This window comes from Lissotriton helveticus, chromosome 1_1, assembly GCF_964261635.1.
Source record: "Lissotriton helveticus chromosome 1_1, aLisHel1.1, whole genome shotgun sequence".
Classification (NCBI taxonomy): domain Eukaryota; kingdom Metazoa; phylum Chordata; class Amphibia; order Caudata; family Salamandridae; genus Lissotriton; species Lissotriton helveticus.
The window spans coordinates 76284605-76356693 of NC_136057.1; the positions used below are offsets into that span (position 1 = coordinate 76284605).

At 45.8% G+C, this 72089-nt stretch overlaps 1 protein-coding gene across 1 annotated transcript; it reads left to right on the top strand.

Annotated features, from left to right (window-relative positions):
• The first annotated feature begins 10630 nt into the window (after positions 1-10630).
• Positions 10631-53990, top strand: LOC144831615 (uncharacterized). Its single transcript, XM_078689010.1, has 2 exons — positions 10631-10722; positions 45693-53990. The coding sequence occupies exon 2, from the start codon at positions 46526-46528 to the stop codon at positions 47570-47572; it is 1047 nt and encodes a 348-aa protein (XP_078545136.1). The 5' UTR covers positions 10631-10722; positions 45693-46525; the 3' UTR covers positions 47573-53990.
• The last annotated feature ends 18099 nt before the right edge of the window (positions 53991-72089 follow it).

The window sequence follows — 72089 nt, forward strand, 5'->3', positions numbered from 1 at the left end:
CTGAGATGGCATCCCAGTCTTCCTTTTTCGTGGCTAGTAATCTTGGCAAAACTTGTATCAATAACTCGGGCAATTCTTTAGCTTTTTCCCCAAGACCGGTACCTGGTACTCGTGAATTATCTTCAGCTTCTAGAGCTGTCCAATCTATCTTTTTCTCTCCCACCTCCCATTCTTTTTCTTTGAGTTTTTCATATATGCCCGCAGGCAACAGGACCTTTAACATTTTAATGATATCAGGATACGTGTATTCTCCCATACGGAGCATGTCCTTTAATTCACGGTGAAACCCTGCTGGATCTTTGTCATGACAAGGAATTAACTTTTTCATTTCTAAGAGTTCCATTTTTGTGATAGGGGTGTAAACAAATACTCGTTCTAGACCACCACCCTCTTTCTTGACTGGATGTACTTCTCGTAACGGATTCTGTCTGTCTATGTAGAATGATTTACTTTCTGGGGGTGGGGCGTGAACAAAATGTGGGTTCAGAAACGTTCGGTATTTGTGGCGTTGTTCTAGAATGACACTAATTAAATCGGTACCTAGACCTTTCCATCTGTACTGGAGTAACTCGTTTAATACGTCGTGCAAAGGACCTGGATCAGAATGCTGTTCCTCATACAGTGTGATGAGGTGTTGGATCATATACATACCCACCAGTCGCTGCTCGGCTGGGGGCAGTTTCAGAAACGTTTGAGCCACTATTTCGTCTGGAAACGTGGCGGAATCAGTAGTCCACCGGACTGCTGATCGGGCTAGTTCTTGTTCATGCATGGTGCTAAGCTCGCTATAACCTATTCGTGATTTCAGGATTTTATCTGTAGCCTGGAATACTTGTTCCAGAGAACATTGTTCTGGTGCTGGAGAGGGAAAAACTTTCTTGTAATCCAGATATGAATGTCGGTCGGAAAGCCTAGTTCTACCTACATACGCTATTCTGGAAGGATTCTCGCTGTCTACCTCTTCACTGGAAGAGTCATTCTCTTTCTCGGTTGCTCTACTTACTCTCTCTTTCTCGTGTATACTTACAATTTCTTTTCGTATTTTCCTGTACATACTTTCTATACAACCTTGTGTCTTGTGTTTTCCCTCGGCTATATTGTCACTCCACCTAGTCAGGACTTTCATTTCTTCTTTGTCTTTATCAGGATAATCTTGTTCTCTTATTAAACAGTTAATCATAAATTGCAGAATCATACTTTGGATCTCGACCTTTCTGTGTGCCATAGCTTCGTGAATACTTCCTGGATTCTCCCCTGTACGGATAAAATGATATATTCTGTCTAGATGACCTTTCATGTCGGGCAGGGTGACCAAAAAGTTGGCAACTCGTCTTAAACGGATCGAATACAGGAGCATGTGATCCTCACCTGGTACTGGATCATATGCGCAATCAGTAATGTTTCGCTTAAGATCTGCGTATGTAGTCACTTTTGGCGTACGCTGTAACGCTGCTTCTCTCAGCGTCATTCGTTTTGTTTGAGGCGGGGTGATAGGAGCACCTCCTACCGCTCCTCCTGAACTAGAATCGTCTACTAATGCTGGACGTGCTGGTAAAGTAACCGGCATCACACGTGGTGCGGACTGGTCCGGGGGTACTGGCACATTAACTTGGTCCCCGGAACCAGTGACTGGAAGAACAGGAATTACATTATTAACGGGAGCAGGCGGGACAGGATTTGCATATGCTGGTACTGTGTCGTCCAAATAGGACGAAAGAAAAATATCAGCTGCGGTCGGTTTATGACGTAGCTTAGTCGGGACCAATGGCGGTGGAAAATTACAGGATGCTTCCGGGGTTGCTTTTGGCAAGCCCTCGGCAAGAAGAGGATACATACCTTTAATAAGGGCATTTCTCTGTCTGTCTGACTGTTCTGCTCTAACTCGTTCACCTTCTTCGATTAATTCCCTTTCTTGGGCTCTCTCTGAGGATTCCCTACTTAATTCTGTTTTTCTGAATTCTTTTTCGGTTCTTTTATGAGATTCTTTGCGCCATAACTCGATGGCATCTTTCTGGGACTGTCTGGCTTTCTTTTTCCATAATGCTTCTTCTACTCGCATGATGCACTCGGCATCCCATGTACCTGATACAGGCCATCTATATTTCTCTTCAAGATCTTTAGTGTAGTCTGACCATAAGTCTAGATATATTATGGCATCTAAGCCATGCTTGTGATACATAAAATGTCCTGGACTGTCCCTAGGAGGGACAGGAACTGCTTCTTCGAGTAACCCTTTTCTGGTCTTTAACTGACGTAATTTTGAAAACAGAGGCATTTTTGGAATACACAATACACAATAATCACAGTAATAATACAGCAAACAAAACTCTCATACCACGACATAAAAAAACATGAATAACGGTTCGAACAGAAATACTACCTGATACACTGAAAACAGAACACATGAATTTCTCGAGAACTGAATTTACTAGAATTACTGGATGCACTGCTAAAAACAGTACAGAACATACCGGTCCCATAAAGAGACACGTCAGGACCCGTACCCACCTAGGTGGATACTTCGAGTTGGATCTGCGTACCCAAACCCATCGGACCAGGAACAAACTAATGCTCCTGTCTAGATACCCCCCTGTGACGGTACTCACCGGGAAAGCAGAAACTGGAAGGCCTCGGACTGGACTGGACTGAACTGGACCACTACGACGTCGGACTACGAACTTCGGAAACTTCGGAAACTTCGGTTACAGGTGGGCCTCCAGATACTTCGGACCTTGCTCTCTCGGCTTGGGCTCTGGTCGGGACGAACCGCATTCCACACCGCTTCGTCTGGATGTCGGACCGCAGTCTCCGTTTCCTCCGTGGGCCTGAGGGAGACTTGAAGCAGAAATATCTGCACGTGCACGGTATAGTTCCGTCACGGCTGCAGAGGGTCAGGGGACCGGCGTTGCATCGCCAGCGCGTGAGGAAGGGGCTCGTCCCTATTCGGGCGCCATTATGTGGTAAATAAATAATTAATTACCGGTACTATTTTTGACTAGATTAACAATAACAGATAGTTCAATAAATAAGAGGCAGGATCCGATGTGTCCGAGTCAGAAGGATTTATTCAGGCAAAAAGGAAAGGACTGGAACGGGACAGCCTGAAATAAAACAGGAAGGAAGGAAGGCAGCTGCAATGTTTCATCGACAGTGCAGCATATATATAGTAATACATTACATTACATTGCATACAGTAGGCGTAACTTATGACAAACGTAAGATAAGAGTGAATGGGTGGAGAAAGAAGGCGTGTACAGGGCGTGCACTGAGACATGTGGTATGAACGTCACAGAAAATGTCATGAATGGGGCGGAAACATGGAGGGGGCTACTCGAGCAGCTAGGACCTTTAACCTAGTGGTGCGCGCAAACGGGCAATGACGTGTTACTAGGGAGAACTGGGGGCTATGACTTCTGCACTAGAAGAGGAGACTAAAGTCTGCGGTGTCAGGACGACATGTACCTATAACATATCTGGTATCTGGTGTTTGGAGTACATGTTGATAGAATCTAAAAGTTATCAGGGCAAAGGCTACTTGACACTAAGGCTGGTGCATGCATTTATTCTACATGTATTGCGTGTGCTAGGGGTATTCTATGAATATTAATACAGTATTTCTCTTGCATGGAGACAGAAAGGCTAGACCCTGGCTGAAACTTTTGATGCGATTCAGTAGCTTAGGAATGCAAAGACGAGGAGCTGAACTGATAACTAGAAGCATAACATACTCTTGGCAGACAAGCAGGCAGAGCCAGGCCGGGCCGGGCACTGTGCTGCGCGAAAGGAAGTGAAGGGTCAGGGATGCAGGTGGGGGCTGTATCGCTCCTCGGAGCAGGTTCAGGATACAGGAGCTTGAATCTGGTATTCGGGCCCTTTTGAGGCCTAGAAACGGGGACATATTACTGAATTAACGTGCACACTGTAAAACGTGGCAACATAGGCCTAATACTCGTTGCTTTCACGCGAACTGGGAACTGGCATACTAGAGCTGGACACAACTATAATTGCGTCTTTAATCGAAAAAGGGGGATACATGCATATCGATCATGCACATATAACATAAGATGGGGAACACGTAGGCACATATAACATGGCAAAATTCACTTTTCCACAAGGCTGTGACCGAATTATACCAGGTGATTCAAATGTAGAACTTGGGAGGAAACCTAGAGCAAACAATTCACTGAGGAGAGATGGGAAAAGCTACAGGGCTACCCACAACTGATCTCAGGAAATGCAACGTGCAAATGCTAGTTTTTATCTATCTTCATCAGAAGTGTCTTTGGCCGCGCCAGTGACGTCGAGTGACTCTTGTCAGTGGTGACGGAGATAGTGTCTCTCATAGTAATTGACATGTCACACATAATTACACTGAAAACATGAAAATGTCACACATAGCAATCTGAAACCTTGGTAGCTATGTATGGATAGTCTTTTTAAAGCAAATCACAGATATGGCAAAGGTTTACATGAAGACGGAAGAATGCTGGCTCGCTCTCAGCTACTAACTTCTACAATGGAACACTGGCGCTGCTGCAACAGACAGACCCCCTGCATGGCCAGCCTGCAACAACTCGTTGTGGACTCCCGGGCCTGTGGTGCACCCAACACCACCCCTGCATGATTCATGGCCCTGAGACACTGTACACACACTGGTGGTGACAGTACTCACTTTAACACAACCTGAAGGGTTGAGAGGTGACATCTCTACTCTGACCTCCCCAATTTATGACTGCACTGCAACACGCACAAAGGAGTGGGAAAGTGGATAATAAAAGGTGGCACATGCTCAGTGAGAAAAAACTACCCTCACTCACAAAATTGTGACGTACTTCATCATTGGGCTTGCTTACTAACACCCATGCGCAGACCAACGCCTGGGGTGGAGCAAAGGGGAGGGGAGGATGTAGACTTAAGGGTAGAGCGGTCGACCTTGGACCTGGGGAACCGGCTTCGAGTCTCGACAACTGACACTCAACATCATGTGATTCTGGGCAAATCACTTAATCTCCCCATGCCTAACAAAAAAAAAAAATTAATGTTTTCATCTGTAACGAAAGTGGTGCTTATGTAAAGTGCTCTGATACCCGATTCCTTGGGTCTAGTTCGCGCTATGTAAAACTCTAAAGAAGAAAAAAAAACTATGAAAATCTGTGATCACCGAAGAAAAGTGCAGCTAATGAAAGTTAAAACTAGCTTGGATGTGTACCCATGCAAAACTTTATTCCTGGGTCATCTGGCTAGTTTTTAAAATGTGAAGGATGATGGTGACAGGAGAAGATTTTCACCCCTCCTTACTGCCAAGATGTCAACATGTTTCTGCTGTTTAAATCGTGCCCACAGTGTCGGGTCACTCCAGCATTCATCAGGACCCTCCGGATCCCAAAATATAGTACCCTCTGATCCTGCCTTAGGTATCTATTGAATGCATTCCTTCCAACATGGGGTTCCTTATTTCACGCACACTTTGTAATCTGTAGGAAACGCACACGGAGGGGAGAGAATTATTACTAGATTGCCTTTTGATCCTCTACAAAGTATCAGGGAGTAGAAAATCCAAACCCCTGGGTGCTTCTTCCCTCTTTGCACCACATCCACGCACCACCTCAAAGCTCACAGTACCCTATTGGTATAATATTTCAAGCATTGCGTCCAAATTGGACTAAACATTCATCGTGGAACAGTGTCCACGCCACATTACACTCAGGAAAACGCTTTTACCATCACCGAAATCAGTTTCAATCAAATGCGCCCACTAACGCTGCGCAAGAAAATCTCACTCACCGAGTTTCACCAAGTGAATCACTACAATTAGCGAGGTGTTTGGAGGGACCCTATGTAGTCAAACTCTATAAGGAGATAACACATATACATAATGGTATTATTTAAAACTTGGGAAAATCAATAAATCTGGAAGCAACTCATGTTGCCATTTCACACAGTCGCAAGTGTCATGACGCTAACCAAATACCTAGATTAGAGTGGAACTGCTCCAGTTCACAATATAAATGCGTATACACCACACAGAGTCAAAATTAAAGTAAGCAATCACTTTGTCGGTGTAACTGCCCACCCAGTATAAATGTGGAAAATCAATCAATTCAGAAGCAACTCGTAGTGTCATTTCACACAGTCTTAAGGGTTATGACCGCTGAAAGAATGCCTGGATAATAGTGGAAATGCTCCAGTTCATGATATACATGTATATATATCACCACACATAGTCATAATTAAAGTAAGCAATCATGTATTTACTTTGTCGGAGTAACTGCACACCCAGTACCGTAATCTTTGTCCACATCTTGTAGAGTGGTCCCGTCCCATGGAACCCCACCCCTAGCTCCTTACTTCCTCATGGTGGGTACACTTCCGGGGCATTCTCCAACTCTTGCCGTGTAGGTGGCAAGTTGTTGTCCTTCTCCTACCCTAAGACGGGAGAAGTTCCGGCAACTTGGGGAAGGTAGGAGTCACATGATCTCGACATTTACAGCGTCATTATTCTGAACTTCAGATCTATGGTGTGATTTTTTTACAGGTTATTAGAAAAATTACTTTATTGAATGCTTGTCCATTCCTCAAGGTTGCATGGCGGTATAAACATATATGCCCGCAGCTTGTTGCCGATGAATTATGATTGACTGGAAGCGTGAATGTAATATTCAGATTCCCTTCTGGAGGAATGTTGTTTCTTGCTGGGGGTCACCCATCGTAGTGTTATAAATTATAAAAACAGTACCTGATGTGTAATTATGCTTATTAGTCGTACTGACAAGGGGATAATTCCTATACATGTTTAAACCGATACAATATATAGATAATCTAAAATGTAGGGAACCTTCTTACACCTAAAGTTCGCATTAACTCGTATCTCTTTTACGTTTTCCTTCATCAAGTTTTTTCTATTGCCGACTTCTCATATTTTATTTAGTTTTTTTCACCGATAGATGCTCATGGGGCAAGGGAGCCACTAATCAAAACTGGAGTCTATATAGTGGTCAACTTCATATATTCAGGGTGTTCCATGAAATCTCATCATTCAATCCCAACACGTGGCTTTTTAGTCTGTACACCCACTTCTGTTCACTCATCAGGAGTAATCTTTGTTTATCTCCTGTAGGTGGTCTGATTCTGGTTTAGTCCAGCACCATACAGGATAGATTGGAGAAGTGTGGCTCACTGGTTAGAGGAGGTAGGTCCTGAAGCAGAGGTCAGACCCGGGACCAGGGTTCAATTTCCGACGCGGCAGGGTCTTGAGCCCAAATATCCACGGACTTGATCATTCTTGTTTCGGTGCCTACTCGAATCACGGGTTCACACTCTGCAGCTCTGGGCATCAGCCTGCTTAATCTCCACTACGGCCCCCCCACGGCGGGATGCCTGGCTTTCACCTTGGGGATGCCCAGTACGGTTATCTCACAGGGATAAAGCCAGGATGGGTTCCCAAGGCAAGCGCCGAGATGCCTACAGGTAATCGAGCGCTATATAAGAACGCATAATAATGATAATAATAATAATAGATCATCTACTGTGTGGTGTTCCTCTAGGTAGTGTGTAGTAAACTTTGTATTTGATTTCTGACATCTAATCGTACTTCTGTGTTCTTACTCCTAAGGTTCGCAACTTGTGTCTCTCCTATGTTTTTGTTCATCAAGTTTTTTTTCTAGAGCCACACAGGATGTTCAGTTGTTTGTGTTTCTCATATTTTATTTAGTTTTATTCACATGTAGATGCTCATGGGGTAAGGGGGTATCATGGAACACAAGGTTTTTAGTAAGCAAGCCCAATGATGAAGCATGTCATGGTTTTGTGTGCGAGTGCAGTTTTTTCTCACTGAGCTTGTGCCAACTTTTATTATCCACTTTCCTACTCCTTTGTGTGTGTTGCGGTGACAGTACTCACTCTGGCAGGGGGGCAGGCTGCTGACTCGGACGGGCATCAGCTCTTTTGACCGTGCTGGTGGGCTCAGCCTGTATGTGACATGGTAACTCACGGAATCCATATTGCCGGGCTGGGGAGCATATGGAGGTTCTGACCAGCTTCACCAAAATGGCAAGTCAGGCGTGACCAACTCTGGGTCCGGGAATCGATCCTCATCCACAATGCCGTGGTGCGAGCAGCGAAGAGGACCTTTCCTAACATTATTTTGCCCAACACACTGACAAGTGTCTGTGAACACTTCCTGAAATGCCACCCACTTGCACCGCTGCGGTTAGCGCGGGCTGGCCACACTGCAGGACTGACCCTGTGACTCACCCCCACTTATTGGGTAGTGACTCCTCAGTGATGCCGTGTGGTATCTGCCCGGGGTGTGTCCAGTCCTAATACATTGTTAAAAAGTAGAGAGATGTGAGGAGCAGATCATGAGCACGCCCCTGAAACCTAACGGGAACAGCGCGCAACACACATTGCCTCTCAGTCATGGTGCATTATAGCGGGGAACATCGTTTACAACGTGGTGAAAACACCGTGATGCCTTTACAACGATGCCATTACAATGCAAGGATGGCGCTGTTGTATAAGGAATATTGCAATTTTATATTCCAACACCTTCCCTACTGTTACGTGGACTGGTGGTGGAACATAAAATTATAATATTCCACAATCCACGCCGTACAAAGCAAGTCGTTGTAACGACTTGCGTTGTAATGGCAGCGTGGTCATGTACCGCGATCTAAAAGATCACGTTGTACTGACATACATCCATTATAGCAGCTGAGGAGGGGCTATAATGCGTCACTTCGCATTTCAGTGCAGTGATGCGGACCACCACACTGAAATGCATTAGTCTAACGCCTGATGCTTGGTACATGTCAGGGCTGGCCATACTCATGCAACTAAACTGAGGTCGTGGTCGCGTGGCGCGCCGGCTCATGTGGCATTCAGAATCTCAGCTATATTTAATGATTTATATTTTGCTAGTGAGTGTGTTTTGAAATACAGCAGCCTGCCAGGCTGTTACCTGACTATAATGATGACGGGTGAGGCATAGGAAATCTGTGTCGGGCTGCTCACATCGTACAAGACTGGACCTGGGTCCCACGTGGGACAGAGAGAGCCGCCTGACCAGTGATGTTCCTCCTTTGCCTCGATTGATTACCAGCAAAAAGCCTAGGGCCCAGTGGTTGTACTAAGGCTGGTGAAAGCTGGAATGACTAATTGCTTTTCTGCCGGTGGAACACCAGCCCGTCCTCCAACAGGTATCTGAGGCTGTGGCAACATGTCCCTAGTTCAATTTCCCACCTGCCCAGGCCCCTGGAATTGTTGCTGTCGCCTGCCAACACTAGTACTTTGAAGCTGTTGACATCCACCAGTTCAGAGAGCTCCTCTCACGTCCAGCGTTCCTTCTGATTCGAGACAGAAATCACAGCAGTCCGCATATATCCTTATGAATTACACCATTTGCGCTGCATGTTTAATACAGAAATATACAAACAGATTTAGCTCCATCAGTCGATTTCACAGAAATAGCTTGACACCATTGCATGCATGGCGAAATTGAATGGTGAAACCATAGTAGGCCTAACAGCTAGGGCGGTCAACCTCGAATATGGGGAACCGGGTTCGAGTCTTGGAAATGACAATGAAAATCCTGTGATTCTGGGCAAATCACTTAATCTCCCTGTGCCTTGCAAAATGATGAATGTGTCCTCATGTAACGCAACTGGTGCTATGTAAAGCGCTCTGATACCCGATATCGGGTCAAGTTCGCGCTATATAAAACTCCGTAAAAAAAATGCTTATAAATGGTTTTAGGAGTGTTTTAGATATTTTAACTATTTGCAGCATTTAACAGTAGTGTTGTGCCTCTGACTTTACAAGGGCACTAAGTTAGTGCCCTTCCATTTCTGGTGCTTTGCAGCACTTAACGTTTTAATTTCTTGTTGCTCAGATGGGTATAATTTCAGATATTTATATGCTTTCCTCTTCTTCTTCGCTTAATTATGCTGGCCAGAAAGTGTCACTCATAGTCATTGAAATGTCACTCATAGGAATCTGAAACCTTGGCAGCTATGATAAGAAATAACCCAAAAACACAGAAAGATTAGAAAAAATCTGTTCTTTTAATTTTCGCTTTGACATATGACTTATGCCAAACTGTAATTGGTCTGGTGTATGAAATTGCATGGTATTTTTCTCTATTTACTTTGCTATGTACCATGATGTGTATTTGAAAAATCGGATAAATAAAGTGTTTCAAAAAGAAAATAAAAAAATTAATAAGCTGCCCAGTTTAATTGCACCACTAACACATATGCTCATTATTTGAATGAAATATAAACTGTCACTTCCACTTGACTGTAAATACTCTTTAGTTCTCTGCATCAGTGTTTTGAAGATGGTCATATGAAACAACCAAGGGCGAGACCCTGTACCAGGACTGTGTGTGTATGTTAAATACATTCATTTCTGTGACATCTAAACCCAGGCATTTCCTGCCACAAAATGCTTGTTTGTGTATTTCTCACTCGAGACTGGATGTGATGGTTCTTGAGTGGCCAGCAGAGGGCGCGCCTCGCCTGCTGAGATGAATCCACTGAGCACATTGTATGAAAGGGAGAAGTGTTTCCTGTTCCAGGTCAGCGGTGGCAGACACAGAACAAGCAGCCGATGGTGACATCATTTCCGGCCTCTCCCTCTTTGTCCAGCCTGGGGCAGAGGAGGAAGGACGCCCTGTCTGTCTGGTGCAGTTATCTTCAGACCCTCATAGACCCCCCCTCCCAGGTAAGATGGGAACAATCAGCCTGGAGTAGTTTCTGCTGTGAGATGGGGGCTGTGAGGCCTTCCGTGATATATACTACAGCCCTTGGGGAAAGATTAATTCATCTAAGAAAGGTTTTATGCTTTTCGCATTCAGGTTATCAACACTTGAATATAAAGTTCCTTAGAGGTCTCTAAATATTTTATGAAGTGCTTCTTGTCTCAGTACTTCTCTTCCCATTTGATCTCTGATAGCGAATACAAGATCATATTTAACCTGTTTTGTCACTCTCTGAATGAGTTCTTTTTGTATTTGCAGCATAATTAAGGCATCTGAGACACTAATAATTCAGCTTGTTTCCCCTTTGTTCCTGCAGACTCTGATCTGGACTCGTTCTAGTTCTAACACTGAGTCCTCTATCTATTTCAGATCAGAAATCAATGCTCTCTGGGGCCTGTGGTAGCACTGATTGATTGATACAGGCACATTTTGTGGAGTCTGAAATATGCACGGTTCTTTTTGAACCAAGGTTGAGACAAACTGAGTGCAGGGCATACATGTCTGTGACCTTTAAATAACCCTCGTCCTTGACACAACATCCGGCGCCGGCGTTTCTGTCATTGGCCACCAGAGGGCGCTCCGCGCCTGCTGTTGAAATCCATTAAGGCAGTGGTTCCCAAACTTTTTGGACCTGTGGCTCCCCTGACCTAATCGGCAGTTGGCCGGGGCTCCCCACCATTTTTTTACCGGTGGGTGGGTGGGTGGTGTGTACCTCCTGTTATCTTCCTTAAAGTATTTGGGACGCAATGAAGGTATTATATTGGTTGGAATGCTTGAATTATTAATCTCATCCACTGGCAATCACTTTGGCTGCATCCCAATCCATCGTTTTTTTCCCCAACAGAGTGCCTGGTCCCAAACCCTTATTTATGCCAGCTGCTGCTTTCAGTACCTTTTGGTACTGAGACCCGCTCTGAGAAAATGGAACATTGAGTTTGGTCTGTCGTAATCAGTATCCCCAGCTTAATTTTTACACTAAAAAGTTCTGTCCTTCCATCTGTGTGCCCATCTATATCCAAACATATTCAACCATTTGCACACCTATCCACCATATATCCTTCCGTCCATCATTTCACTCATCCATCCCTCCATCCACCCTTTCACTCATCCATCCATTATTCATCTACCCACCCTTTCACCCCACCCATCTGTACAATCATCCACTCTTCCAACCAGCCATCCATTCACTTACTCATCCATCCACCCATTCACTTACTCATCCATTCACCCAGTCATTTATCCTTCCACCCATTCACCCTTTCAGTCATTCATCCTCCCTTTCTCTCTCCATCCCCCTTTCACTTATTCATCCATCTACCCACCCATTTACTCATCCATTCATGAATCCATCCATTGATCCTATTACTCATACTTTCTTTCACTCATCCAACCATCCGTTCACTCATCCAGCCATCCGTTCACTCATCCATCCACCCTTTCACTTCACTCATCTTTCCATCCTTTTGTCCATCTACCCCCTTTCACTAACTCATCAATCCTTACATCCACCCTTTCACTCATCCATCCATTCACCATTTCACTTATCAATTCATCCATCCACCCATTCACTGGCCCATCATCTACCCTTTCATTCATCCACCCATCCATCCTTTCACACACCCATCCACCAATTCACTCACCCATCAGCTGCCCTTTCACTCATCCATCCATCCTTTCACACACCCATCCACACTTTTACCCATCCATCTACCCTTCCACCCATACATCTACCCTTCCACCCATACATCCATCTATTTACCTTTTCTCTCATCCATACTTCCATTCATTCACTCATCCATCCATCCTTTCTTTCATTATCTATCCATTCCCCCATTCATTCATGCATTTATCCTTTCAGTAATCCATCCAGCCATTCAGACATTCCTTCACTTATTTACTCACCCATCTTTTCACATTATGAGCTGAGCCTTTGTTTGCAGAGTTGCAGGCAGAAGAGTCTCATCAAGAATGAACTACAGCAAGGGGTGGGCTGGTGGAGAGTTCACTATGCCCCTGCACATAGGCAGACTGAAAACGTAGAAGTAATGCATGATGCACAGTGCCAGGATGTGAGGTTACTGTAACATGGTGTTGTTTCCAGGGCTTTAAGCGGTGTAAAAAAACTAGGGGGTCTCTTCAAAGGGGGTGTTTGACGTAATTAAGAGCGCAGCTTAAAACACCTAGGCTAAAAATCTGCGCTTAGCATAGTGTTCCGCCTCACTGGTATTATGTTGTCTCTGTCATTGCATCCAGATATATAATACAGCAAGTATCATTACACCTCAACAAGCCAGGACTATTGGCTTTGTCAATGGTTGCTAGTTCCTTAAAAAAAAAGGAGCAACCATGGCTTTGCTGAATACAATATTGAAAATACTTCAGTTCTAAAACGACAGGACTGTGAGAGAACGATAACCTGTTCTTTGAAACTTATTTTACAGGCTTCTTTGAATGAAGTCATTTCTAACGTTGCAGCATGGGCGTTTTACTTTTTATCGTACAGAATGCCCTTCTGTACACTGAGGCAGGAGGAGGCCGCCACATGGTGTTACACCCCCAGACTGCCCCATTGACATTCAGTAAGTGGCAATCAGCAGCATACTGAATGACAATGGGCGGGAGGGGCTGCTCTCGTGCTCCTGGAGGAGTGCGAGGCGCCTCCAGCAGCAGGGGTGAGGCCTCACAAAGGGGAGCAGCGCTGCTCCCTGTGATGGCCAAAATTACAGATAAAAGGCCCGTGGAATTTACGGACAGTTGGTCACCCTAGTGTGCGCGGCGCCCCTGGCACCTCATTACGGCATACCGGGGCGCCGCGGCGCACAGTTTGGGAACCACAGCATTAAGCACATTGTATGAAAGGGAGAAGGGGTTATTTTTCCGGGTCAGCGTGGCAGAGACAGCAGCGGATGCTGACATTACTTCCGGCCTCTCCCTCTGTGTCCAGCCTGCAGAAGAGGAGCAAGGACCCCCAGCCTGTCTGTGCAGTTCACAGCTGCCAAGGTTTCAAATTGCTATGTGTGACATTTTCATAATTTCAGTGTAATTATGAGTGGTATTTCAACTACTATGAGTGACACTGTCTTGCAAGCAGAAAATCAAGCAATGAAGACGAGGGAAACGTATAAATATTTGAAATTAGACTCACTTGAGCATCGAGAAACTTTAAGAAGATCTTAAAACTCCTGCAAATGCCTGAGATGGCTGACTCACAATTACAACAAAAAAATGTCACACATAGCAATCTGAAACCTTGGCAGCTATGAAGTGGGTGGGCATCACTTCATATGACAAAGCTTTGAAGACCATACCCATACTTACATATTTCATAAGTATGTGTTTTATTCTATTGCTATTTAATTGCTGCCCTTGTACAATGCTGGTTGTATAATAAACTTGTGAATTTTGGATAGAATAATGTATTGACTAATAAGGAAAAAGGCGAAAATTTAGCAAATTAGTCCAAAATAAAAGATAAGGAGCATGTAAAAACAAGGAGAATAAAACAAATCACTTTTACCATGTGGTGTCTGTTGTCCAAGACGGGATCATGCAAAAAAATGAATGTGATGGGAAAAGGTTTATCTGTTGGACTGGAGTGAAAGGAGTCTGTAAAGCTGCCACTGCAGGGGCCACCTTATTCATAAGCAAATGCTGTAATCTTGAAAGTAAGACTTTTCAAGTAACTTCTAACATCAGCCTCAGATGCCACCATTACAAAACAATAAAAAGCGGACATCTAAAAAATAGGTCACATGGCTCTTCTAAGAATTAATACCAAAAAGAGAAAGGACTAGCGTTTAGACTGCAGAACCATATGACCCTAAACCGGATGTGATGGCCCTAACACAAAGCTGAGCTGCCTTGGGCATATACCATAAATGAATCAGAGTAAGCTGGCTCACGGACTCCAGCCGCCGCAGTCCGCACATGTGTTACAGCAATGATTGCTGGGCAGGCTTCAGGAGAGGCTGTGAGACACACACAGCTGGCTGTAGTATTTTGAAATGCCACACCAGTATAGTGAGAGGTTCCGGGTCCGGCGCACCACCACCTACACAGTTAACTTACTTGGACGAGTTAATAACTTAAGAGAACTGCATGTACTCTTTAGCAGTTAGAAACAGTTTCTGTCATTTTAAACAGACTTACTGCATTTATGCTTTGCCGTCGGTTTTTAGAACAGACAAGCTTCTCACGGATCACCCTCCAGCGGGGCCTCTCTTCCTGCTGCAGAGTACATCTTCTGATCCACGCAGTCAAGACAGTCCACCGGGTACATGCTCTCTGATCTGTCCGGAAAGTGAAAGTCCACTGTCTGAACAGATATCAACTTTTCCAGTTGATACTGTCAGAGGCTAGCTTATGACGTTTCCCTGGTTAATGCGAGAGAATCTCTTGCCAACAGGTTTCTTTCTTGCCTAATGTTACTGCAGAGCCGCCCGCAAACCATGCAGCGCGGAGGCGTGCCTTCCTCAAAACTTTGCGGTTCTTGGCAGCAGGATGTGACGTCCCCAGCGGCGCAATTGTAGCAAATACTTGCCACATTTGAAGAGTGAGTGCATGGTGTGGCACGCTGTCTACACCTCCTCTTACTGTGACCAGACACAGCCTCCAGAGAACACTCCTGCTTCTGCCGCACCCCGATTATGGGAAGATAGCATGTGTTGAGGAGGACTCCCCTGTCCTTTAATTTAATTCCGGGGGCTGCAATTCCTGTTGGCCCGCACTGGCTGCAGCAGAGATTTTAAACTGAAAACTTCCTGTTTGATCTGACTGAATCATTTCGGTCCCTGTCTTTCAAAACGAGGCAGACATTGACTGATTTAGATTAACTTTATTCTTTTAGCAGCACTAATGCTGCACGGTGACAGACTGCTGAGTAGTAAACATAACTTCCCTGTGAGGGCAGGCCATACCGCTGCACGCATGTACTGGGCGATTTAGTCAGGTCAGTCTACATACGTAAGTTACGTAACACAAGCAAAACACCATCCAATCAGGTTAAACTAGGCTGGTATCAACAAAGCACAGCAGAACTCCCATTGGCTGCTGTGCTCTGCCTGCTTTGTGTTTCCTTAAAGTTTAACCATTCAAAATCTCGGACTCTACGAACCATGAAAACTGGTGATACACTCAGCTTTTAAGTAAGCTGACTTGCGTGACAATTGTTTTACATGCGGCAATGCGGTAACCTAACTTAAAATGCTTTAGTTTACCACGAGATGTGTGACACTTGGCAGGACTGGCAGTTATCTTCATCTTCAGACCCTCACAGCCCCCTCCACCACCTCTCCCAGATCCCAAAGCTGCCCCAGCCCCACCCCAGCCATAGGAGGAGGAGAGAGCCTGGAAATGTCTGCACAGGTTTCTGCTCAGGTAGGAGATTGTCAGCACCTTGTGCTGTGTTTGTAGAAATAGACTGAATAATCCTGGAGGAAATCTCCTTCAGTAGCCGGGCTCTTCTATCCAGGGACCTCTAGAGGCCTTTCTGTCCGGCCCTCGGGGTGTTTGTGGTCATCATTTGTTTTAAAGAAAGGATCTGTGCACTGCACTGCATCTTACAGCACTGTGAGGAATCGGTGCACGCTACACTGCATCTTAATGCACTGTAACTTTATTGCACTATGAGGAATCTGTGTCACTACAATGCATCTTACTGTACTGAGAAATGTGTGCCACTGCACTGCATCTTACTGCACTGTGAAAAATGTGTTCACATTGCACTGCATCTTAGCGCTCCTTGAGAAATCTGTGCACACTCTTTGCTCGGCTCTCGCTGTCAGTTTGTTGACTTGCCCAACTGTACCCCTTGTCAGAAGCATGTCCCCCAGGCAGCTGAACGTTAAGGCTTCTGTGCTGCCCCATGCCACTTTGCCCCTGTTCATATCTCAGTCTAGGTAAAACCTCAGTCATTGCAATAGTTTTCAGAGGCATAGGTTGGCTTATAGCATTATCTGCTGCAGAGGTTGTGTGTCTGCTACAGGGATTGTGTGTCTGTGTGCACTAACCTTGGGTCTGCCAGGTAGGAGGCCTTTCAAGCAATGGAACGTACATGTCTGTGTTTTTAATGTACCTCTGCAGTGATACAGAGAGAAAACACACGAAGGGTGGAGAAAAGTCATTAATAGATATCGGCCGAAATGTGAAAGAAAAAAATTTGTATGGGAGGGAACGAGAGTCCTAAAGATGGCCAGGAAAAAAAACCTAATGAACATTATTTATAAATTACCAAAAGTTGAATTATATTTTAGAAGCTAACAATGTAATTTAAGTGTGACGTAAATGTGAGTCTTCAAGTGTTTTAGGTGTAATGTGCTGTTTAGTGGTACCAATACTTGAAAAAACTTTATGGCTTTGGATCTGGGATTTAATCCCAATCACCGAATGGTGTAAATGAACCAAAGGGAGGGATCAATGTATTTACGGGTTACCAATCTCAGCTCAAGTGAGATAGTTAAGAGGTCCCAGGTTCCAACTGTTCTCCTTTATAAATGTGTTTAAGCACATAGAGGACAGATATGTGATACCTTTGTATCAAACACACCAATCTTAATAAATTCTGTTAGAAGTGGCCCTTTCTAGAGTGCTTTCCCTCACCTTTTTTTTTGCTTTTGTCCCTCCTGGTTTTCCGCTGATCTACGTAACAGCCTAAGGACTTTGATCGCATTTTACACTGCCATTCAGTGCCAAAAGGATGTGCTTGTCATACACATACTGGTGATTAGTGTATACATGATTGGCTAAATTGAGTTTGCTGTAAGTCCATTGTCTAGAGGTGAGACATATACCTAGGGCATGTAACTCAACACCTTCTCCGTGGGCCTGCAGAACTGGTTATACCACCCATGGAGGTAGTTCTTCAAATGTGCCACAGATTTGCCATGATGGGGCCTGTGTATGTAGGTTACTGTTACTAGGCTGGCTTTTAAGAAGATGCTTGCCAAGGTTCTGCATGCCTCTTGCTATATCTGAGTACTCTCTGGGGACAGCGTGCAGTGTCGGTAAAGGGTAAGGCATGTGCATGTGTCTGCTACATAGACTGGTAGTGAATGGCACACAGTAGTGTGTTTGAGACAGTAGGGCCTTCTCCCCATATTGGATTGGCCAAAGGGATCTGTGCAAAGGCCATTGAGCTGGATTTCCTGCATGCAGAAGAGTATCAGTATAGTGTTTGATATCGATGAGTTTGTAATGGCGAACCTGCTTCGGTGGTGTGAGTGGATTCGATATTATGACGGTGGAAATACCACTTTGGGAAAGTGGGAATGTCTGTACTCATGGCTCTGTATGCCTATCCATCTGTCTCTAATTCACAGCTGGCTGCTGGGGTGATGGCTACATCTGTGCATTTCTGAAGAAACCTAAGGGCTCACAGTATGCTGTAGACCTCTCACTCTGAGGGGCCTTCCTGTATTGGTTAAGAGGGGGTGAAATTGGCAACTGCATACCAAGTGGCAGGGTTGTGGCCACACTAAAGATACAGATCAAGCCAGCCAGGGTAGGATGTCAGACATGCCAACATTTAGAGAGGGCCCGTGCATTTCAAAGGTGGCCTTTTGAGCTAATCTCATTTTCATAGGTCATTGTGGGTATAAGAACTGGGGCTCTGCCTTTAGGAGTTAGAGACGCTTTGGGGATTGGAAACATACTACGCTGGTTTGATACTGGGACATCAACAAGAAGAACTATTGGGGCGGGGGGGCTGCAACTGGATTTTCTGCAGACCAGTGGTGGCTGGGGCTTGTTGTGCTCTAGGAATGGGACTTTGCCTGGATGCTGCTGGCCTTCAGCTAATTGGCAACTGTTGTGGCCCAGGTCCCCAACCACTCTCCAAGGATAATGGACTGGCCTCCTGTCCTCGAGTACCCAGGGACAGAAAAGATCTCCCTGTTTCCACAAGATCGTAAGGACCGCGCAGGTTGAGTCGTAAACATGTTTAAGTGATCATCGGTTGGGACAAGGACCCTCCCGACGTATGCAGTCATCAGACTGTGCTGAAGAGTGAGCTGGTAAAGTTCAGTGGCACACCTGGGGTGGCTATAGCGTGGCAAGTTCGATGAGTGCAGGGGACGTTTAATGAGTCAGAGAGGCTCGAGCATACATCCCAAAACCTCTGCTAGTTAGTATTCCTAAGCGTATGGTTTCTGAGCAGTGCTGAGAGACGTTTGCAGAGTCTGCGATAGCCAAGCTGGCAGCATAGCGGGTGTCCAACCTCCATATTGGGAGGACAACAGTGCCTCACATCGCGGCCTCAGTTTGAGGTCACTGGCTCCCTCTCCCCAGGCCCACGCCACAAGGTACTACGTTGTTAAGGATAGCGTGACTGAAAGGTCTCATTGTGCCTTGTGTGCACCCACGACTTGCTCCCTGGAGCAAATGTAGCTCCCACCTCTGCCAGAGGCAAAATCATTTTCCAAATTGGGAACATGCCAGCTTCTGGTGTTGCAGTCATTTTCCTGCGGGGAGGATAGTGATCCTGCACTCGTGAAGGCGCCACTGGGTGCCTGAGGACCTAATCTGAATGGACGAAAACGCGTAACTGTTTCCTTCCGCTTTAGGTGGTTCCTTAATCTAACCGAAGTGTCGACAGCAGGGGCAATCTATATCGTTCAAAAACAAATACCAAATGCACACCAATATACAGTATAGAAAGAGATGTCTCAATGGGCATAAACTGGTACAAATGACAAGGCCATCCATACAATTAAAGAGGAATCGCACTACTTCGCTTCCCCTCTTCTGTTCTGAACCTTGTCATTTGTACCAGTTTATGCCCATTGAGACATCTCTTTCTATACTGTATATTGGTGTGCATTTGGTATTTGTTTTTGTATTTTTCAAGCGTGTGCCCTGCACACCCTTAAGAGGGGTTTAGGGCCTTTTCCCCTCACCTTTTTGCACCCTGACCTAACCTTTTGTCTACACTAACGTGTGCTGTGCGCCCAGTATCTCCCTGAACTTCTAAAAAACCCGAGTTCTCCATAGCCGCAATCTATATCGTTGGCTGTGATTTCTTGACCATTACAAGTATATGGAGTACGCAATAATGGGAATGTTGTTGTTTATGAAAATGTGTTAGCGGAAAAGTAGAATACCTCTGAATAACCTGGATATATGTTTCTGTTGTTTTTAATGTGGAAGGGATTGCTTGTATTGTGTGTATGTTGCTTACAAGGCAGAAGGGATAATGGTGCAAGCGAACGCCTAGGACAATTATATATATGTTAATGCCGTTCTGCTGCTAATAAACCGAATAAATGTGCAGCTAGTGAAAGTTAAAACTAGCTCGGATGTGTACCTACTCGAAACTTTATTCCTGGGTCATTGGCTAGTTTTTAAAATGTGAAGGAAGGTGGTGACAGGAGAAGATTAAGATTCCTTCACCGCTCCTTACTGCCAAGGTGGCGACATGTTTCTGCCATTTAAATTATGCCCACAGTGTCGGGTCACTCCGGCATTCATCAGGACGCTCCAGATCACAAAACGTAGTACCCTCTGATCCTGGCTTCAGTATCCATGGAATGCATTCCTTCCAACATGGGGTTCCCTATTTCAAGCACAGTTTATAATCTGTGGGAAAAGCACACGGAGGGGAGAGAATTATTACTAGATTGCCATTTGATCCTCCGCAAAGCGTCAGGGAGTGGAAAATCCAAACCCCTGGGTGCTTCTTCCCCCCCCTTGCACCACATCCACGCACCACCTCAAACCTCACAGTACCCTATAGATATAATATTTCGAGCATTGCATCCAAATCGGACAAAACATTCATCGTGGGACAGTGTCCACACCACATAACAATGAGGAAAATGCTTTTACCATCACCGAAATCCATTTCAATGAAATGCTCCCACTAATGCTGCGCAAGAAAATATCACTCACTGAGTTTCACCAATTGAATCGCTAGAACTGGCGAGGTGTTGGGAGGGACCCTCTGTAGTCATACTCTATAAGGAGATGAAGCATATACATAATGGTGTTATAAATAGGCATGATTATTTGATATGTATAAATGGGAGAAATCAATACATCGGGAAGCAACTCAAAGTGCCACTTCACACGGTCGTAAGGGTCAATGCTCCAGTTTGCGTAAAATACTTGCGTATACCACCACACATGGTCATAATTAAAGTAAGCAATCACGTATGCCGGTATAACTACACACCCAGTACTGTAATCTATGTCCACACCTTTTAGATGTTCTGTCCCAGACCCCACCCCTAGCGCCTTACTCCGTGAAGGTGGGTACAGTTCCTGGACATTCTCCAACTCTTGCCACGTAGGTGGCGAGTTGCTATCCTCCTCCTATCCTAAGACGGGAGAGGTTCAGGTCACACGGGGGACGTATGAGTCACTTGATCTCGACGTCTGCGGCGTCATGTGTCCGATGTTCAGATCTCTTCTATGATTTGTTTTACAGGTTTTTGTAAAGATAACTTTATTGAATGCTTGTCTATTCCTCAAGTTAGCAAGGGAGCCACTAATCAAAACCGGAGACTATATAGTGGTCAACTTTATATATTCAGGGTGTTCCAAGGAATGTCATAAGTCCATCCCAACATGTGGCTTTTTATTCTGTACACCCACTTCTGTCCCCTCATCATGAGTAATCTCTTTTTATCTTCTGTATATGGTCTGATTCTGGGTTAGTCCAGCACCATCCAGGATAGGTCATTTACTGTGTGGGGTTCCTCTAGGTAGTGTGTATTAAACTTTGTATTGGATTTCTGGCATCTAATGGTACTTCAGTTTTCTTACTTCTAAGGTTCGCATTAACTTGTGTCTCTCCTACGTTTTCCTTCATCAGGTTTTTTCTATAGCCACATAGTTGTTTGTATTTCTTGTATATTATTTAGTTTTATTCACAGATAGATGCTCATGGGGCAAGGGGGCATCTTGGAACACAAGGTTTTTAGTAAGCAAGCCCAATGATGAAGCATGTCACAATTTTGTGAGTGAGGGCAGTTTTTTCTCACTGAGCATGTGCCAACTTTTATTATCCACTTTCCTTCTCCTTTGTGGGTGTTACGGAGACAGTACTCACTCTGGCAGGGCTGCAGGCTGCTGACTCGGACTGACACCAGCTCCATTGCCAGCGCTGGTGGGCTCAGCCTGTGTGTTACATAGTAACTCACGGAATCCATATCGCTGGGCTGGTGAGCATATGGCAATTCTAACCAGCTTCCCCAATATAGCTAGTCAAGCGTCACCAACTTTCGGTCTGGGAATCGATCCTCATCCACAATGCCGTGGTGCGAGCGGCAAAGAGGACCTGAGCTACCATTAATTAGCCCAACACACTGACAAGTGTTAGTGAACACTTCCTGAAATGCCACGCACTCGCAACGCTGCCATTAGCGCGGGAGGGCAGAACTGCAGGGTTACCCCGTGACTCAGCTCCCCACTTATTAAAATGTCTCAAGAGTTCACAATTATATTTTAAGTATCTACATAGCCAAGCCATTGGGTAGTGACTCCTCAGTGATGCCGCATCGTATCGGCCCGTGGTGTGTCCAGTCCCAATACATTGTAACAAAGTAGAGAACTGCGAGGGGAACAGCGCGCAACATGCATTGCACTCAGTCATGGTGCATTACAGCAGCTGAGGAGGCGCTATAATGTGTGACTCTAGATTTCAGTGCGGTGACAGGGACCACCACACTAAAATGCGTTCGTGTAACGCCTCATGCATGGTACGTGGCAGGGCTGGCCATACTGATGCAACTAAACTGAGGTCGTGGGCACGTGACACGCCAGCTTACGTGGCAGTCGGAATCTCAGCTATAATGAATGATTTTTATTTTGCTTCTGTGAGTTGTTAGTGAGTGTGTTTTGAAATACAGCATCCTGCCAGGCTGTGACACATACTACTGTTAGCTGACTATAATTATGAAGGGTGAGGCAGCGAAAATCTGTGTCGGGCCTCTTACATCCTACAAGACTGGACTCGAGAGAGAGCCACCTGGCCCATCCTGCCAACAGGTATCCGAGGCTGTGGCAACATGTCCCTAGTTCAATTTCCTACCCGCCTGGGCCCCTTGGAATTGTTGCTATCGCCTGGCAACACTAGTATTTTGAAGCTGGTGACATCCACCTGTTCAGAGAGCTCCTCTCACGTCCAGCATACCTCCTGATTCCAGACAGAAATCGCAGCAATCAGCCTAAACCCTTATGAATTACACCATTTGTGCTGAATGTGTAATACAGAAATAGACAAATAGATTTAGCTCCATCAGTCGATATCACAGAAACAGCTTTACATCATGGCACGCATGGCGAAAAAGAATGGTGAAACCATAGGTGACACAGCTATTGCTTATGAATGGTTTTAGGAATGTTTTAGATATTTTAGTGCCCTTCCATTTCTTGTGCTTTGCAGCACTTAACGTTTTAGTTTTTTGTTGCTCAGATGGGTGTAATTTCTGATATATATATATTTATATGCTTTCCTCTTCTTCTTCGCTTAATTATGCTGGCCAGAAAGTGTCACTCATAGTCATTGAAATGATACTCATAGCAATCTGAAACCTTGGCAGCTATGATAAGGAATAACCCAAAAAGACAGGAAGATTAGAAAAATCTGTTCATTTAATTTTCGTTTTGACATATGACTTATGCCAAACTGTATTTGGTCTGGTGCATGAAATTGCATGGTATTTTTCTCTATTTACTTTGCTATGTACCATGATGTGCATCTTAAAAACCCAATACATAAACCGCTAAAAAAATGACATGAAAAATGAATATGCTGTCCAGGTCAATTGCACCACTAACACATATTCTTATATATTTAATTAAATATAAACTGTCACTTCCTTTTTTTATTTTTATTTTTTTAATTTTATTGGAGGTCATGGTGCAATGAGAAAATACATAATTAACCACAAGCAAGGTATGAGAACATCTAATACAATTACATAATCACTCAGATATAAACAGCTAAAACACATTCTTTGACGTGGGGGAAAAAAAAATAATAATAAATAAAAATATATACTACAGAGGATCTATCAATGAATATAACAATATAGTACATTTCAAGTTCTTATTCTGTCCTCCAGCCATTTCTTAACCGGGGCCCATAATAGTCTTCCCATCTCCCGTTTTTTAACGCCTTTAAATTCATAGAGACAGGACTCAATATTATAAATACCCAAAAATCTGGAAATCCACATTTGAAAAGAGGGGGCTGTAACATCCTTCCATCCGGCCGAGATTAAGATTCTAAGCACAGCGACCGACATAAAAACCAGAGCAGCCTCATCATCTGTTAAAAACAATTTAGAATCTGAGCCAAATAACATCAGTGTTGGGGATAGATCGATCTTATGACCTAGCAGCCCCTCCCAAAATTTTGTTATTCCATCCGAGACAGGGGCCACTCGCTCACAAGTAGCAAACATATGTAATAAGTCTGCTTGCCCCTTATTGCATCTCGGGCAGCAATCATCATTTCTAACACCCCAGGCAAATAGTTTGGCCGGTGTGTGATACAGATTAAAAACTGTTTTAAAATGTTGTGCCCGTAGGTTGGACGCCCGAAAGATCTTTTTATTTAGCCAAAATGCTAGGTCCAAATCTACATCCGGATTTCCCAGTTTGTTTGCCCAGTCACTTTCTACTTTTCCTACATCATCCTGTAATCTGGACGCCAGCATATTATAAACCTCTTTTATCTTCCTACATCCTCTTTCTATGCCCTCAACCACAGGGAAGTCTACCAGGGGTTTAAGTTTGGGCCTGCAAGCCTGTATGATGCCTGAAATTTGGCCATATATAAGCCACTGGTTTTCAGGGAGGCATATCTTCTTTGCAAGTCCTCAAAACCACTAATCTTGTCTCCTACCATCAGGTCTCCTATAGTCTTAACCCCCAAGCCCTTCCAAATTTGTAGGTTCCCATCATTACTCAGCTGAGGAAAAAGACTTGAATTTTCCAAAAGAAGAGAAGGGTTAATTTTAGGGACATGAAAGAATTTTAAGATTGATTTCCATACTTGCCATGCCCCCAGTAGAGTCTTAAATCGTGCCTTCCTATAGAACCTATATTCTAGTTCCGTCAGCTATAGGCCCATTGCTTTCACCCCCATCAGCATTTTAAAAATTGGTGGGGGACCCTGACTGTCTACAATAGTCGCGCCTGTATCGCATTTAAACAGAATTGACATCTGGATCAGGAGACAAGCCCAGTGGTACAGTCTCAGGTTCGGGAGTGCCATCCCACCCCTTTCCCACGGAAGGGACATAAGGGTCGTTGATCGTCTAACCTTACCATACTGCCATATGAACCTAATAAAAGCAGACTCTAATTTCTTCAGAATTTTCTCCTCAATATATAGGGGAATGTCTCTAAATAGATATAGCATCCTAGGAAACATCACCATTTTTAAAACGTTTACCCTCCCAACCAGAGAAACTGTCACTTCCAGTTAACAACTTTCTGTAAATACTCTTTAGTCCTCTGCATCAGTGTTTTGAAGATGTTCATGTCAAGTGAAGCTGTAAATACTTTCTGAGACATCTAAAAACCCAGGTATTTCCTGCCACAAAATGCTTGTTTGTGTTTATTCACTCGGCGGGATAAGAAGGTTCTTTAAGTGGACAGCAGTGGGCGCACCTCGCCTGCTGAGATGAATCCACTGAACACATTAAATTAAAGGGAGAAGTTTTTCCTGTTCCAGGTCAGCGGTGGCAGAGACAGTACAAGCAGCAGGTGTTGACATCCTTTCCTGCTTCTCTGTGTGCAGCCTGCGGAAGAGGAGAAAGGACGCCCTGTCTGTCTGTACAGTTATCTTCATCTTCAGACCCTCACAGCCCCCCCCACCACCTCTCGCAGACCCCAAATCTGCACCTACTCCACCCCAGCCATAGGAGGAGGAGAGAGCCTGGAAAAGTTTGCACAGAATTCTGCTCAGGTAGGAGATTGTCAGCAACTTGTGCTGTGTTTGTAGAAATAGACTGAATAATCCTGGAGGAAATCTCCTTCAGGAGCTGGGCTCTTCTAAACAGGGACGTCTGGGGAGCCTTTCCATCCGGGCATGGTGGTGTTTGTGGTCATCATTTGTTTTAAAGAGAGGATCTGTGCACTGCACTGCATCTTAATGCACTGTGAAAAATATGTGCTCACTGCACTTCATTTCAATGCACTATGAGAAATCTGTGCACGCTGCACTGCATCTTAATGTACTGTGACAGATCTGTGCACACTGCACTTTGCAGCACTATAAGGTTTCTGTGTCACTACAATGCATCTTACTATACTGAGGAATTTGTGCCACTGCACTGCATCTTACTGCACTGTGAAAAATGTGTTCCCATTGCACTTCAGCGCTCTGTGAGAAATCTGTGCACACTCTTTGCTCGGCTCTCACTGTTAGTTTGTTGACTTGCCCGCCTCTACCCCTGTGCCAGAAGCATGTCCAACAGGCAGCTGAACGTTAAGGCTCCCCTGCTGCCCCGTGGCCCTTTGCCCCTGTTTTCATATCTCAATCTAGGTAAAGCTTTAGTCATTGAAATAGTTTCCAGCGGCATAGGTTGGCTTATAGCATTATCTGCTGCAAAGCCTTTGTGTTGAGGATAAAAGGGTCAGCCGATCTATACTACCGGACCTGGGTCAACATATACAGTACAAAACAAGCATTGGCATAGCCAATAGGTCTCGCCTTTGGGACCCTATGTGTTTAGCCATGCAGTACATTATCCTAGATGCTGTGCCACCAGTGATTGAAGAGCTATACAATTACTACACCATGGGTCAAGCCGTCTGATTCAGGAATACATGCCTGCATCAGAAAACATTTAGACACATTCCGAGGCTTTTTAACGCACAGACAGAAAGACAAGAGCCTTGATTCAAGTCAACAGCACTATAGCATTCTGTGTTCCCCCATTTTGAAGCTGTTGCCTTGACAAATGTTACAAAAAACAAAGCATGTACCAATACCATGTAGTAAACGGCAACAAGAGGAACCAGATGCTAAGAGTCCTTTAAACTGGAAGAATGTGTGAATGAGGAGTGAAGAAGTTAGAACAATGTCCTAATTAACAAGGTGGCAGTTTGTCCTTCTAAAGATTCCCGAAGTAGTCTGCATGTACGGTATGTACCTTTTCAATGACCACATACATTTATTATGTCTAAGATATGTCTTTCATGTGAGTGACTGATGACAGAGTGCACATCGATAAAATAAAACACCCTGGTTAACAAACCACTTCATTTTGCCAGTGGATTTCCAATGGCGGCAAGTGCCCAGTCTCCAAATATTTACCCATTACCGTCACATCCAAGTTCAACTATTCTACAAATGTCCCCGTGCCTCATCAATGGCTCTCTCCTGAGGCTCTGCGGCCTTGGCGCGAGAATGTTACGGGTGACAGGTGCTCTTGTAAAAATATCACACAAAAAATGATGTCAAGTTCTGAACGAACCTTGTCGAGGCAGCCAGGACACTGCAACTGTTTCAGTGCCAATGTCAGGGACAAAACATGGCGTGTTTATTCAAAAACCAAGACGACACGTTCCCTTGTATTTAAAGTATGTGTATGTGGGATAGGTAGCCATGAGTGTTGATATTAGTGATGTTGTCTGGCAAACAGAAGCAACGTGGTTTACAGATGGCCCAACACTAGCCGTCGCACCCGCCTTTCTGTGAATGTTTTGCAGTTTCTTTGTAAAGTACGTCCTGTTTTTGGCAGAGGAAAGGTGCCTTATTTAGGACCACGGTGTGGACTAGCGGGGCAACCCAGAATAAATACAGTCGGTTCTGCTATTTCCACAGCCATAGACCACAGCTCCTCTGCAAGAAGCCTGAGATTTGTTTAGTGACGTGCCCTCCTGTCAGCCAGCTGTGAAGTAGCGTGGCAGCCTGTCTTTGCTCTGATGCTGCCCGACATCCATATAACCATCTCCAGCTCTGTTCTCGGTCCAATGCGAGGGGAGGGGGAGACAAGGGGGGGAGGAGAGGGGGGGGCGTTGAGAGCTGCAGGCCTCAGAACAGCCCTAGTGGTGAGCATGCTCAGCAGGTTGTGTGCCTGCTACGGAAATATGCCAAATGTGCAAACTTCCATCCTTGTAAAAAAATAATAATAATTATGATCTCCATTATTGAAGCGCCTGTTCTTTTAAATGAGTGTGCCTCTTTTCTCAAACCACCAGACAAAATGGTTGAGATGAATTTGGAGGAAACCAGCTAAATGAACCCCTCAAGCACGTTTTCCAAATCTATTGCTCTCTTATTGTTTCCTGTTTGATTCCCTATTTATAAAAGATTGATATTGATTGCACCTTTTGGTTAACTGCAAATCTCACGGATCGACTGTTTCTATGAGAGAGGGCACATACATGAAAGCTGAGGCTGGTGGAGGCGCGAGACACAACAGGCATGGCGCATATGGCGTGAGCAGATGTGTGAGCACTACAGCGGAAACCAGGCTTGGAGTAAACAGATGTTTACATCTCCAGCTGTGTTCTCGGTCCAACGCGAAGGGGGCGGGGGCCTTGCGAGCTGCAGGCCTCAGAACAGCCCAAGTGGCGAGGCTGCTCAGTGGGTTATGTGCCTGCTACGGAGATCTGCCAAATGCACAGCCTTCCATCCTTCTCCATTATTGAAGCGCCTGTTCTTTGAATGAGTGTGCCTCTTTTCTCAAACCACCAGACAAAATGGTTGAGATGAATTTGGAGGAAACCAGCTAAATGAATCCCTCAAGCACATGTTCCAAATCTACACTTTAAGATATATATGTGTGCAAATACACATCATTGCACATACATACATACTACGTGTGTATATATGCACATTCTTACCTCTATGTATACATCCACACACATTTACATATGATATATCTACATAAACACACTTTTATTCATATGTGTGTGTAAACGCCCGTAATCTAAGCATTTTCCACTGACTATCTAAGTAACTGAATTAATATTTTTATTTTATAAAAGCACGCTGTCACACAGCGTGTTTCCCTTCAGTGTTGGAGCCAGGTAATATTTTTGGTAAGAAATATACTTATTGTGAGTCTATGCGGCAGCCTGCACAGACAAGTGCAGGTAGCACCTGAAACCGAGTGTCGCAATGTCTCGGAAAAACGCAAACCCCAGAGCAGCCCTCTGCTGAAGGTGCAACAGCGGGCAAGAGCAGGGGTGACAAGAAAAAACAGCTTGTTAATGGCCCCAAGATACCTCTCTTTCCAAGCCCATGAACACAAATTGAGACAGGAGATTCGCGAGACTGAAGAAGACACCTCTGGCCTCTCAAAGCCTGATTCCAGCGACGACCATTTCTGAATAGCATGAATGATTTATTGACAGCCATTTATTTTCGCGCATACTTGCTTTGCTGTGAAAGGTTACGGCTGTGCGCCGGGTTGGAACTTCCCAGGGGCACCAGCAGCAACTTCTGAAATGAATTACCGATGAGGGGGTAGGGTCAGGAAGCCACTGACTTTGTGGCACAGCCCATCAGATTCCTATAGACAAGTGTCTGTCTGTGCGCACACTGGGCTTTGATCACGGAAGATCAAAGTGCTGGTGTGCAAGACACAAAGAAATGGCTACTGGACACAGTGATGCAAAGTACAATCTATTTATTTTATATACTGAGGTAAAATGTGTTTTGCAAAGCAAACCGAAGGAAGAAATGGTACATTCGGAGCTGTCACAAAGAAGTTAGTTTTGTTGGAGGCAGAGCATAAATTGGAGGGAACGGAAGCCGAGATTTCCGTTCTACCTCTTGGCTATGACAACAGATAAGAAGCGAGGCCCGGCAATTTAAAGAGACGCGTGCACGAAACTTAAATAAAGAGACGCGTGAGCGAAAGTTAAAGAGACGCACGTGCGAAAGTTAGAGACGCGTGCATGTGCGGTGTTTACCTTATGGGAGCGAGCAGCTGCTCGCTCCCGCAAGGCAAATGCTGCACATGCACGAGGGTCCTTTGGAAACCGTGCAGAACATGCACGAGTTTCCACAAAAGCCCGGAGCGATTGCAAGAGGTCATCTCCTATGCAGTGCATGCGCGCTGCGTAGGACGAGACCAGCAGCTGCTCGCTCCCGCAAGGCAAGCGCTGCACATGCATGAGGGCCCAGTGGAAACCGTGCAGAACATGCACGAGTTTCCACAAAAGCCCGGAGCGATTGCAAGAGGTCATCTCCTAGGACGAGACCTAAAAAAGGGGGGGTGGTCTTGTGAGCGAACTTAATTAAGAGAAAAGAATGAATAGTAGTAGCACGACATACATCTAATACATCAGAGCATAAATGAAATTTATTCAAGTTGAACAGAAAGATAAAAATATATATATATCACCAATGCGATTTAATTCAAAGCATTAGTGACAGTAAAGGCAATACTGTTGCTCAATATGATTCTCAGTGCAATATATTACAGTGCTCTGTGTGCAAAAGGGGAAGGTAGGATCGAGGTAGGTGTTGAGTGAGAACGTGTAGGAACAGGGACAAGGAAAAGGTAGTTGTGACATATGTACATCAATATTTTATTAGATAGACTTTTCCGCCTTTGATAGGTCAAGAGTTCCCAATGGAACACTTAACTCAGATGGATACTTCAAGCAATGTCACTGTAGTCTGTGTTGTGTGGGTAACGTTGACGTTTCGACCCCTAGAGGGCAGGACTGAGTGTGTCCCTTGCGGCGGGGTCTTCTTCAGGACTGAAAAGAGCACCTAGGAATTGATAAGAAATGGGTATCAAAGGAAGGAAAGGTGGTTGTATGTGCTACTAACGTAGGAAAGTGATTTCTACCTACTATGTTAAAGATCGACGAGTATCCTCCGTCGGTCAATCAGAAGAAGGGCCTATGCAGGCTCCTGTGGGGAACAAGGAAAAGGTCACATATCTGCTGGTGTGGCCTCGGCTGATCGGGCTGTGTATACTTAACGCCTAAGTGTACTTACTCACGGGAGTAGAGATTGCAGCGCAGTGTGCTTGCAAATAACGGAATACATCCAATGATTCTGAAAAGGAAGAAGGAGGTATCTGTCAATGAGGCAGTAGTTGGAACTGGGACTGGAACCCAAGGAAACCGATTGTGTCAAGCCGGTGTTACTGAGACATCCAGCTCAAAAAGCATCCAGCTCGTCATGGAGAAAGCCGAGATGCGGGGGGCCTAGATATTGTTACCCGTGAATTCCTGAGGAAAAAAACGTCAATTGTGGCGGAATGAGGTGTAACTAGCAGTGTTTAAAATGGAAGACGTATTGGTTGCAGGAATTAAAGGAGGCCGGTGACTTAAAAAGAGTGTAACTAGGCAAATGTGCCGTCAAATTCACAAAGTGGCATGAGGAGGTACTCCATGTGATGCCCGATATGTGACTGAAACTAGGCTGTGTTCCATGGATGTACCATCAATAAAAAAAGGCCGGTGACTAACTAAGCTGTCTCATGCCGGTGCGTTGCTACGCCATCTGATGCCTGGTACATGTCTCAGACTGGGCAATCCAGGGACTAGCTGGGACTGAGCCACATCATAGGGCGTGAATCCGAGTGCGTGGCCTGTTTACAGTGAGAAGAGTGACTGCTCAGTGAAAGGTGAAAGTCTACGAGTCACGTCACTACAAAACAGTGCCTTAAAAACGTGCATCTTTCGTCAGAATATAGGGGCGCACCATAGCCTAGTAGACAGAAAGGGTGTCTGCTTACCTGGCTAGAACGGCACGATGCTCTAAGCCGGTCAGAAATGCATCTGACAAGTGCGTGTTAAATAGGACGTGGTGAACGTCCTCGTCATTTCAACAAGTCCAAATTGTTCAGGGACTCTCTCACAAGTTGCAGGGGCCTGGATCTAAGGGCTCGTGTATAAAGTAGGTCAGTATGGGAAGGACGTGTGGTTCCCTAGTGTTATAGATCAGTACTTCAATAATTGGTAGTTAGACTGTGACGCATGGTTATATCCAAAACATACAGCCTAGCAGGTACTTGGGCAAAGGCATATTACATGCAGTTATACAAAGATTGTGTGAGGTTGGTTTACACACATTAGGTAAGTCCAAGGTGCAGCCAGTGCTGCGCATGTCGCGCGGATACAGCTTGTGTACAAGCACATATTAGTGTAAGGATGAAACAGGCTACATGATTGCAGATATCTGGCCAAAGATCAGAGGATATACAGTAACAATCGATGTACTCAGGTTGGTATAGGGTTTGTTACGTCTAGACTGGGGGTACAGGTTCTCATAACACCCATCACTTGCAAAGTGCAGTGATATGAGTACTGACTATTCAGTGGTCAGGCCCGCCAATTGAGCATTAGTAGCATCCAACTAATTTAACCCATTGTTAACTGTGTCTAAAAGGCACATCAAGGGGGCGTGGCTTGAACGGCGATGTGAGCAGACGTGCTCTTGCGGAGCTCCCGCCGCCGTTGGCCCATTCATAAGCTATCAAGGCGGATTTTGGGGTACCCAGGCCCTCCCCGCGACACCCCTGTGTGCTAGCAGGCTGTGGTCGGGTTTCCACGGGCAGTGGCTCCACGGAAGTGCCCTGAGAGACCCGTGGTACGAGCGGACGGCTTGGCGCGGACGAAACCCGCCTCTCCGCCATCTTGGGACACTGCGGAGGCGACTTGCTGCCGGCTCCGGACGGACGCAGTGAGCGCCAGCGGACGTCTGCCGGCCCCTTTTTTGCCCCTACGGAGAGGTGGGCTGGCCGGACTACATGCACACGGACTCACCGGAGGGGGGAACAACCTGGCTGAGTCTCCCTGACGACTTGAGCGCCTGGAGCGATCGGCGCCCGCCTTTTTGAGGCACCGAGGCGGAGGTCCAGGGCTTGCTGTCCGGGCCGGAAACTGACTTCTGGGCGATCCCGTTCCCCGCCGCACTCCGAAGTGAAGGGGCATAGCTGCGACCGGGGACCGGACGGTGCTCCGGCGTAGACGGTGCCCCCGGGGCACATTTCGGAGCAGACGGCGCCCGCCATCTTCCCGGCCCGCACATTGGCGCATTGGATGTGCAGAGATACCGCAGATTTAAACGGCGGAGAAACACGGCGGTGGCTGCTGATCTTGGTGACGTCCTGGAGCAGTCTTTCCCTCTGAACCCCCTGCTGGCGCTCAAGCAGACCAGACCTCGGCGAGCTCCCCTCGTCATCACCGGCGAGGAACAAGGAGAGGCGGTGCACGGGGCCCTGGCGGTGTGGGGTGCCCGATACTCTGCTTAAGTGGCGTACTGTTGGCGAGGGCTACCCCCACAGCGTTGACCCCGGACTGAGGGTCTGGAGCGGTAGGATCACCCTGCGCCGGAGTGATCGGCCACAAGGTACTGTTGCCCGGTGGGTCCCGGTCTGCCTGATTTGCTGTGGGGGGAGTGCTGGGGCCCGCTGTTGCAGGGGTCGAGTGATCGGAACTTTGGGCCCTTGAGTACCCGGGGTGTGGGCTGACCCTCGGGGCACCACGCCTGTGTTCCTCCCATTCCCTCCTGGCCTTGCTCTCACGTGCTATTTCGAGTGGGGGCCCCAAGCTACAGCAGCGATCAGCGGTCTGCAGCAACCTCTCCTGGCCAAGGCGGATGATGACGCGCACGAATAGGGGCGCCAGGGCCGACCCAGCGACGGCCCCTAAGGATAACCCTGTGACAGCCATGTGGGGCAAAGCGGGGGCACCGGCGGCCGGAGAGGGCCCATCCAGAGGGGCGACGGACTCCCCGCCAGTCACACAGGCGTTCATGGCCACCTTTATGTCTGACCTCAAGGCAGAGATCGGCTCCCTGAGAACTGAGGTACATTCATGTGTTACCGAGCTCAAGCGAGAGGTCACGGAGCTGGGAGACCGCGTGGATAGCTTGGAGAGGACCATGGACACGCGCACGGAGGACCAGGAACATCTGTGGCAGCGCTTGACGGCCCTTGAGGAACAAAACATTGAGCTCCAGATCAAGCAGGAAGACTTGGAGAACCGGGGCCGGGCAACAACCTCCGTATTCGCGGCGTGCCGCTCGGCGAAGAAGGGAAGGACGTGATGGACTACGTGGCGCAGCTCCTCCACGAAGTGCGGGGTGATGAGGACGTATCGCCCCCCACTCTTGACCGGGCACATCGGGTGGCGGCCCCTGCGGGGAGGTCGGGCCTTCTACCGGACATTCTCACAAGGGTGCATTTCTTTGTAGAGAAGGAGGAGATCTGGAAGTGCGCGAGGGACAAGCCTGACCTACAATACAAGGGCCATCAGATCCAAATTTTCCAGGACTTGGCGCCCAATACCCTGAAGCGGAGACGTGCTTTCCGCCCGGTGACGGAGAAGTTGTGGAGCATGAACATCCCATACCAGTGGGGCCATCCCTTCGCGCTTATCTTCCAGTGGGAGGGTAGGCGCAAAGCTTTGCGATCATACAACATAGCGGCGCGGCTCCTCAATATCACGTGCTCCCCCCCGGAGAGTCCTTCTAGACATCCATCCCGTAAGAGAACGCCGACTGGACCGGACTGGACCACGGTGCCACGGAGGCAGCGCGCACCACCTGTTGACGCACCCACACACAGCCAAGCTCGGCAGGACGTTATAGCCCACATTAGAGCCCTGGAGGAAGCAGAGACCAACCCTGAGGAGCGCTCTCCTAAGGAGCGTCCTCCTACACCGTGAAGATGGCATCACGCTTGCTGCACTCCTCTTGAGGTACTGGTTCCACAAACTCCTTCAGCAAACAAGGGGTTGAATGATGAGGGGGGGGGTCGGATGGGCTCCTGATCCCTCTGTGCTGGTCCTGGGTGGGTGGGGGCTCCATACCTCCTAGTGCTTTCTGCCAGCCATGTCCCTCTGGAACTGCCCCCTGGGGAGTGACATCCCGAAGGACATTCGAACCCGAGGGTGTAGGATGCCCTATTCTGGGGACAGCGAATTCTGGCCCTGTTGGCCGCACTTTTACGGTTCATGCCTCCAGCCTCACCGGCTGATGAATGTTTGGTTTTTGTACTTGTCTATCTCTCTCTTCCTCTTTTTCTCTTTTCTTCCTTCTCTTACCTTCTGTGCGGGACCTGGGAGGGTGGGTGGAGTGGCGGATGGAGTCGGGAAGGGAGGGACCCTTGTCTGGGGTGTATGTATGGTGTGTGATTTGATGAGGATGTCTCTGATTGCGTATCCTTGGGTTCCCTGCCATGGCAAGTTATGTGAATGGACCCCTAAAGATCTTGTCCCTCAACGTTAAGGGCCTTAATTCTCCCAATAAGCGCAAGCAGATATGGCATTACTTTATGCGGCATGACCCAGATATCGTTTTCATGCAAGAGACCCACCTTCTTCAGGCTGATACTGGGCGCATGGCACATCCTAGATACCCTCTCCAATACTGGGCGGCGGGGACACGAAAACGGCAGGGGTGGCGATTTTGTGCAAAGCTGGCATCAGGCGAGGGAACGATAGGCTCTTCCGAAGTGGTGATGGCCGTTTCCTCAAGGTGACTGTTGAGGTGGGACTTTGCACTGTGCAATGTGTATGCCCCTAATCTGGCGCAGGATCGTTTCCTCCGAGACCTCTTGCGCAAACAGGTACTTCAGGGTGGGCCCTCTATTGTCCTCGGGGGAGATTTTAATTTGGTGTGGTGTCCGAGGATAGACCGGAGTGAGGGCTCCTTTCACGGGGCGGGGGCGATGTCTCTGGCGCTTCGCAAACAGATCGGCGACCTAGGCTTATTTGACGCATGGCGATACTTCTCCCCGGATAAGAGAGAGTACTCTTTTTATTCGAGTGCCCACCGCTCTTATTCTCGCATTGATCATGTCTTCCTGTCCCATGACCTACTTCAAGATGTGGTGGATGCTGGGATGTCGGACATATCCATCTCGGACCATGCACATGTGGAGCTGCTTCTCCGGGACCCGCGGGACGGTCCCCCCCGAGAACGGAAATGGCATTTACCACCGCACCTCCTTGGAGATGCAGCGTCTGTTGAGGACATTCGCACTGCCATTACCTCCTATTTTGAGTTCAATGACCTGCCAGAGACACCTTTTCCGGTGGTCTGGGACGCCTTTAAGGCCACGATACGGGGCCACATTACGTCCCTTGCGATCGCGAGGGCACGAGAGAGGAGGGTGGTGGAAGACGGCTTGGTGAGGGACCTGAGGGTTGGGGAGACGCAGGATCAGGAGGGATCCACCTTGAGGACATGAGGGACCTGAGGGTTGGGGAGACGCAGGATCAGGAGGGATCCACCTTGAGGACACGGCGACGCCTGGCAAATCTTCGGGGCCAGCTGCGACTGCTGCGTGCGAACAGAGCTGAGGGCTCTCTTTTGGCTCTGAAGCAATTGCACTTTGATGGAGGGGACAAGGTGGGGAAACTCTTGGCGAGACGGCTGAGGGTCAAAGCGGCCAGATCCCATATAGCGAACGTGGTGCTCCCTGATGGGTCTCGAGCGACGGCGGCAAGGGGCAAGATGGGAGCGTACCGGGACTATTACGCCTCACTCTACACGGCGGACCCACCGGACCCCGCCCTGTCGGAAGCAGTTTTGGAGCAATATAGCGGGACGCAGCTGCACCCCCTTACGGCTGAACATTTGGAGGAGTCGATAACGCTGGATGAGTTAACCTCCGCTATTAAAGAACTAAATCTGGGGAAGACACCAGGCCCTGATGGCTTGCCGCTCTCCTTCTATCGCCTATTCCAATCTCAGCTGAGTCCATACCTCCTTCGGCTCTTCGCCTCTTTCGATGACGGTCGGGGCCCTTCCCCGGACATGGGGATGGCGGAAATAGGCTTTATTCCGAAGCCTAGGAAGGACCTTGCGCTCTGCTCGTCGTATCGCCCGATTGCGCTGCTCAATACCGACTTTAAAATATACACCAAGGTGCTGGCTAAGCAATTAGACCCCCACATGCCTGACCTCGTTGACCCAGACCAGGTGGGCTTCATTCGTGGCCGCCAAGGGGCCGATAATGTGCGGAAAGTTGCACATTTGGTGGGGAAGGCACACCATTGGCGTATCCCGGCGTGCCTCCTCTCGTTGGACGCTGAGAAAGCGTTCGACCGCGTGGACTGGTCATTTCTCCGAGCGGTCCTTTGTAAGGTGGGGCTCGGTCCGAAGATGGTTGCCAGGATCATGGCGCCATATGCTGCGCCACAGGCTAGGATCCGCGTGAATGGGAGGTTGACAGACCCGATCGCCATCGGGAGAGGGACTAGACAGGGCTGCCCTCTCTCGCCCCTATTGTTCGCCTTGGCGATCGAGCCTCTGGCGGATTTGATCAGGCGATCCACGGCATTACGATGGGTGGACAAGCCCATAAAGTGGCGCTTTACGCAGACAACCTCATCCTTACCCTTACGGAACCCCGACAGTCTTTACCGGCGCTCCATGCAGCGCTCTGCTCCTTCGAGGGCGCCTCCGGCCTGAAAATCAACCACGATAAATCGTGGGTACTTAACCTTACGATCCCTCCGGCCGATGTCCCCTCGCTGGAACAGTTATGCCCCTATCGCTGGACTGATCGCCATATTAGATACCTCGGCCTATCCCTGACCCCCTCCCTGGAGGATTGGTCGGCACTCAACTGGGCGGATTGCCGCAAATCCATCCTTGATGACCTGAGACGCTGGAAACCACTTATCCCCTCGTGGCTGGGAAGGCTAAATGCAATCAAAATGTCTATCCTGCCTAAACTCCTTTACCTGTTTCAGTGCCTTCCTACACCTATCCCCTTGCCAAACATCCGAGCCCTGCAAAAAGACTGCACTAACTTTATATGGGGGGTAAGAGGCCCCGCTTCTCTCAGGCACTTCTTATGGCCCCGCGTGATCGCGGAGGGCTTGCACGCCCTAACCTGGTGGATTATTACTGGGCTGCTCACCTGCGCTTTGTGGTTGAATGGGGCACCAGGCGGAGCGAGAAGGGGTGGCTCCATATGGACAGGGCGGTCACGGGCCGCACCATCTGGAACCTGGCTTGGATTCATAAAGCGGGGCGGTCCCCTAGTGCATATTTGGCGGTGCCCACGAAGACAGTCCTGAATGTGTGGGACAAGATAGCGGTACGGAGAGGTCTCACGACCTTCCCCTCCCCGCACACCCCTATTGCAGACAACCCGTGGTTTCCACCGGCTAGCCGCACTAGTGCCTTTTGCAAATGGACGCAAGGCGACTGCAGAGTCCTTACAGATCTCTTTGATGGGGGCACCCTTAAGACTTTTGCCCACTGTAAAGAGGAATTCCGTCTTCCGCCTGAAGCTGAGTTGCAATTTCTCCAATTGCGCCATTGGGCCATGTCGGACGCGGTATACCCAGGGGCCACCCGGGCCTTTACCCCGTTTGAGCGTCTGGCCCGCTCCTACACTGACACGAAGGGCCTAATCTCTCAGATATATTGAATTTTGCAACACCCCCAAGCTCCCCCCTTGCAGCCGTACCAGCAAAAATGGCACGCAACGCTGGGTGCAGATATCGCGCCGACGCAATGGGCTCGCCTCTGGGGAGATATCCCCAAAGTATACCGCAGCATACCGCAGCAAGAAAACACGTACAAAGTAATGACACAATGGTATTACACACCACAGCGCTTACACAGAATGTTCTCCTCTTCCTCTCCCGGTTGCTGGAGGTGCCATCATGTGCCTGGGGACTTTCTACACATCTGGTGGACCTGCCCCCCGATCGCTATCTTTTGGAAGGAGGTTCTGAGCCACATAAGGGGGGTTCTGGGGTTCCCTTTGCCTGATGCCGCTAGTACAGTATTGCTGGGAATCAAACCTGCCAATTTGCTTGCTCTGACCCGTAGTGAATGGAATATATCATTGCAAATGCTGGGTGCTGCCAGACAACTTATTGCCCTGTACTGGAAGAAGGCGGAGGCTCCCCCCCTTGCTGCATGGTTTGGGAAACTCTGGCAGGTCATCACTATGGAAATGCTTTCAGCGAGACTACAGTCTTGCACTACACGCTTTGAGAAAGTTTGGCAGCCCCTGGTGACTTATCTGTGCAAAAGTGAACATGCGAGAAACTTTCCTCCTAAGCTGCGGGCGCTGCGCTTAGTGGATGATGCTGTGATCCCCTTTGCCCCCCGTAGTACCCTGAGATAATGGCCCGCAAACCCGGCATGGAGCTGCAGAAGGGTGCCTCGACGACTGCTCCTCTCCGGGTCCTTTCACTCCCCCTTTCCTGACTTCTTCTTTCCTACCTTTCTCTCTGCTCTCCCTTGACACTGTCTCTATTCTTTTGTTGCCTTCCTCTAGGCCCCTGGTTGTGTGTTGGACCGCTATGGTCCGATGTTTGTTTACGTTTGGCCCACTAGTTGCTGCCCGACCTTCAGGGCTGGACCTTATGCGTGGTGACAATTGGGCGTGGTGGACTGCACATAATGCTCTTTCATATGGCCGGCCCGATTGGGTTGTAGGCAGAACACTGAATATGAGACTGAAGGAATTGCAGATCATGTACGCACGGAACGCTACTGCACATCAAGTTATGTGTCGCGGCCGGCCCCTTGGGGGTTGTAGGCTTATCGCTGTGTAAGTGTCACCTTTTTCTTTGCGTATCCCCGTCTGGGGGTTTAATAAAACAGATGTTGTAAACAATAAGAGGCACATCATCTTGCACTCTCTGACGTTAAGGATAGGTGTAATGTCTCCACTCCTCGGTCCCACTGATACCTTCTCTAAAACTACCCATTTTGAAATGTTCCACCAATGGGGCTCCTGGTGTATCGCAGCGAATCCTGCTGCAGTGTTGCAATATTCGAGTCTTGACCTTTTGTCTGGTTTGTCCTATATACAGTAGATTGCATGGGCATTCGATGGCATAGATAACGTCACTGGAATTGCAGTTTGTGTGAGTCTTGAGTTGGATGGTATGGTTTTTATAGTTGGAAGACTTGATTTCCAGCGCCATTTTGCATGCCTTACAGTGTGTGCACTTAAAATGGCCCACAATCTGTGGTAGTTTCCACATTGTTTGGATAGTCTATTGCGGTGGTGTATCAAGCAGTGAGCGGACTACATTGTCTTGAACATTCTTGGCTTTTTTAAAAGCATGCATAGGGGGTTCCTGTATGTCCAGGTCGTCGGATATGAGTTTCTAGTGCCTGTTGATTATTTTCTTACACTCATTACTGCATGTGCAGTATGTAGTTACACAGATCTTTCTGTTATTGCCGTATTTTTGTTCTTTGGCTGTCAGTAGAGTGTCTCTGTTCTGGTACCACGCTCTTTTCCTGGCTCCTTTTACCAGTCGCTGGGGGTATCCTCTCTTTATTAGCCGGTTGATGAGGTCATCTGATTCTCAGAAGAAGTCATCCTTTAGGGTACAGTTCCTCCTGATCTGGAAGAACTGGCCGAACGGAAGGTTGTCTCTCAGGCTGCGGTTGTGGTGGCTGGTGTATCGTAGTAGAGAATTCCTTTCAGCTGGCTTCCTGTAGAGTGTGGTGTATAGGTGATTCTCCAATGTTTTGATTGTGACCTCAAGGAAGTCTATGGTGTGCCTGTCATAGTGGATTGTGAACTTGATATCCACAGAGCATGTGTTCAACCATTCAAAGGACTTGTTGAGATCTTCTTCAATCCCCGACCAGATTAGTAGTATATCGTCTATATACCTATACCATTTTGTCACATTTGCCTTGTATGGTTTAGAGTTGGACAAGATGTTCTCATTCTCAAAGTGGTCCATAAACAGGATGGCCAAGTCCGGTGCAAAGGCTACCCCCATCGCCACTCCTTTGGTCTGGATGTAGAAATTATTCTGAAAGACAAAGACATTTTGCATCATGGCGACTTCCAATAGGTCCACTATGAAGTTGGTGGGTACTTTGGGTGGTTGTGGTCTTGTGTCCAGAGTTTGTCGCATCACATCAAGGGCTTGTTGTTGAGGTATACTTGTGTAAAGTGACACAATGTCTAGGATGGCCAACCATTGTGTCGCCGGGTCAAAATCCAATCCGTCCACTATGTTTATGACCTGCATATTATCCCGAAGATACGTTTTGGTAGCTTCCGCCAGCGGTTTCATGACGAAATCCACGTACTTGCACACAGGTTCCAGGACTGGGCCGCATCCGGATATAATGGGTCTGCCTGGTGGCTTCTGGAGGTTCTTGTGTACCTTGGGTAACGTGTATATTGTGGGGAGGCGAGGTTCGATATTGTTAAGGTAATTAAACTCATGTTCAGACAGAAACCCAGACTCATTGCCATCCGTGGTTATGCGTTGGATGCATTTTCTTACTTCTATGGTAGGGTCCATGGGTGTAGGTCTGTAACCCATCTTGTAGTTGCGAGTAGATTTCATCCTTATAGTCACTGATGTTTTGGACCACAATCGCGCCACCCTTGTCTGCGGGTTTGTTTTATCGATGGTACATCCACGGTACGCTGCCTTGTTTCAGCCACATATCGGGTATCACATGGAGTACCTCCACATGCCACTTTGCGAATTCAACGGCACATTTGCCTAGTTACACTCGTCTTTTTAAGTCACCGGCCTCCTTTAATTCCTGCAACCAATACGTCTTCCATTTTAAACGCTGCTAGTTACACCTCATTCCACCACAATTTACGTTTTTTCCCTCAGGAATTCACGGGTAACAATATGTAGGCCCCCCACATCTCAGCTTTCTCCATGACGAGCTGGATGCTTTTTGAGCTGGATATCTCAGTAACACCGGCTTCATACAATCGGTTTCCTTGGGTTCCAGTCCCAGTTCTAACTACTGCCTCATTGACCGATACCTCCTTCTTCCTTATCAGAATCATTGGATGTATTCCCTGTTATTTGCAAGCACTCTGCGCTGCAATCTCTATTCCCGTGAGTAAGTACACTTGGGCGTTAAGTATACACAGGCCGATCAGCCGATGCCACACCAGCAGATATGTGACCTTTTCCTTGTTCCCCACAGAAGCCCACATAGGCCCTTTTTCTGATTGACCGATGGAGGATACTCGTCGATCTTTGACACAGTAGGTAGAGAACACTTTCCTACGTTAGTAGCACATACAACCACCTTTCCTTCCTTTGATACCCATTTCTTATCAATTCCTAGGTGCTCTTTTCAGTCCTAAAGAAGACCCCGCCGCAAGGGCCACACTCAGTCCTGCCCTATAGGGGTCGAAACGTCGACAATACCCACACAACACAGACTCCAGTGACATTGCTTGAAATATTACTTGTCCATCTGAGTTATGTGTTCCGTTGGGAACTCTTGACCTATCAAAGGCGGAAAAGTCTATCTAATGAAATATTGATGTACATATGTCACGACTATCTTTTCCCTGTCCCTGTTCCTTCACGTTATCACGCAACACCTACCCCGGTCCTACCTTCCCCTTTTGCACCCAGAGCACTGTAATATATTGCACTGAGAATCATATTGAGCAACAGTATTGCCTTTACTGTCACTAATGCTTTGAATTAAATCGCATTGGTGATATATATATATATTTTTTATCTTTCTGTTCAACTTGAATATATTGCATTTATGCTCTGATATATTAGTTGTATGTCGTGCTACTACTATTCATTCTTTTCTCTTAATTAAGTTCGCTACCAAGACCACCCCCCTTTTATTTATACTGCAAAGGTTTTGTGTCTGCTGCAGGGATTGTGGGTGTGTGTACCTTGGGTCTGCCAGGTAGGAGGCCTTTCAAGCAGTGGAACGTACATGTCTGTGTTTTTAATGTTCCTCCGCAGGTTGGATGTTTGTGCATCTGAACAGGGTAGAGTTGTCTTTGCAAGCTGTTTGTGTGTGTGTGTGTGTGTATGAGGCTCATCTACAGTCAATCAATCAATCAATCAAATAATTTGTAAAGTGCACTACATACCCGTGAGGGTTTCAAGGCGCTGAAGGGAGGGGAGGAAGGGGTTGCTGTTGCTATTGGTCAAACAGCCAGGTCTTGAGTTGTCTCCTGAAGGATAGAAGGTCTTCGGTTTGTCGTAGGATGAGGGGCAGGGTGTTCCAGGTCTTGGTGGCATGGTGGGAGAAGGATTTGCATCCGGCTGTGGTTTTACGGATGCGTGGGATGGTAGCCAGGGAGAGGTCTGCGGAGCGGAGTTTCCTGTTGGGTACGTAGAAGGAGAGTCAGCTGTTGAGATAGGCTGGGCCGGTGTTGTGGAGTGCCTTGTGTGCGTGGATCAGGAGCTTAAAGGAGATTCTTTTGTCGACAGGGAGCCAGTGCAGGTTCCTCAGGTGGGCGCGGGATGTCGAGGATCAGGCGTGCAGAGGCATTCTGGATTCTTTGCAGCCTGTTGATGAGCTTGGTTTGGGCTCCAGCGTAGATGATATTGTCTGACACCTAGACCCACACCTTCCCCTCAGGGCAGGCAGCCTTCAGGAGTTCAATCAATCAATCAATCAGCTTATTTGTAAAGCACGCTACTTACCCGTAAGGGTCCCAAGGCGCTGAGGGGAGGGGGGATGCTGCTACTGCTCGAAGAGCCAGGCTTGAGGAGTCTTCTGAAGGCGAGAAGGTCTTGGATCTGCCGTATGTGTGTAGGGACGGTGTTCCAGGTCTTGGCGGCGAGGTAGGAGAAGGATCTGCCGCCAGAGGTCATTTGTTGGATGCGGGGGACAGCTGCGAGGGTGAGGCTGGCAGAGCGGAGCTGGCGGGTGGGGGTGTGGAAGCTGAGTCTGCTGTTCAGGTAGGCTGGCCGGGCGTTGTGGAGTGCTTTGTGTGTGTGGGTGAGGAGCTTGAAGGTTATCCTCTTGTCGACGTGGAGCCATTATAGGTCTCTCAGGTGGGGTTGATGTGGCTGAGGCAAGGGACGTTGGCGGTCAGTAGGGCAGAAGCGTTTTGGATGCGTTGTAGTCGTCGTAGGTGTTTGGCTGGGATTCCTGTGTAGAGTGCGTTGCTGTAGTCCAGTGTGCTGCTGACGAGGGCCTGTGTCACTGTTCTTCTTGTATCGGTGGGGATCCACTTGTACATCCTGCGGAGCATGCGGAGGGTGTTGTAGCAGGAGGAGGAGACGGCGTTGACTTGTTTTGACATGGAGAGGGAGGATTCGAGGATGAATCCTAGGTTGCGTGCATGGTCGGTGGGTGTTGGTGCTGTTCCTAGTGTAGTCCGCCACCAGGAGTTGTCCCAAGCTGAGGGGGTGGGTCCAAGGTTGAGGACCTCCGTCTTGTCTGAGTTCAGCTTCAGACGGCTGCTCCTCATCCAGTCGGCAACGGCCTTCATTCCCTTGTGGAGGTTGGTTTTGGCGGTGCGTGGGTCCTTGGTGAGGGATAGAATGAGCTGGGTGTCGTCGGCGTAGGAGATGATGTTGAGGTCGTGATGGCGGGCCACTTGTGCGAGGGGGGCCATGTAGACGTTGAACAGCGTCTGGCTGTGCACTGGTGGACGCCGCAAATGATGTCGGTGGCTTCGGTTCAGAAGGGTGGGAGGCGGACACTCTGGGTTCTTCCGGAGAGGGACCTGGTCCAGTCAGGAGCCTTCTCTTGGATTCCGGCTTCTAGGAGGCGTGTCTTTACAGTGCGATGGCAGACCGTGTCGAAGGCGGCTGACAGGTCCAGGAGGATGAGAGCTGATGTTTCGCCGTTGTCTAGTTGGCGCCTGATGTCGTCTGTGGTGGCGATGAGGGCTGTCTCGGTGCTGTGGTTTTGTCTGAATCCGGACAGGGACGGGTCCAAGATGTTGTTGTCTTCCAGGTGGCCGGCCAGTTGCATGTTGACAATTTTTGCGATGAGTTGTGCTTTCTAAGGCTCTGCTCCCCTCTTATAAATGGTCAAAGTGGTAACACTCTTGCAGCAAGTACCTTTATCAGCCGCAGGATTAAGATACAGTGCATACCAATTCCCAGCCCAGTAAAAGCCTGAAGCAGACCCAAAATGGAACATGTACCTACATGTTCGCTTCCTCTGTTTGTACCTAATAAGTAGCTACCTGTTCACTTCTTCCATTTTTATGGTCTGGGCAAGCTTCTCTAACAACGCTTTAGAATCTTCTACTGCCAGCCATGGCGTTTTTCTTTCAGATCATTACCTGTTGTCGGCTGTGTTCATCGAGTCACTCCTCTGTGTTAGCTGTCAGTGAACCCTGCTGAACGCAGCGGACTCACCAACAAGCATTTTGTTTAAAAATATGCTGTCCGGGGCCCGCTGCGTGCCCAGTCTTCGGCGGGCCCCAAAACAGTACCCCCAGGGCCCGCCACTCACTGGGCACGCGGCGGGCACCAAACACAGCAAGCAGCAGATTACTTGGGCCGCCGACGATCCGCGATCTGTCGATGCTCCACAGCAGCCAGGTGAGTCCCCTCAGCCTCAGAATGTAATAAAGAACAGCACAGCAGGACAATAAACACCACCTTGCCTGCCTGCTGTGATGACCCCCCTTCTATTGGCCTTCTATTGGCCCCGTAGCAAGAGCCACTGGGCCAATAGAAGGGGGTGGTCTGGATGTCTGGATTTCGCGTGCACTTTTGTAAAAATCACTGCATTTTTACAAAAGTGTCAGTTTCGCAGGCACCTTTGTAAATATTGCGGCATTTTTACAAAAGTGCTGATCGAAATCCTGGGGGGTCAGCCTAGAGCTTTACCTTTATAATATACTTCCTGGAGCGTTACCTTTATTATATACTTCTTGAAGAGTTTTCTTTGTCATGTAGTCTTGAAAGGGTTACTGCTGTTATACAATTCCTGGAAGTGCAGTGACAGTAGCACATCCTCACCCATCTCTTTTTACACAATACTTTCTTGTTTAAATGAAATTTTAGCCATGTGCGTCTTCGTAAAGCTGTACCTCTAGCAAGTGGGTACTCTATGGGTGCTCTTTCTGTACTAAGTTACTGTGTGAACACTGGAAAATCACCTCCTTTTCTGAATTCAGTAAAATGTTACATGTTCTACAGAACATTTAGTTAAATATCTGTGTATGGTGAAATATCTCTTGGTAACTTTCATAAATGGTCATGACCAGATGTCTTTTACAACTAGTTAAATATTATGTATTCACATTCTCTTACATTTCCATTTAGTGATTTTAAATCTCTTTACATCCAATAGGAAACCAGCCTTGAATTCACAAATGATCGAGAATAATGACAGTAGTCGTGCAAATCTGAATAAAAGTGGTTAGAAAAAATGAGCTCCATATTTAGGAAACGATCTGCATAGAGACTGAGGAACCTGAACATAAACTAAAAGATCCTGGAAGAGGCAGTCCAGAGCAATTCAGTGGATGCAAGAGTCTGAGCTGTGCACCTCTACGCAACAGAACTAAGATACGACTCTAGAAAATTAGGCAACAACACTGATAAACCACTTCCTGTATGAAAAAACATCAAACACCATCTCTGATCATGTGTTCGGTATGAAGTGGATACGGCATTGCTCTGCTTCCTGTAATGATGGCAGACCACCATTCACCACGCTAGGTGTATTGTAAACTCTTTCTGGCCAAACCACAAGAAGCAAGAGAAAAGCACAAGGGAGTGGAGCCAGACAACTGAAGAGTAAAGGAAAGAGAGGGTCTTTGATCTACAACAGACTGTGCTAATTTGCATCGACCAGAAGGAAGACTAATCTTCACTCATAAACATGCAAAACCTTTCCACAATCTAAAGACATAACCACCTACAAAGAAGCTTTACTTGTCACAATTATAATATATGTAGTTGTTGAGTCTTGTATTTCATTGTGAAATTTTAAATCAACCATCCAAAATACCACACACATACCGGGAATGTGAAAATAACACAAGTGCTTTATCAACCATGTTAGCTCCTCAGGAAACGCAGTAACGAAATACAGACAAATATAAACCTGACCCAGAGACACTAACCAAGAAAGAAGAATAGAACACAAGCAACAAGAGCTTTAGTTTGTCATCACTACTAATGAGCCATCAACAAACACATACAGGAGAAGCAACGTGCAATTGCAATGAATGTGTGAAGAACTTTAGTCAGGAAGCACTCCTAAATGATCATCACCGAACACCAATGGGGGAAAAACCATACCAATGCACTGAATGTGTGAAGGCATTCAGTCAGTTATCAAATCTTAAAAGCCATCAGGGAATACACACAGGAGAAAAACCATACCATTGCAGTGAATGTGTGAAGAGCTTCAGTCAGTTATCAAATCTACAAACACATCAGCGAACACACACTGGGGAAAAACCATACCATTGCACTGAATGTGTGAAGAGCTTTAGTCTGTTATCACTACTCCAAACACATCAGCGAACACATACTGGGGAAAAACCATACCATTGCACTGAATGTGTGAAGAGCTTTAGTCTGTTATCACTACTCCAAACACATCAGCGAACACATACTGGGGAAAAACCATACCATTGCACTGAATGTGTGAAAAGCTTTAGTGTGTTATCACAACTTCAAACACATCAGCGAACACATACTGGGGAAAAACCATACCATTGTACTGAATGTGTGAAGAGCTTCAGTCGGTTATCACACCTACAAGGACATCAGCGAACACATACTGGGGAAAAACCATACTATTGCAATGATTGTGGAAGTAGTTTTAGTGATTCCTCAAAACTCAGGATTCATCAGCGAACACATACAGGGGTAAAACCATACAATTGCACTGAATGTGTGAAGAGCTTCAGTCAGTTATCACACCTACAAGGACATCAGCGAACACATACTGGGGAAAGACCATACTGTTGCAATGATTGTGGAAGTAGTTTTAGTGATTCCTCAAATCTCAGGAGCCATCAGCGAACACACACAGGGGAAAAGCCATTACAGTGCAGTGAATGTGTGAAGAGCTTCAGTCGGTTATCACAACTCCAAACACATCAGCGAACACACACTGGGGAAAAACCATACTATTGCAATAAATGTGTGAAGAGATTCAGTGTGTTATCAAATCTTCGAAGACATCAACAAACACACACAGGAGAAAAACCATAGCATTGCAGTGAATGTGTAAAGAGCTTCAGTCGGTTATTGGACCTATAAAAACATAAACAAACATACACTGGGGGAAAAAACATACAATTGCAATGAATGTGGAAGTAGTTTTAGTGATTCCTCAAATCTCAGAAATCATCAGCGAACACACACAGGAGAAAAGTCATTCAACTGCAGTGAATGTATGAAGAGCTTTAGTCTGTTATCAATTCTGCAGACACATCAGCGAACACACGCAGGGGAAAAACAATCTGATTGCAAAGAATGGGTAAATAGTATTAGTCGTTCCTCAAAATTAAGGAATCATCAGCGAACACACACAGGGGAAAAAACTTTCAAGTGCAGTGAGTGTGTTAAGTGCTTTAGTCAATTATCAGCAATACAAAGACATTAGCATACACACACAGTTGAAAACCCTACCATTGCCGTGAATGTGAAAGTAGTTTTAGTGCCCCTTCAACATTAAGAAATCATCAGCGAACCCCCTTAGGTGAAAAGCCATTCAAGTGCACTACACAAACACAAACAGGGGAGAAACCATACTTTTGTAGTGGATTTGGAAGTGTTGTGGGAAATATTTTCAGCTAACTACAGGGATTAGTGATGAAACCTATAAACACAACACACTTGAATAAGTTTAACAAGCACAGACTGGAGAATATTTCTAGCTAATTTTGGTGTTTGGTCATTTTGTGCAATAACTAGTTCAATGTCAGCTGCTAGAGAACAACGTCCAAAGGCACAAGAAGTCTTAGTAGGAAATTGTGACGGTAACTCTGAGAGTTAATGCCTGCAGCGCACAACATTTACCTCTGAAGCCTAGACGCAGGAGAAATGATGTCCTCAAGATGGCTACCACCCTTGTGTTTTAACCTTAACACAAAGTCCTCTATGTGATCTGGTGTTGGAGGCGGAATCAACTTAGAGCACACAATCAAATAACCTTCCCCACGAGGATGGAATCTACTGATTGACCTCTGACTATGCCCCATGGGCGGATTCTAAAACTGTTTTACCAAGCAATACACCATTATCCTTAAAATTACCACCATGGTGTGTGCCCTTCACCAAAGCACTCTTTTTTCCCTTGTTGGGAAGGGATCCAGCATTTATACCTTGGAGTCTCAGAGACCCCCCTGAGAGAGTCCACAGCGTCAAGGGAGCCACGACAGCAGAGGTGTGGAAATGGTGCTCCTTGCCAAAGCACTCCCTCTCCCCTTGTTGGGGAGGAGTATAGTATTTATGAAACCACAATACGAAAAGGGGGTCTAGGGGATAATATTTAGCGACTATATAATCTCTACACCCCTGATTAGATACCGAAGTTACAAAACAAGAGATTATAGGTCAATTGACAGAAACTGTCATATGAGCTTCAAGAGGATGAGAACATCAGACACAGATCATTTGAGTAGCCCAGGGCTTAGTAAATAAATCCCATCAGCCCACCACTTTGGCGGAGCATCGTCATCTGGGAATTTAGTGGAATGAAATCTATGTGCCAAGACCAAAAAATGGAATGGCTGTATAACATTAGACTTCTATCCAATAGTTGGTTTAGCCGAGGTGCTCTCAAATCAATGGTACTGATGTTGTGCAGTGCAAAGTGAGTGTGATAACTAAAAATGACTATAAGGACAAAAAATATGTTTATTAGAGATCGTCCCTATGTCAAGATTAAAAACAACCAGCCAGTGTTAAAAAATCACTATTCTTTGGCAATAGGTGGGAGGTCAACATGTTTTAGCCGTGAAGGTAGCAATGACCGGCTTTCGTCAGGACCTAAATTTGATGGGATGCTACTGCAATAATATATACAATGTGTGACACAATTGTTAATCAAAAATTATCTTAAGAAAATTAAACATCGATGGTTGTGAACCATCCTACCAGAACCTGGTGTGCACCATGGTGTCAGGTAGGTCCGTATGTAATCTTCTTTACTGAGATAGTGTATAAGCGTAAAAGATAAAAAATTAAAACAAATCCTCTTGAGCACAGTATATAGTTTAGTAATAGTTTATAAGGTAGGAAAATGGGCCCAGACAGTGGCCAGTACAACCAGGTCCAGCATGGCATGATTACATTCCAAAAATCATTTAAGTACTCACCCAGCCTTGTGTGGGAGTAAGCCTCACCTCACCCGGCAACTGCTCGGTGAATGAGGCCCGCTCTATTTGTGAGTAAAACAAAGGAGCACAGGTCAGAAGCTCAAACATTGTTCCTTGTTGTACAGCACAAAGAAAATGTAATTAAAACCTTCATTGTTTATAAGATTCCAACAATCTACTAGGGAGCTAGAGATCAGTAAGGATAGCTAGTGATATTGATGATGTTAATGTATTAAGAACTTAATATATATGGGAGAAAATCCATAAAAAGCGTAGACACCCATTAGGCCTCATGTGTATTCCAATGGACGCATGGGTCTGCACTTAATGTTTGTTATATAGAGAAACCTGTCCTCACACTAAATAAGCAATGGCTGCTAAACAAAAGTTGATTTGTGAAGAGAAACAAACAAACCACCCAAGGCCTCCCAGAGATTAAAGAACTCAGACTTATATTTACATGTTATTTACAAGTACTGAAGGAGAGGATTAGTGAGAGAGAGCATTAGCAGGCTGCTTACCTGTCAGTCGGTACCTCCGGTGTGAGACCCAGCCGAAGGGGAGGTACCGAACAGTAGGTAGGCCCTCTTTAAATACAGCCGCTAATTTGCTCAATGACGAAAAATGACTGGAGGCTAATTGGTGAAAGATAGAGCACATGACTCGACCGGTGTCTGTGTTAATTATCGTCGCACAAGTCTCTCTTGCATGCCCAGGACGAAGGATGATCTTCGAGCATGCATGACACATGCCACACTACCCTCTGGGGCCGCGCCTGTTCCCGGAGATCGAAAAATCAACCAGTGCGCATGCGCACCAAAAAAGAGCAGTGTGCGATCTCTCCCTGAGCGGCATTATTCTTTGCATAGGCGATTGCCTTCAAAACCGATCTGCTATCACAATGCGAGTGCATGTGTCTGATGTTCTCATCCTCTTGAAGCTCATATGACAGTTTCTGTCAATTGACCTATAATCTCTTGTTTTGTAATTTCGGTACAGTATTTATGCCCTGGAGTCTCAGAGACCCCTCTGAGAGAATCCTCAGCGTAAAGGGAGCCACACACAGCAGAGGTGTGGGAATGACACCATTTCCACGTTTTTTCCTCCTCTCCCGGTTATGTTTCCTTCACCCTTCCCCACCTCTTTCCCTCTTTCCTTCTTTGTCTACCTCCCCTGCTCCTATCCTGTCCCCTGAATCTCTACCCTTGCCTGCTTTTTCCCTTACATATTTGTTTTTAATGCATGTAACTACGCTCCAGCAATTTGTAACTATGCTCTGAAACTGTGTAACTTGTAACTATGTAACTGGTAATTATGCTCTGAAACAATGCTCTTCCTCATGTAAAGCGCTCTGATACCTCTGGGTCTAGCCAGCGCTATATAAAACTTTTCAAATAAATAAAATATGCTCATTTGACTCTTCATATGCATCTGTTAATGCACCCACCATAGTAGCACTTCCCCAGAGGTGTCCAATACCAAGCTGGTTCCTTGGGAAATGTGCTGGCTCACCACTGACTATAAATGATTCACAGTCATATTAATTGTATATGAATATTATTTTAGACCTTTCTTATTTTCAGAAAGTTAACCACCCAACTCCTAACTGATAAAAGGACAAAATCCGTGTATGATGGCGAAAGTATTGATTGAAGAGAGAGCTGATGAAAAGTTTAGTTCTTAATACGTTTCTCAAAGCTTGACAGTTAAGTAAAGAATCTTGAGCAGTAAAGATTTCTAGCTCTTAGAGTCCAGAACTATCAGCTTCCTGCTTTACATTTCTTTAACCTTGGCCCTGGAAAACAAATCTGGATTCAGAAGTAAAGGAACAAAAAAGATACAGATTTTTGACACAAATAACATTCAGGTTTGTTTTTACAAGTAAAAAGAAACTCTTGTTCCATAAACTGCCAGGGAATAAATGGACATAAAATGTATGTGCTGCCTCGTGAGCATGACAGCAACAGCCTCCGATGGTGGGTGATAGAAAAAGTTGAAAGTCACTCACGAGGGGGTGATTTTGGGAATTTACTCAGCTTGAGGGAGTGCAAATGGATATTCTCTCTGAACACAGTGAATAAAGGATTAAACGAACAGGAGGAAATTAACAGACAGGTGGCTCTTCTAAAAATCTAGATAAATGAAATTTGTCAGCTCCGTGAACTAGGGGTACTTTTGTGTTAACCATCACATGTTTGAGTTTTTTTGTATAACTATTACATGTTACACTGATGAGATATCTGTTCATTTATGAAGATAAACTGATCTCATATCCTGTAGTTATTAACAATTCTGCCCGTCACTGTGGGTACTTATTTTGCAAGCTGTAGGCAGTACCAAGTTTGTCAGTCATTGTGTGTACTCATTTTGCAATTTGTGTACTTTCCCATAAGCCACATGTTATCCTATATAATGCGAGCCTCTTAGGGTATTCACTTCTCAATCCTGCATGACATATGAATGCTTAGGAGTTTAAATGTAATATTACCATTTGGACTGATGTTAGCATTTTAATGCATAAATCGATTTGTCTCCTTTTTAATCTGCACCATAAACCAACTATTTAGCCCATGATGTGATTAATACTTTTGGGCATTCTCTGATATGGTCGCTGTTAATCAATTCGCAAATGCCCAATTCAAAATGGCGGCATTGAAAATTCGAGCTTTGATTGTAATTCAGAAATACGCTTGAAATGCATGTTATCATTTTTGACACATTATTCTCAAACACGCAAAATTAAGCGTGTGTTTTTGACTCTCAGTAAACGCTAGAGCCCGTTACTTAAGCATTCTGCGGTCCGCTTTCTATAACCATGCATGCAGCCAGCTACACGGCTTACGAGCACCGGCTGTAGCAAAACGCCGACTGCTTTGGAATAGAGAGGACGGAGTTTGGTGAGTCCCCCGGGATTTTCATTTGGGGGTTAAGTCATTCACACAGTCCGTGAATATTCGGACTTAACCGTATTTTATCGTTTGTTTTAGCGGATTTATTCCTACTTCTGAACCCTACGACTATCCTTACCACTAAACACCAGCAACACGGCGTGAGAGCACCAATTGCTGCGTAATGCCGATCATTTCGGAATAGAGTGGATCGAGTTTGGTGAGTCCCTCGGGATCTCGGTTGGGGGTTAAGTCACTCTTGTAGTCTGTGTAAATCCGGACTTACGTGTATTTTATCGTTCTTCACAGCGGATTTATTCCTGCCTTTGAACCCTTGGGCTGAGCTACTTACGACTCGCCATATCTTTAATTAACGGATAAGAGACACGCATATGCTTATCTTTAGTTTTTTAATATGAAATTGTGTAGCTTTTGTATAGCAGGAACGGCATTAGACGTTCCTTTATAATTGTAATAATAATACCAACTTTGAAGGGAATTGGTTCCTTTATTCAATTATAGGACCACCAATCAGAAATCTCTTGTAAGGAAATTGAGTATGCAGAGACAGTAAGCCTGCTACATATAGATAACATAGCTTCACATCGTGGTCCTCTGGACAAGGTAATGACATGTCCAGATTTTTCTGTTTGATTGGAGTATTCTTTTTGAATTAATAGAGAGTGAGTCACATGACCACCCTATTATGTTTTTAGGTATTATTCAGTAACCCTTGGACACAGAATGAAGAATTCCACTTGGTCCTTCATTTCATTTGGGTAAGCTAAAATTATTTCTTGCCCTAAGTTAATTGCGACGCTACCTTTGGTCGCAAGTTGAGTGCAACAGGCTGACGTATATATTTACTTCATTTCAGGGCTTTACTACTCTTTTGGTTGTCCAATGTTTCAGTCCTGATGAAGACTCGCATGGCCACGGTCCAACTTATCTTTAGGCTTGAAGACGAGTCGAAACGTCGACGCTCCCTTCTTTGAATACCTGGATAGTGTGACACATTTTCTTGCGCAAATATAATTTTGTAAGCGATGTCTCCAATTAATGAAAATAGTGTATAGAATTTATATCACAACCCAGGTTACTGAAAATGATGTATTGTGTTGATTGATTTATTGTGAATTTGAATTTGTAAATACACCTGTATGTCTTTTCTTCTTTTTCTCAAACACTTGACATTTCTTTATCTTATGCACGCTCGCTTTGGGCAACCTCAAACTCTCTTACATTGAGATAATTATGAATGCAATGAATTAAATATGCTCCTGAATTTGTAATTATTGCTGTTGCACTCTGTGTTCTTGATTCTTGATTAGTTATAATACATTGAATGTACAGGATTGATCTGAGAGACATATCCCGTGACTAAGTAGAAAAGTTTAATATGTATTGATCCATTCAATTCCAGTGAAAGTAATGGTTAGAGACCATTGTATTTGAATAGCCTTGTGAGCAAGCAGTGAAATTTTGTGATGCAGTTGGGACGTCCCCGACCACAAATAAGATAGATTATAGCATTCTGAATCATCTGTAAGGTGCTTTTGTGTTGCTAGAGCTGCCAAATAATGTGTTTTGAAGTAAAGGGAGAGGCCCAACTATCCAAAGTACAGGGTGCCAAACTTTTGTAACAAATACAAAACTATATTCCCTTGGATCCATCTCTCGATCAATACAATACAATCAACCACACACTTTGTAAAAATACATACCCAAACTGCAATTATAAACCACACCATAAGTTAAAAAAGCACATAGATGTATTCCATATACATCATGAACAATTATCAATAAACTTGTTTAAAAAACAGGAAGAACTGTCCCTAATTCATAAAAACAATGTTAATAAAAAATCAAAATAAACAGAGACAAAAAACAAGTGACAAATAAAAAATCATCAGTAAAGCATTGATTCGACTGAAACTATATCGCAGTCATAGCATGTTAATTTTTTTTTCACGCAATAGTTCCTAAAATTTAATATCACATATTGTTTTTTTGAATTTGGACAGTTCTTGCTGTCTTTTTAAACAAAGTACTAAACTTTCCTTGGAGAACCACACCAGGCGGGTGGCAGGGAAATGTTTCGGGGTCATGTGAGGTCTTCGGAAGACCATTGATGTACTACCTGTAACAGCTAGGAAAACCATGGTCCACGCGTTGGTAACTTCACACTTGGACTATGGGAACGCCCTCTACCTTGGGTCTAGCAGCAAATGTGTGCAAATACTCCAATATATTCAGAACGCAGCGGCTCATCTTGTTCTAATTTTACCTAGGAGAGCTCCTTCTAACCTGGCCCTAGCATCCCTTCACTGGCTTCCAGTGAGGGAAACAATTCTCTGTAAAGCCCTGTGTGTCAGTCACCGCATCCTACAGAGGAAAGGGCCTACTTATCTTCATGATTTACTCACTCCCTATTTTCTGATCCCGCCGGTTGAGATCAAGCGGGACGGGACAGGTTAGTATCCCGGTCATCAGAAGAGAAAGAATGGCTGGACGATCCTTTCGTTTCCTGGCAGCTAAACACTGGAAAAAACTTCCCACGGGTCTCCGGATGGAGTCATTGGAGAGACTCTTCCGGAAAAAACTCAAGACCTGGCTCTTTCCATCCTTAGGCCTTCCCTTCTAATGCTTACCACTGTACTGCTCCCAAAATGTTTTTTTTGCCGCAGCACTGGGACATATTAGTTAGTGTAGCCATGCGCTTTATAAATCTGTGTATTGTTATTATTAGGAAAAGGATCTGTTTTATTTCCGGCCGCCCCCCATTGTATTTGTGCATAATTATCCTCGTGGAGACGGGCAATCAGAGAGAGCAGATCTAGAGGCATCCCCATCTCCTTCAAGACCACCCACAGTTTACTTCTTGAGACCAAGTCGAAGGCGGATTGGAGGTCGACAAATGCAGCATGCATGCTGCCTTTGCTGAGAATGATTGTACGCCAATATAGAAGAACAAAAGGAAAGACCAGATCGATAGTGCTAATATGAGCCCTGAAGCCTGCCTGGAGAGGAGTAAGGATGGAATTTAGCTCGATCCAGGCCTGGACCTCGGCCAGAACAAGCCTGGCCATCATTTTCTGTATGGAGTCTATACGGCTTATAGGCCTATATTTGCCGGGAATAGATTTATCCACTTTTTTATATATGGGGATTATCTCCGCCCCTGCCCTGTAGCCGGAATAGGTGCACCTTGGGCTATGGCATTAGCAAGTAATAGTATGTAATGATACCATTTTTGTCTATCGCGTGAGAAAATGTCAGCAAGAATACAATCTAGCCATGGGGCCCTACCTCCTGTGCTGACTGCAGCACTGACATCTGCCTCATTAAATGTCCCACCATCAGAGAAAGGGTGAGTTGGGAAGGGTAATTTCCCGTCTGCTTTGTCATCATCGTATTGAGTGGAAAGTGACCAACCCATGCTTCAGGGTCAATGTGATTTCTGGTGCCTGTGCTGTTCCACCCCTACCCCATTTGCCCACATTCCAAAACCACTTAGAGTTTTTGCTATCGCAGGCACATTTTAATTCCTGACATCTGCTCTCATCCCAAGATTTTTTGGCACAATGAACAACACTCTTGTAGGTAGCCCTTGCCGTACGCACTCTGGCCACAATGCCCACCTTAACTGCTTCCCCAAGAGCTTTAAGGGCACACCTGCTTTTGTGGTTATACCAATGGTGGTTGGGCGTGATAGCTTTTGCGTTAGGCTTGTTTTGTTTTAAGAAATGCCCTTGGATTTTTAGGAACATAGAGTTATGGAGGTGTGTAAGTTCTGTAGCTGATTCATGGGCGGTAAGAGATACCTCCACCAGACTTACTGTACACTCATGCTCACTACTTATTATGGCTAATGTTTCTGGACTAGCTAAAATGCTGGACCATTTCACTCGACGCATGTTATTTAAGACTAGAAGATCACTAGTGAGGGGTAAGCTAGCTGGTTGTACTGGTTTGCTAAAGTCCTTAAATATGAACCGTGAACAGAGTGGATCTTGATCACTCTCTAAGCGTGCCTGAACGGCCATGAATGCAGGATGCCCAATAAATAGTCAATGCGGCTAGAATGGTAGCCATTATTGAATGTAGTTTGGCCTAGTCTGTCAGAGAGGGAGCGACCATCGGAAGCTCTTACACCATGCAAAAAATAGAGAGCTTTTAATTTGATAGCGGCCTCAGTCCACCATTTTATCTGGTGCAATTCTAATGGGACACCCCCAATGTTTAACCTCCTCTCTCGCTAGGTCATTATCCTCACTGTCGAGCGGCTCAAATGTGGTATTTTGATCTCCAGCAACTATAAATCCAGCTTCCCCCATGTCGCAGCCCACCATGGAGGTCAGCATAGACCACTGACGCTGCGAGCCTCTCATCAGGTCTGATGTAGTCCGTGAACTACAATTCCCGTGAGGCACTACATGCGTGACGCCTGTGACGTCACAACATTCTGAGAAACCGATTGAAGAGGCTTCCAGGGCACCAGTCGGGTGCCGTTGATTTTGTACACAGCCCCTGAGAAGACGGACGGGAGCAGTATCTGGTAGGGGTGCCTCCTGCACCTAAACCTCTTTGTTTTGTGTTTATTCGTTGAACTTGTTCCGCGGTGTCCCAGATGCTCAGAAGCAAGTTACATTCACGTTAGCCCCATTGGACGAGCCAGTTGTCCGGCTCTTGCGGGGCTCAGTTGTGGTGATTCCGCTTGTGTTCCTTTCCCCCAAGAAGGATTTACTTTGGTTATCAGACAGAGCGTGCTGCGCTTCTGTCAGAATTTTATGCATACTAAACTTGTGGCTTCATCCTGTGCCTCTTCACGAGTGGTGACAAAACCCAGCAGGATTGAAGGGTTTACACACAAAATACTTTTGACTCCATTTTGGTTACAAACTTGTGTATTCTTGTCGATGGAAAGAACTATGTGCAATCACTGAACTTGATGGGTGTACGATAGGTCCAAGAAGTATTGGAGCCTATTCCACTATTTATATAAAGAGTTCCTGTGTATTAAATGAAACCCTCCTCCCAAGCATTGTCATTAATTAAGCCTTGAGTATGGCTTGTCTCTTTCTATCTTCCACAATAGAGGCATGTCGAGCATAAATGACTGTAGCTCTGCACCCCCTGTTTTACGCCATTATTGACCAGATTGGGTAAGTAGGTTGGGGAGTAACTGTCAATTACAAGAATATGAAGTTCTTAGGATTCCTATATCTATACTGTTATTCTCTCCATACATTCAATAGTGGTGTGGTTTCATAAGGAATACCTATTACCAGAAACAGCTGTTATTTTCCTTTACAGGTATTGATGCCAAGATATAGATATAGCAAAAGGTATTCTGTTGTTTGGCATGCAATCAATCAACCATTGTAGAGCGCGCTACATACCCGTGACGGTCTCAAGGCGCTGGGGAGGGGGGGGGCCTCTACTGATCGAACAGCTGGGTCTTGAGAAGTCTCCTGAAGGTCAGCAGGTCTTGTGTCTGTTGTAGGCTCAGTGGGAGGGTATTCCAGGTCTTGGCGGTGGGGTGGGAGAAGGATCTCCCGCTAGGGGTTGTTCTTCAGATGCGCGGGATGGTGGCGAGTGCGAGGTCGGCGGAGCGGAGCTGGTGGTTAGGGATGTAGAAGGAAAGTCTTCTGTTGAGGTAGGCTGGACCGGTCTCGTGGAGTGCCTTGTGTGGGTGGATGAGGAGTTTGAAGGATATCCTCTTGTTGACGGTCAGCCAGTGCAGGTTTCTCAGGTGGGGGGTGATGTGGCTGTGGAGTGGGACATCGAGGATCAGTCGTGCTGAGGCATTTTGGATGCATTGCAGTCGTTTGAGGAGCTTGGTCGGGGCTCCTGCGTAGAGGGCGTTTCCGTAGTCGAGTCTGCTGCTGACAAGGGCCTGGGTGACTGTTCTTCTTGTATCTGTCAGGATCCACCTGTAGATCTTGCGGAGCATGCGGAGGGTGTTGAAGCAGGAGGAGGAGATGGTGTTGACTTGCTTGCTCATGGAGAGCATTGAGTCGAGGATGATTCCCAGGTTGCGTGCATGGTCGGTGGGCGTCAAGGCTGCCCTCAGTGCTGTCGGCCACCAGGAGTCGTCCCAGGCTGATGGGTTGGAGCCGAGGATGAGGACCTCCGTTTTGTCCGAGGTCAGCGTCAGTCGGTTGATCTTCATCCAGTCGGCGATGGCCTTCATTCCTTCGTGGAGGTTGGCTTTGGCGGTAATGGGGTCCTTGGTGAGGGAGAGGATCAGTTGAGTGTCGTCGGCGTAGGAGATTATGTTGAGGTCGCGCTGTCGGGCGACGTGTGCGAGCTTGGCCATGTAAATGTTGAACAGTGTCGGGCTGAGGGAGGATCCCTGGGGTAAGCCGCAGATGATCTCGGAGGCTTTGGATCGGAAAGGGGGAGGCGGACGCTCTGGGAGGTTTCGGTGCTGTGGTTGCTGCGGAACCTTGACTGGGAAGGGTCCAGGATTCTGTGTTCTTCGAGGTATCGGGTTAGCTGTCTGTTGACGATCTTCTTGATGACCTTGGCCGGGAATTGTAGGCAATGTATTCTTATTTTGTTTATTTTCATTCCAAACCTCCCTCCCTGCTGACCCTATCCTTTCCTTCCCTCACCTGATCACTCTATAGAGTCTGTTGTATCACTCAGACCTTGGGGCTATTAGGAGGTGGACCCTATTGAGCATCGTACGTTTCTGACAATTAAAGGCCTTGACACCCCGGTAGGGTATCTAAGAGCCCACCTAAGTCATTATTGGTTTCGGATCACCGCCCCCCACACATTTATTTATTTATAAAGTTTTATATAGCGCAAACTTGACCCAAGAGGGGATCAGAGAGTTTTACATTTAGGATCGTTGTGTTAAAAGTTACATCAGATACAAGAGCATAGTAAGGTACAGTACACATAAACAATGTTTCAAGAATTTGTAGGAGGGAAGGGAGGAAGGAGTAATAGCTGGGAGACGAGGAGAAACTGTGCCCAATGTCCTGCTGGGTAGGTGACGGTCAAGGGGGAAACCAGTGCCAATTTCCTCATTAGCTGTCTAGCAGCTCCACCGGGCATCAGCCATGTTGCTCAGGTCTCAGCGTTCAGGAAAACCAGTTTTTAGTTTATTTGATTTGAGAAGGTTGTATAGCGCTGGCTAGACCCGGAGTATCAGAGCGCTTAACCAGAGAATCGTTGCATTACAAGGTACACCTAAAAAGTATTTATATAGCGCTAGCTAGACCCAGAGGTATCAGAGCGCTATACCAGAGGAACATTGCGTTACAAATTACATCAGTTACCATAGCATAGTAAGGTACAGTAAACAAACAACGAGGATTGAGATAATTTGTAGGAAATGAAGGGAGGAAGGAGCCATAGCAGAGAGACGAGAAAGAACTGTGTCCAATGTCTGGCTGGGTAGGTGACGGTCGAGGGGTAAACCAGTGCCAATCTCCTCATTAGCTGTTGAGCAACTCCAATGGGCCTCAGCCATGTTGCTCAGTTCTCAATGTTCGGGAAGAACAGTTTTGAATAGATTCATATGGTACGAGGATAGAGGTAAAAGAAGGAGACGGGAAGGGAGTAAAAACAAATCAGAGAAGGAGCTGGGGCTACCATATAGGGCGATGGGGGCTGTGATCAAGGTCTGGTCAGAGTCCGGTGGTAGGGAAAACTGTGGCAGCCATCTTGGGGTCGGGCAAGGGATTCTGACCTTGGAGTTAGAAACAGCCAGTACCCATTTGAGTCTTTCGCTCGAGGGGGGCCTCAAGCAAGAACACGCCTGCATCTGGATGAGTAGCGCCGGGATTAGGGTTGTGAAAGAGCTTCTGGCTGCCACGTTAAGTTCAGGCACGTCAGGCAAGTCCCCGGAATGCCACCGATACATAGGAGCAATCTGATCTCTTAAAGTGCAGGGGTGCCTCCACCACCATTTGAATCACCGTGGGCCGATTTAAACCCCCCCACTCACCGGTCATTAAGAAGGTGACGTCCCTTATGGTGAGCCGCTGCCCTAGTGCTCCACTGACCAGTCACAGTAAACTCAGGTCGACTTGCCACTGTTTATACACCTATTACATCATACCTGATCTCATCAGGAAAATAAAGCGATCCACTTTGTCTTACACGGCCGCCATTTTAGAGTCATGCACTGTACAGCTGCAGGACATCAGGAATCAATTGCTCCTCAAAAACTAGCACTGGCTCCTCAAGCTTACATATCACCTCGCTGGCAGAATGCCTTAATGCAGAGCCGGAAAGATAATCTCCGCAGTGCTTGTGGAGCTGCCTTTTTAGGTACAGGCATCATACAGTAAACGATCACTGCAAAGCATCGAATACTAGGTGTAACAGTGCATATAACACATCAAGGGTGAGTTTGGTCGATATCTCTCAGATCGGCTGATTGATGAAGCAATCATAGTCATTAATGGGCCATTAATAAGCTCCGTGAACAAATCGGCAAAAATCTGCCATTTTGATTGATCAGATTACGCAAGCGGCAAAATTAAAGACGTTAAAGCTACTTAATTCCTCACATATTAGTTACTGATGCCGACACCACTGGGAGCAGTGCACCCTCCGGAACCGAAGTCTGGTGTTCTGGTGTGCGGTTGATCTCATAAACTCCAGAAATCGTGGATTGCCTCTCCGTACATGGCAGTGAGACGGAATCAGGCACCCATCGGCTCTTAGACTCCTCCCACTTCCTTGATGCCACTAGCATATATATTTATGGTGATGGAAGATCCGTATGGACCAAAAGGCACCCTTTATGCAAGGATGTCACTGCATTTCGGGGTAGGACCCGGATCTTGATACCAATATCTTGTTTAACCCAGATTGTAGCACCCCCAAGCGGCCGTCCCCTTACTCCCTGAGTGGCTGGGATATAATAATTTAAGTAACCCAGATGGTAAAGTGTCTCTATTGACCAGGTTTCCTGAAAAACACATATATCAAATTTTCCTATGAAATCCTTCCAGTCAGGATCATCACTCCTATTCCTCAACCCTGTGATATTCCAAGATAATAATGAAGTAGTGCACAATGTTTGGTGTTTGTTGATATTCATAGTGGCGATTGGGGCTGACGGGTCAGGTTCTTGGTTTGATTGGGCTTGGGCGCTGTCAAGGGATCCTAACTCATGCAAAGGGTTTGTTGTTAAGGGTGAGATAAGTTAAGTTTTTGTACGATCTGTTCGGGCAGCTAACATGCTGCACACAAGGGGCAGGGAAAACAGTCAATCAATCTCACTTAGCGCGGGCACAGTTTGTTGGGAAGCAGCAGCGGTTGTATTTGAGACGGATAGTTGTTTTAAAAAGATGTTGTGACCATAAATCATAGGCTACCAAGCTCTCAGCCAGGTCGTGGTGTATTAGGGTGAGAGCTATGGCGTCCGTGTCTCCCCCCAGGATGGAGTACCTTCTAGCCCCAACAATATCCTCCCTGATGATCGATCGGCAACCCCGCCCTGGCCTGATTCAATGAATAGATGGGTCAATATATAAAAGTATGGAAACGAATAAGAACTAATACCTTTAATCCAATGTGTTGCTTACTCTGGCAGGAAATACAGCGGAATCAAAAGTCACAATTTTGGAAGTACTTACAAATTGGTATTAATATGACTAGTAGGTAACTGTTTACCATTGAGCGCACAGCTAAGTAAAAGGTGATTGTGCAAAGTAACAACGGTGCTCCAAAATGATAGCTAATCGGTTACCACGACTAGATCAATAAGCTCAGAAGGGCTCAACAGAGATACTATAATCATCGAGCACTCAAAAAAGTCCAATATTAGTGTTCCATTTATTGATTTCTTGATTCTTGTCACAATTATATCTTCATTGAAACAGTCCTCGTATTATTTTCAACAGAACAGCAGCCAACGTACGTTTCGTCTGGTCTGATCAGACCTACGACTTCCTCAGGGCTGCAACCCAAACAAATTATAATAATAATAAGTAAACTGATTCATGTCTGAATATGACATATTTACATACATCTTAATAAAGGTTAGATAACTATCATAGTTGTGTCTAGAAAGAATTATTAATATAGAATTGTTTACTCACCACCAAGTTTATAGGCTGAAAGCACCACGTGTGTCTAATTTTAAACAGATAAATGGAGGATTCTTAATTCTCTAGTTCCAGATGAAAAGTAAAAGAAAAGGAACATGAGATTGTAGTAACAATTCCAGTTTGGTGTCATGGCTAGTCCGCGGGGCTACATACCTATGCCTTCCCTCATCGGTAGCATCAATTAATCCACTTCTTCAGTATAGTGTAATCATTAATATTGATGTATCTGAAAAATCAGTACATACGTATTCAGTCTCATATAATTCAGTATTTGTTACCATACTATACTCAACTCATGAAGATCAGGACTATCTTACCTTGTCCTATAAAGTAACGTCCACGATAATAAAACGGAATATTATGTGGCTCAGGTTTCCATATATCAGTTTCGTTATATGTTATTACAGTTCTTATTCCTTATTCAGTAATAATATCTGTAAAATAATTATTTACAGACCGTTATTATTTATTTCTGGTAGACATTAACATAAATAATGCGATTAGATTGTCTACAATTTTATAATGGGAACAACCCTACCTCTGAAAGTCTAGAGGTGATCCTCAAGTTCTCGCCGGAAATAACTCAGTGCCAGTATCGCAAGTATCTGTAAACGAATAAATATATATGTAGCGAGTTGTCTAATGTCAGCTCAGTAGAAGTAATAGCTAATAGTCTCGTTCTAAGATTACATGCATCTGTATGCTAATAGTGCACTCACCGGTTACAGAGTCACTCGGCACCTCAGATCGCGTCTCATCGTGTCAGCGTCCTACTCAGGCGCCATCTTGATAAGTCTCCTTTATAGCATAAAGGGAGTATTTCGAGCGCCATATTAGTAAAGTTTTAGCGCGTCTTTTACTGCGCTTAAAACCACAATGTTTACCTATTTATGACGATATTATATACTGTATATATCATAATTCTCTCGTGTTAGAAATATTGATCTCACTTTAAAGTATTAACGTAAATTTTTTTCAAATAGATATTCGGCGAGAAAATAGTAATTCTTCCCTAAGTATATGCTGTATTAACATGTTTTTACAGTTATCAAGGAGTGTGTAATATATTGCCCTTTCATGGGCTGGTACGAGGCGGAGCGAATTTGGGGACCCAGCAACAAGGAATGGATTCAGTATATCCACTACTGGGGTCGTTTCATCGACGACTGTCTGCTTATTTGGACAGGATCAGTTGAACAGTTACATGGTTTTTTTGACTACTTAAATGACAATACATATAATCTACGGTTTACAACGCAGTATGATTATAACAAAATTACATTTTTAGATGTTGAGCTATTTGTGCAAGCAGGCAAACTTAACAGCAGAATGTATAGGAAACCGACAAGCTGTAACTCAGTATTGCATGCTAAAAGCTGTCACCCAATGAATCAGATTAAATCTATTCCGTATGGGGAGATGGTGAGAGCCAGGCGAAATTGCTCCCTAAATGAGGACTTTCGTGAGAATATATCAGATATATCCATGAGATTTGAAAAGAGAGGATATGATAAGAAAACTATAGACACAGCCCTTAATAGAGCAAAGAAACTAAGACGTACAAATACCCTTAAGGACAAACCTAAGAAGATGGAGAAAGAAGGTGATACTAAGATCAGAATGATTACCAATTACAGTACAGAATGGCGCTCGAAATACTCCCTTTATGCTATAAAGGAGACTTATCAAGATGGCGCCTGAGTAGGACGCTGACACGATGAGACGCGATCTGAGGTGCCGAGTGACTCTGTAACCGGTGAGTGCACTATTAGCATACAGATGCTTGTAATCTTAGAATGAGACTATTAGCTATTACTTCTACTGAGCTGACATTAGACAACTCACTACATATATATTTATTCGTTTACAGATACTTGCGATACTGGCACTGAGTTATTTCCGGCGAGAACTTGAGGATCACCTCTAGACTTTCAGAGGTAGGGTTGTTCCCATTATAAAATTGTAGACAATCTAATCGCATTATTTATGTTAATGTCTACCAGAAATAAATAATAACGGTCTGTAAATAATTATTTTACAGATATTATTACTGAATAAGGAATAAGAACTGTAATAACATATAACGAAACTGATATATGGAAACCTGAGCCACATAATATTCCGTTTTATTATCGTGGACGTTACTTTATAGGACAAGGTAAGATAGTCCTGATCTTCATGAGTTGAGTATAGTATGGTAACAAATACTGAATTATATGAGACTGAATACGTATGTACTGATTTTTCAGATACATCAATATTAATGATTACACTATACTGAAGAAGTGGATTAATTGATGCTACCGATGAGGGAAGGCATAGGTATGTAGCCCCGCGGACTAGCCATGACACCAAACTGGAATTGTTACTACAATCTCATGTTCCTTTTCTTTTACTTTTCATCTGGAACTAGAGAATTAAGAATCCTCCATTTATCTGTTTAAAATTAGACACACGTGGTGCTTTCAGCCTATAAACTTGGTGGTGAGTAAACAATTCTATATTAATAATTCTTTCTAGACACAACTATGATAGTTATCTAACCTTTATTAAGATGTATGTAAATATGTCATATTCAGACATGAATCAGTTTACTTATTATTATTATAATTTGTTTGGGTTGCAGCCCTGAGGAAGTCGTAGGTCTGATCAGACCAGACGAAACGTACGTTGGCTGCTGTTCTGTTGAAAATAATACGAGGACTGTTTCAATGAAGATATAATTGTGACAAGAATCAAGAAATCAATAAATGGAACAATAATATTGGACTTTTTTGAGTGCTCGATGATTATAGTATCTCTACTTACAAATTGGACTGAAGGAGTTATCGGCACATGAAGTTTGGGAACTGGCTATAACACCAGCATCCTCCAAAAAGACAATTAATGGAATAACAAAATGAATGTCGCTGTTGAAAGATAAAGAGCTGCTTACTAAAAGAGCACACGCATGGATGGGCATTAATGAGAACAAGATGCGCAAATCGCAGCCTTATTTAGAGAAACCTTGGTCAGCAAAATTGAAAAATTTATTTCTTAAAGCAAGATTTGACTATCACCCAGGATCAACGCATGCAATGCCTTGGCTGTGACCATCTAAGCCGACTCCTTGCAGACTTTGCAATCAATGGGAAGAAAATATGATCCACTTAGTTTGTATATGCACTGAAATGAAGGAGTAACAAAGGAGATATTTAAAATACAATTTTAATAAACGAGGAGTACAAACTTGTAGACAAGCTCTGGTAATTTGTTGTAAGCCAACTGATATAATCATGAATGGCAATTTTGCAAAATTCTTGATTTTAACAAAAGAGAAACTAGAAGCTTGTGATTTGAGTATAGCAAGTTTGGTAGGTTAAATCGGTTAATATAGAAATCTAATTTGCACAGGATAATTTGCACATAATTTATGATTTTTTGGGTGTAATTTGATTTTTTATAAAAATGCAAAGAATTGTAGATTTGCTGTATAGAGGCATTACATTTGTCCACGTTATCTTCTCTTGGTTCTCAGAATAGATACACTGCTTCTATTATAGCTGTGTAATTGATGATTTTATATTGTATGATTTAATTAATCAAGCAATACGGATTTGAATGTATTTAAAAAATGACTTAAAAAAATGTGATTTCAAATTAAACAAAAGATTTCAATATTTGAGAATTTGTTTCATGTATTATTGTGTCTATATTTTTGAGTATTGTTTTAAGGTCCAAGTAAAAAAAATAGCTTAGGCCGGGAGTCCCTGGTTTCCAATTATAACTGTATTGCAGTATTGATGAAGTAGGGGGCCTCAGAATGTAAAAGTTAAGAACTGCTGCTCTTATGTATTGTGTCTTTAACATTTAACTCATAAAACAGGATATTTAGGGATATGAAAGAAACAGACTAGGAGAGCCAGTGACCCTGCATGTACTTCAACCAACCCAGCCAGTATAACCCTACCATCTTGTTTCAAACAGTATTACATCTACTGTTAGAGCCTTAAAAAGAGAATTCAATATATAGCATTCTGGAAGCACATATATTTCATTAGAACAATCTTCAATCTCAAAAATACAAATACATATATTACCTAAACTTTGTTTACATGATTATATGGTAATCAAAGACAATATTATTTCCCCAAATAGATAACTAGATGCACAACTGTTGTAAATTCGCAACATGTCATCCTGTCTATGTTTGACCGATATGCAGCATGTCAAAATCTTTTGGAGAACTTGTGAATGTGTCAATTCATCCAAACAATAACTTCACTACTACACAAGGCAACACAAGTCTGCTACCAGCTGCATGGTATCTGCCTTTCAAGGTCTGACAGTGAATATGAAATATATGCCTCAATCAATCAATCAACCAATCAGGGATTTGTAAGCGCACTACTCATCCGTGAGGGTCTCAAGGAGCTGGGGGGGTCAGCAGCTCCATTCAGGCGAAGAGCCATGTATTGAGGGTCTTCCTGAAGGCGTTCAGGGAGGAGGCCAGTCTGATGTCGATCGGGAGCTCGTGCCAGGTCTTGGTCACAATGTAGGAGTAGGCTCTTCCTCCTGTTCTGGCTTTTGCGAATGCACTGGGTTTCGGCGAGGGCAAGGTTGGTGGATCGGAGGTTTCTTTTGGGTATGTGGAAGCCGATTCTCTCGTTGAGGTATTGGGGTCCTGTGCTGTGGAGGCATTTGTAGGCGTGGGTGTGTATCTTGAAAGTGACTGTCTTCTGGACAGGGAGCCAGTGGAAGTTCCATAGGTGTTGGCTGATGTGATCATGTCGAGGGATGCCGAGGACATGTCTGGCTGCGGTGTTCTGTAATGTCTGGAGCTTGCGGAGTACAGATTTGTTGATACCGACGTAGAGGGCGTTTCCGTAGTCCAATCTGCTGGTTATGAGTGCATGGCTGACTGTCTTCCTGGACTCGGGGTAATCCATTTGAAGGTCTTGCAGAGGATACGGAGGATGTTGAAGCAGCCAAGGCTTCTGGCGTGGTCCATGGGGGTTAGGGGGTGCCGAGGACAGTGGGCCACCAGGTGTTGTTCCATGCTGATGGGATGGTTCCGAGGATGAGGACTTCTGTCTTCTCCGAGTTGAGCTTCAGGCAGCTGTTGCTCTTCCAGGATTCAACGTCCTGCATACCTTCCTGGAAGTTGAGTGGCGGGGTCCTTGGTGAGGGAGAAGATGAGCTGGGTGTCGTCGGCATAGGATGCAATGCTGAGGCCGTGCTGTCTGACAATGGTGACGAGGGGGGCCATGTAGATGATTAAGAGGGTTGGGTTGGGCTGAGCGATGATCCGTGTGGAACTCTGCAGTTGGTTTCTGTGGGTTCAGAGAGGAAGGGTGGGAGTCTGATTCTTTGGCTTCTGCCGGTGAGGAACGAGTTCAGGGCGGTTCCTTGTATGCCGGTGTCGTGTAGTCTGGCGGTGAGTGTGCGGTGGGAGACGGTGTTGAATGCCGCTGAGAGGTCGAGTACGATCAGGGCTGTGGTGTGACCTTGGTCGAAGAGGGTGCAGATGTAATCAGTGGTGGCAAGTAGCGCGGTCTCGCTACCAGCGTTGCTGCGGAATCTGGATTGGGAGGGGTCGAGGATGGAGTTGTTTTTGATGAACCTTGTTAGTGGTGTGTTGACAGTTTTCTCTGTGACTTTTGTTGTGAAAGGGAGGAGAGAGATGGGCCGGTAGTTTTTGAGGTCCGTGGGATCTGCTGGGGGCTTCTTATGCATCTGAATCGAATCGAGGAGCAGCGAGGAACAAGCTGCAAACATAAGCTGCACGGCGAAGGCAGAGGCGTAATGCGTGAGGGGGTTGAGCAAGCAAGGAGGCTTGTACTCCTGGTAGCCGAAAAAAATAACCTGAAACCTAAGGCCGAAACCGGAACGATCCCGGTGCCTGGCGCTAAGTGTCGGCGCCGGTGCCGGTGTCAGAGCCGGATTCCGTGTCGGAGCCTGAGCCTGTGTTGGCACCCGTGACTCTTTGCGGTCCATTTGCGGTTTGATGGGCGGCGTGCGGTGAACGTGGGCAGTGAGGTGGGTTTACCATTGATTCTGTGTCTCCCTGCTCGCGGCCGCTCCACTCTGCCCCGCCAGCCTGCCCAGCTTGCACACGGCATCTGGTGTTCGGCGCTGTCACTGGGGGCCCTTGGATTGCGAGGACAGAGCAGTTTTTGACGGAGTTCCGTGCCGTGCCGTGTTTTCATGCCAACCGAGCAGGACCGCAGTGAGCCAGAGAGCAAGTGAGGACATCCAGCGAGGACGCCGAGGTCGCTGCCTGCTTTGCCTGCCTGCCTGCCTGCCTCCTCCCCCGGCTCTCTGCTCCCTGCTCCAGCCACCAAGCCCCCAGCCTATGCCCTAACAGCTCTAACAGCAGCCTCTGCCAAAGCCAGAGACGCACACCTAAGGACTGGGTGCGGCGGCGCATAGCGAGCAGAGCGGGAGCGTGAAGGAGGGTGAAGTAGGGTGAGCTGACTCGCAGACTCACCCCCTCAACCAAGCTCGATTCAAGCCGGCCGGGCCCCTACAGCACCGCTGAGTGAGTGGATTGCACAGGCTGAGTCGGTCGAGCCTGAGGGGAGGGAGAGAGCCGCGTCTTGCATTGGGCAATCCTCCTGCAGGCACCTGAGCGGGAGCTGAAGCAGGCTGAAGTGTGTGGCCCCAAAGCAGCCGGCAGCTGACAGCTGGAGGGTCGGAGCGGCGGGACCCTTGCGGACAGCAGACAGCGGAGCTGGACAGAAGACCAACAGCCCTCCGTGAGTACTTGCGGGGGGACGAAGGGGCTGGCTTGACAGCCCATTAGCCTAAAAAGAAGCACCCCAGGGAACACCAAGCACTTAAGGAATCCCAAGGGGGCTCTAAAAGGACCACATAGGATACCACAGGGCTCACAGGCATGCCACCTGCGCAACTATTAGAGGGGCCTTGCAGCTGTGCTTATCTGCCTCCCACACTACTATCAAACTACAGCTACTTCGGCAACTGCTGCGCGGCGGCACGGTGCTTTGAATTAGTGGCAACCGGAGAAGGAATCGTTTGAATTAAGAACAGCAACCCGCACTACGAGTGCCTTGGTTATCCTTAGCAGCAGCAGCAAGACAGTAGCCGATATCGGCCGGGCCAATTGACACTAGTCATCAATTACCACTTGGAGTAGAACTCTATTAAAACTCCATTAAATCCCTAGTGAAAAATAAAATCCAAGCACCTTTCAACTCTTTAACTAACTTTTCAACGCCAGAGTGAGTAGTCATCACGCCAAGTCAAATACGCAATATCCTCACTGCTCCTCCCTGACGGCAGCTGTTCCTACTTAGAGGGGGCAGACAGGCTTGGGAGGAGGAGGAGTTAATAGAGCGGGTGTGGTGAGGTTTTGCGCTTACAGAGACTTACAGAGACTAGGAAGCACCTGGTTGTTAGTGAGATCACGCAAGAGCAGCAAGAGAGTTGCAAAACCCTATACAAGCTCACGAACTCAAAAGATCTCAAAGAGAAGAGGAGGTGTTGAGCGGTCCCTGTGTGATCTTGTGTGTTTTATGATGAGGTCTGGTTTCCAGCGTGGAGCCCCGCAAGGCTCTAAGCGAATCAAATCGACTGAGGTGAAACCAGAAGTGATGGTAGGGACTGGAGAAAACCCAGCTGGACTTAGCTGGGATAAGGGAAATGGAGAACAGGAGGGAGACATGTTAAATAACGGAAGAGGTGCCCGTTCAGAGGAGAATCTGCTTATCCCAGCCGAGGAAAGGGCTTTTTCCGCTCCCCTAAGTAAAGACCATGTTCATATGAAGTCTCCATGTGTGGCGCAGACGTCTATAAAGAACTACTTCTTTAAGTATCATCAAATACAGTCAGATAAAGATATTCACAAAGAAAACCATAAAAGAAAGTTCTCTGAGAGGGACGAACCTAGCGGGGGGCTTAGTGAGTGCACATTATCCTCTCCCCTGTCCGCCCCATTGTGTAAAAAAGAAAAAGAAAGCTGCCCTGTTAATGATCTGACCAAAACTAAGCTGCCCGAAAAAGTGGATGTTGTATTGGTTAAGCAGGACACGAAGATTCTAGTCGCAGAGGTTGTGACAGAAAAAGCGCTGACACCCACACTCGCACCCTCAACCTCACCCCATCCCTTAATTTTAGCAGGGCGGTTACTAGCATGGGCGCAAATTCATGTCTGTGCCTCAACAGCGCAGGTGGAGCCTCGGCCGGCTAATGATTCTCAAATGGCCAGTCGAGAGTTGAGTTTTGAGGGGGTGAATGTAGGGTGTCATTTGTCTCCGCTGAAGGCACTGATTGAAAATAAATATGAAAGTGTGCTTGATAATACGTATGTACAAGGAGCTGAAGCTGGAGATGGAGTTGATGTTGGAATCCCTGCTCTTAAAGATGGATGCAGCAAATCCATTCTAGTTACAGAGGATTTACAGCCTGTCCCAAATAGTTGTTTAATTAAAGATGGCAATGTCAGCTTGATTAATCTGGATCAATCAAGTATAGAAATGGAGAATAGCTTTAATAGCCTCATTATTAATAAATCATTGTTCGATCAAGATGTTGGTAGCTCTGAGAAGAATATTAGTACAATTGATCAATGTAGCTCAGACCTTAAAGAGAATATATCGTCATCATCTAAAGTTGAGGCCAATCAAAAAAAGGGTGAGGTTAGCACAGAGCAGGGTTTATGGGACTGTTTAATACATACCATGGGTTCAATTACTAATGCGCTGAATTTCCACTCAGATAAATTGGATGTTCAGGTGGATATATTAAACACTCTAGCAAACCACGTGGCGGGTATTGACACAAAACTCTTGCATTTAACCAATCTCATTATGAAAGTTCAAGCAGATAAGGATACTTCATATATAACCTGCACATGCGCACAGTTGATTGATAAGATCTCGGATCTGCCTTCAGTAGTTAGTTCCATGGTGCAAGAAGTAAAATCGTTGTCGGGTAGAAATGGGCAAGGTAGGGATGAAATGACTGCACCTTCTAATATTCTAGGCAGACTGAGTGATGCTGTTACACCTAAATCTGTGAAAGATGTTAGCAATACACAAGCTCAAACTGAAGTCCATCATTTAGTTTCTTTAGAAGACAGCTTGGCAATAGAAGGTAGAGCTGTGATGTCTCTGGTGGAATCAATGACTCAAGTAATCTGGAAACAGCATGTTCGAAACAAAGCAAAGAAACAAGGGTTCCACCAAAACTGACAAATCTGTCAAAAAGGGCTAGGAAAAGGCTAAGGAAAACTCACAATAAAAAAGCATATGAACTACAAACGCTTAGTAAAAAAAGTGAGTATAGATCCTAACCCATTGAAAGTAAAGGGATCTGAAATAAATTCATACTTTCCGATCTTTGGCCCCAATAAAAAATCAGGACTAATTGTAAATGTAAACCAATTATTGGAGTATTGTACAACAAAAACCAGGGGAGGTAGAGGGCACATCCG

Excerpts from the sequence above, each read along its gene's own strand:
- LOC144831615 (XM_078689010.1), top strand. The coding sequence starts at position 46,526 with ATGAGCCATCAACAAACACATACAGGAGAAGCAACGTGCAATTGCAAT.